Source organism: Aethalodelphis obliquidens, unplaced genomic scaffold (assembly GCF_003676395.1).
Source record: "Aethalodelphis obliquidens isolate GAN/ISIS:26980383/991018 unplaced genomic scaffold, ASM367639v1 scaffold81, whole genome shotgun sequence".
Classification (NCBI taxonomy): Eukaryota; Metazoa; Chordata; class Mammalia; order Artiodactyla; family Delphinidae; genus Aethalodelphis; species Aethalodelphis obliquidens.
The window spans coordinates 1,992,584-2,064,672 of record NW_020838025.1 but is presented as its reverse complement, the minus strand read 5'-3'; the positions used below and the strand labels follow the sequence as shown (position 1 = coordinate 2,064,672).

General features: G+C 38.2%; 1 protein-coding gene across 1 annotated transcript; it reads left to right on the top strand.

Moving 5' to 3' along the window:
* Positions 1 to 47,815: 47,815 nt before the first annotated feature.
* RAP2B (RAP2B, member of RAS oncogene family) lies at positions 47,816 to 50,284 on the top strand. The gene has a single exon (XM_027092784.1). It carries the CDS (start codon positions 48,257 to 48,259, stop codon positions 48,806 to 48,808), a length of 552 nt encoding a protein of 183 aa, XP_026948585.1. The 5' UTR covers positions 47,816 to 48,256; the 3' UTR covers positions 48,809 to 50,284.
* The last annotated feature ends 21,805 nt before the right edge of the window (positions 50,285 to 72,089 follow it).

Here is a 72,089-nt window from a genome sequence, read left to right as displayed (position 1 = left end):
AAAGTGACTGTCTTCACAGACATCATACATAGTTTAAACCACATATTAGAGAGCATAGTAAGTAATTAAACCTGATAACTAGACACATAGAAATTATACCCATTTTTAAAATAATAATTATGTTATATCCCCAAAGCATCCTTTCTTCCCCATATCTTATAACTCCAATTTATATCAAGCCCATTTAGTAAGATTATTTTCCCATACTAAAGATGGTAGAAACAATTTTTCTTATTTTTGAAAGGCCAAGTGTGTGCTGACTACTGTGTAAACACAGAAATGAAAATATTAATATATTAATATACCTGAAATGATATGCTTAACAGTAACACTCCAACACATTACTTATAATAAGGTTTTGATTATATTAAATTTCTATTTTCACAATATAACTACCACATCTTAAATTCCATAGTACTTTACAGAAATTTTTGGAGTGAATGCTTTGGGTTTGCCAGCTCAGCCATCTCCTTTAAAAAAAAAAAAAAATTAAAAGCATAGTTAGATAGGGGTCGCAGAAGGCAAAGAGAGAAAGAAAGGATGCGAGAAAATATTTGAAGAGTTTATAGTCAAAAACTTCCCTAACATGGGAAAGGAAATAGCCACCCAAGTCTAGGAAGTGCAGAGAGTCCCAGGCAGGATAAAACCAAGGAGAAACTCGCTGAGACACATAGTAATCAAATTGACAAAAATTAAAGACAAAGAAAAATTATTAAAAGCAACAAGGGAAAAATGACAACATACAAGGGAACTCCCATAAGGTTAACAGCTGATTTCTCAGAAGAAACTATACAAGCCAGAAGGGAGTGGCACGATATATATAAAGTGATGAAAGGGAAGAACCTACAACCAAGATTACTCTACCCAGCAAGGATCCCATTTAGATTCAACAGAGAAATCAAAAACTTTACAGACAAGCAAAAGCTAAGAGAATTCAGCACCACCAAACCAGCTCTACAACAACTGCTAAAGGAACTTCTCTAAGTGGGAAACACAAGGAAAGAAAGGGACCTACAAAAACAAACCCAAAACAATTAAGAAAATGGTAATAGGAACATACATATCAATAATTACCTTAAATGTGAATGGATTAAGTGCTCCAACCAAAAGACACAGGCTCGCTGAATGGATATGCAAACGAGACCCATTTATATGCTGTCTAAAAGAGACCCACTTCAGACCTAGGGACACATACAGACTGAAAGTGAGGGAATGGAAAAAGATATTCCATGCAAATGGAAATGAAAAGAAAGCTGGAGTAGCAATACTCATATCAGATAAAATAGACTTTAAAATAAAGAGTGTTACAAGAGACAAGGAAGGACACTACATAATGATCAAGGGATCAATCCAAGAAGAAGATAAAACAATTATAATTCTATATATACCCAACATAGGAGCACCTCAATATATAAGGCAACTGCTAATAGCTATAAAAGAGGAAATCGACAGTAACACAATAATACACCACACTTACACCAATGGATATAGATCATCGAGACAGAAAATTAATAAGGAAGCACAAGCTTTAAATGACACAATAGACCAGATAGATTTAATTGATATTTATAGGACAGTCCATCCAAAAACAGCAGATTACACTTTCTTCTCAACTGTGCACGAAACATTCTCCAGGATAGATCACATCATGGATCACAAATCAAGCCTCAGTAAATTTAAGAAAATTGAAATCATATCAAGCATCTTTTCTGACCACAACGCTATGAGATTAGAAATCAATTACAGGGAAAAAAATGTAAAAAACACAAATGCATGGAAGCTAAATAATACGTTACTAAATAACCAAGAGATCACGAAGAAATCAAAGAGGAAATAAAAAAATACCTAGAGACAAATGACAACGAAAACACGACAATCAAAAACCCATGGGTTGCAGCAAAAGGAGTGCTAAGAGGGAAGTTTAAAGCAATACAATCCTACCTCAAGAAACAAGAAAAATCTCAAATAAACAATCTAACCTTACGCCTAAAAGAACTAGAGAAAGAAGAACAAACAAAACCCAAAGTTAGTAGAAGTAAAGAAATCATAAAGATCAGAGCAGAAATAAATGAAGTAGAAACAAAGAAAACAATAGCAAATATCAATAAAACTAAACACTGATTCTTTGAGATGATAAACAAAATTGATAAACCTTTAGCCTGACTCATCAAGAAAAAGTGGGAACCACTGTAAAGCAATTATACTCCAATAAAGATGTTAAAAAAAAGAAAGAGAAAGGGGGGGAGAGGACTCAAATCAATAAAATTAGAAATGAAAAAGGAGGAGTTACAATTGACACCACAGAAATACAAAGCATCCTAAGAGACTACTACAAGCAACTCTATGCCAATAAAATGGACAACCTGGAAGAAATGGACAAATTCTTAGAAAGGATATCCTTCCAAGACTGAACCAGGAAGAAATAGAAAATATGAACAGACCAATCACAAGCACTGAAATTGCAACTGTGATTAAAAATCTTCCAACAAACAAAAGTCCAGGACCAGATGGCTTCACAGGTGAATTCTATCAAACATTTAGAGAAGAGCTAACACCCATCCTTCTCAAACTCTTCCAAAAAATTGCAGAGGAAGGAACACTCCCAAACTCATTCTATGAGGCCACCATTACCCTGATACCAAAACCAGACAAAGATACTACAAAAAAAGAAAAATACAGACCAATATCACTGATCAATATAGATGCAAAAATCCTCCACAAAATACTGGCAAACTGAATCCAACAACACGTTAAAAGGATCATACACCATGATCAACTGGGATTTATCCCAGGGATGCAAGGATTCTTCAGTATACACAAATCAATCAGTGTGATACACCATATTAACAAATTGAAGAATAAAAACCATATGATCCTCTCAATAGGTGCAGAAAAAAGTTTTTGACAAAATTCAACACCCATTCTTGATAAAAACTCTCCAGAAAGTGGGCATAGAGGGAACATACCTCAACATGATAAAGGCCATATATGACAAACCCACAGCAAACATCATTCTCAATGGTGAAAAACTGAAAGCATTTCCTCTAAGATCAGGAAAAAGACAAGGATGTCCACTCTCGCCACTATTATTCAATGTAGTTTTGGAAGTCCTAGCCTGGCAATCAGAGAAGAAAAAGAAGTAAAAGGAATACAAATTGGAAAAGAAGAAGTAAAACTGTCACTGTTTGCAGATGACATGGTACTATACATAGAGAATCCTAAAGATGCCACCAGAAAACTATTACAGCTAATCAATGTAGTAAAGTTTCAGGATACAAAATTAATTCACAGAAATCTCTTGCATTCCTATACACTAATGATGAAAAATCTGAAAGAGAAATTAAGGAAACACTCCCATTTACCACTGCAACAAAAAGAATAAACTACCTAGGAATAAACCTACTAAGGAGACAAAAGACCTTTGTACAGAAAAGTATAAGACACTGATGAAAGAAATTAAAGTTGATATAAACAGATGGAGAGATATACCATGTTCTTGGATTGGAAGAATCAATATTGTGAAAATCACTATTCTATCCAAAGCAATCTGCAGATTCACTGCAATCCCTGTCAAATCACCAATGACATTTTTTACAGAACTAGAACAAAAAAATCTTAAAATCTGCATGGAAACACAAAAGACCCTGAATAGCCAAAGCAGTCTTGAGGGGGAAAAAAAAAGAGCTGGAGAAATCAGACTTCCTGACTTCCGACTATACCACAAAGCTACAGTAGGCAAGACAATATAGTACTGGCACAAAAACAGAAATATAGATCAATGGAACATGATAGAAAGTCCAGAGATAAACCCACGCACCTATGGTCAACTAATTTATGACAAAGGAGGCAAGAATATACATTGGAGAAAAGATAGTCTCTTCAGTAGTGGTGCTGGGAAAACTGGATAGCTACGTGTAAAAGAATGAAATTAGAACACTCTATAACACCATACACTAAAATAAACTCAAAATGTATTAAAGACCTAAATATAAGACCAGACACTATAAAACTCTTAGAGGAAAACATAGGAAGAACACTCTGACGTAAATCACAGCAAGATCTTTTTTGACACATCTCCTAGAGTCATGGAAATAAAAACAAAAGTAAACAAATAGGACCTAATGAAACTTAAAACCTTTTGCACAGCAAAGGAAACTATAAACAAGATGAAAAAACAACCCTCAGAATGGGAGAAAATATTTGCAAATAAATCAACGGACAAAGGATTCATCTCCAAAATTTATAAGCAGATCATGCAGCTCAATATCAGAAAAACAAACAACCCAATACAAAAATGGGCAGAAGACCTAAATAGACATTTCTCCAAAGAAGACATACAGATGGCCAAGAGGCACATGAAAAGCTGCTCACCATCACTAATTATTAGAGAAATGCAAATCAAAACTAAAATGAGGTATCACTACCTCACACCAGTTAGAATGGGCATCATCAGAAAATCTACAAACAACAAATGCTGGAGAGGGTGTGGAGAAAAGGGAACCCTCTTGCACTGTTGGTGGGAATGTAAATTGACACAGCCACTATGGAGAACAGTATGGAGCTTCCTTAAAAAACTAAAAATAGAATTATCCTATGACGCAGCAATCCCACTCCTGGGCATATATCCAGAGAAAACCATAATTCAAAATGACACATGCACCCCAGTGTTCATTGCAGCACTGTTTACATTAACCAGGTCATGGAAGCAACCTAAATGCCCATCAACAGACGAATGGATATAGAATATGTGGTACATATATACAATGGAATATTACTCAGCCATAAAAAGGAACAAAATTGGGTCATTTGTAGAGATGTCGATGGACCTAGAGACTGTCATACAGAGTGTAGTACGTCAGCAAGGGAAAAACAAATATATATTAATGCATATAAGTGGAATCTAGAAAAATGATGAACCTGTTTGCAAGGCAGGAATAGAGACAGATGTAGAGAACAAATGTAAGGACACTGACGTGGGAAATCATGGGGGCTTGGGGGGATGAATTGGGAGATTGGGATTGACATGTGTACACTAATATGTATAAAATAGATAACTAATGAGAACCTGCTGTATAAAAAAACAATAAAATAAAAGCACAGTTAGTAACAATAATAGTTTACACTTACAAAGCACTAGGTGCATGGTAGCACTAATATAAGTGCTTTGCAGGCATCTACTCACTTATTGTCAAAACACCCTATGAGGTAGGTATTATTATTGTCCCTGTATTACTTATGAGGTCTCTGAGGCACGGAGAGGTTAAATAACTTATCCCAAGTCACACACAGTAAGTGTGACTTACAAAGTCAAAGCTGAGATTTGAACCCAGGCAATTTGTCTCCAAAGCCTGTGCTCTTTACCACTAAGAAATATAAATTTTAAAGTAAAATATGTAAATATTATAAATAAATATCAGCCCTGTATTGACTGGGATTGTGTCTGTTTGGTTTACCTTTGGATATACTGACTTACACACTGCCTGGCACACAGTTTCATAAAGTGTTATAAAATGAATATCAAAGTAATGCAGATACATTGCAGAACAATTAGAAAATGCAAATAAAAAAGTAATAACCTGTAACCCCAACATATTGTATTTTGGTGTGTGCCATTTCAGTCTTTTTTTTGGGGGGGGGGTACGCAGGCCTCTCACTGTTGTGGCCTCTCTGTTGTGGAGCACAGGCTCCGGGCGCGCAGGCTCAGTCGCCATGGCTCACGGGCCCAGCCGCTCCGCGGCATGTGGGATCTTCCCAAACCGGGGCATGAACCCGTGTCTCCTGCATCAGCAGACGGACTCTCAACCACTGCGCCACCAGGGAAGCCCCATTTCAGTCTTTAATAAACCTATACACATTTTTTTCATGTACACACACAAAATATCATTCTGTATTATTTTTGTAGGCTTTTTTCACTTTGAGTTTTCCTAGGTCAAAAAGTACATGTCTGCAACAATAACTCTTCCCTTCCATAACAGTATACATTCTCCCATGATCAATTTTAATGTACATTTTGTAAATAAAATCTATGGGGATGGCAAAGTCGTGTTCTATGTAGATATTTGGGGTTATATCATGTTAAAATGTAGTCTCATGTTTCCCTATCTATAACACAAAATTTATCATCTGAAATTCTAAAATTAGTAATATTTGAAGAAAAATCTAGCTGACATAAGAATGTCATAAAACAAATTAGCTGACATAAGAATGACTAAATTAAATGAATGTATACGTGAAAGTAAGTTTGTCAACCAGTAAGGACATGATATCTCTTCATCTGTCTCTGTTTAGATGTTATTCAGAGAATTTGTCTTCTGTTTTGTTTTAATTCTTTGAATCACTTTGTATTAATTTTGTTGTTTTCAACTTACAAATTGCACTGCTTTAGATCTTTCTAGATCTGAATTTAAAAATGCATGTTAAAAATATGACAGCAAAAACAAAAAATGACAGCAAATTTATCCTCTTCCTAACGCCACGTAATTTCAAAGCTTGGCCTTTCTGTTCTAGAGCCAGTGGGCTGTTTCCGTTAACAAGAGGGATAAGAGGAAGCCAAAATGAATGTGCCTTTTTTGATTAAATGTTAAAACTTCCAAGCTTCAATACACTGTGTTATACAGGGATGATGGGTTTTCAGGTCTTCCTTTAATTAGTTGAAAATGGAAAAGTTAATTACATATAATTATAACTTTGCTTGAGTAGGACTTCCATAACACTGACAGTAGATAAAGAGCAGTTCTTTTACTGATAGGTGTGCTGATTTAGTCTGTGACATCCCAGGAGGGGTTTTGTGGTAATATTTTAGATGACATTAACTTAGTTCTATAGACTTGTCAACCAAAGCATACAAAGAGTAATAAAATGTTTTTAAACTTAAAATTAAGCAATTTTTTTCTTTATGATTCAAGTCTTATTCTGTGAGTGCCTTCTGATAAACCAAAAATCCCTTACATATCACAGCTTCTGTCTTTTATGAGCAGCAATTTCATAGAAATCCTCAAGGGACAATGGTGCTGTAGATAGACTTTCTTACTACTGTGCAGATAATTAAGAACAAATAAGAATCGCCAAAATGGGGCTGTCATTGGGCATATGGAAAGTTTGCTCCATGAATATACAGAATAATTTCAAAAGTTGTCCAAGAAATTCATTAGTTAAAACAGATATTAGAAGTACAAAAGACATTTTCCACGTTGAAACAATGCAATAAATCAACAAAGCCCATGGCTTTTTCCTTCTTGATCCTCACACTTCCTAAGCTATTACATTTCACTTGATTATTCATCTACTTTTTTTTTTTTTTTTTTGCAGTTCCCACATCACAGCTATTCAACAACATTGCACTTCTGGGTTTTCTTAATTACTTCTTCCCTCTTTGCTTCACTGCACTGGCTCCTCTTCCAGGTCACTTAATTGTGGGCTATTGTCAAGGCGGGCCCCTTGTCTTCTCTCTCACATGATTTCTCTTAGTCACCACACTCTGCCTATGTATCTACATGTCAGTGGTTTCCAATTTTTTCTTTCTTTGTTCGGACTCCTACAGCATAATTCAGTCTCTCACCACCTGGCTACTCAGGTATTATCTAAAATGTTAACCAGCCTGAAGTGACATTTGAGCCCAGATCTCAGCACATCTGGAGGGAGACTTACAGAGAGGGGAGCAAACTCGGTGTTTTGGCAAAACAGCAAATGGTTCAGTTTGTCTGCAGCGTGGTGGGAGAGAGCGAGGATGGAAGGACGTAAGACTGGAGCCACATTATTTAGGATCTGGTGGGCTATAGATTTTATGAAGCCTTTGGATTTTACTCTCAATATGGTACCTTTGGAGGGCTGAGGTCATGGGCGTGACAAACTCTGGTTACACTTTTAAATAATCACTGATTGCTGGGTGAAAAATAGCAGAAGGGCAATGATAGAAGTAGAGAGAACAGCTAGGTTGGATACTATTGAACACTTTCAGGCAAAAAGATTAGGGATGAATGAATAGTAAGAGTCAAGGTTAGCCCACAAGTGCCTATTTAAACCGTAATATGACTGAGGTTGTTTAAGTTACAGTGAAAAATAAAGTAGTATTTCTATAATAGTAATGAAATAAAATAGAAAAGCAATACCACTTAATATTTCTTATTGATCCTTTTGATGCTGGTATCTGAAGGAAAGCTGGTTTTATTAAAAGAAGTTTTGGAGTTAGATAGAGATTTGTAGAATGTCTGTTGGGAACTTCTGGATACTTTCAAGAGCTTTAGAAGTCAAAGGAAATTGGTCTATGTTATATTTAATCTTACTTTAAAACTCATGACTTTCCTTTTTACTGTCACAGTGTGGGGCTTATCACCCAGGATTAACTTTGCCTTTTAGATTGCAAATGGAAGGGGAGAGCATGAGAGAAAAAAATATGAGAGGTTTTTCCTGAAGTAAAAGAGAAAGATTTGTAATAAAGCTGAGGAAGGGATGGAATTAAAGAGGATATTGTGTACTTAACTGAGCTGTGAAAGGTGGAAGATAAGGAAATGGAAGACCACAACTTGGGCATGGCCCACCTCAGTGAGAAGAAAGAATGAATGTGAAAAAGGAAAAAAAAATAATAATTGGGTGATAAGTGCTTCACAGCTTTGGAGATGAGAGACAGAAAACCATACAATAGAATGTTAAAATGGCAATTTTAAAAGTCAGGGTTTATTAATTTAGAAAAACCTTACACTGTTGAGAGAGTAGCTTTGACATATATACACTACCAAATGTAAAATGGATGGCTAGTGGGAAGCAGCTGCATAGCACAGGGAGACAGCTCGGTGCTTTGTGACCACCTATAGGGGTGGGATAGGGAGGGTGGGAGGGAGGCTCAAGAGGGAGGGGATATGGGGATATATGTATACATATAGCTGATTGACTTTGTTGAACATTAGAAACTAACATCACTATGTAAAGCAATTATACTCCAATAAAGATATATATATATATAAAGAAAAACCTTACACTGTGAATTAATTGACTGTCAAGAGATTACCCTTACTGTCTTAGAGCTAATAAAGAGTAAAAAAAATCTTTTCTGAAGTTTAGGGAACAAAAATTATAGATGCATTCATTTAAACTTATTTTCACGGAGTTAAGGAATTTCCCAGTCCTTAACTGCAATGGTTAATATATTGCAGTATTAACTACATATGTTCTAGCAAAGGATAGTTTTTTGAGATATGTTGGCAAAACACTGTCATGCTTTAATTTGTGAACAGTGTTGCCCTTAGGAAATAGGCTATTAGAGGACATATAATTCTTGGTTATGTGTTCTTATAGAAGTAGTCCCCTTTATTATTTAATAATATATTCCACAGTTTACACCTGCTTGTATGTGTGTGTGGGTTGTGTATATGAGGCAGGGCCGTGCCATGTTCTTTTGGGACAAAGGTATTATGAGTTAAACAAGCCCCTATTGGGACTTCCCTGGCGGTCCAGTGGTTAAGACTCTATACTCCCAATGCAGGGGGCATGGGTTCGATTCCTGGTCGGGTAACTAAGATCCCACATGCTACATGGCATGGCCTAAAAAAATTAAAAAAACAAACAAGCCCCTATTAATGATTTCACTGGAATTGTATTTCAGTACTCTAGATGTAAAACTGATAATAATAATTGACCTCAAACACATTGATATAAGGTTATCCTCTATGAAAATGTCACATGCATTTTAAATGTCACTACTTCATACTTTATTCAACATAATTCATTATAAAATAGACAAAAGGCTAAATATATGCTAAAGGTTAAATACTTAGATCTATAACAGTAAGAAAATTAATAAGTTTTTGAAATAATAAACTAAAAAAAAATCTATATTTTTATCTTTCCTGGCCAGAGAAATTGTTAACAGCATGCTAGCAAGAATCATCCTAATTTCTGCAAAACACAATTTTTACTGCAGTGTAGGCAGGGCCTAAAATACATTTCTCACTACTGCATCTATTTTTAATTTCTAATTCAACATGGAATTCTTAATTCACTGTCTCTAAGTTGCAGGCTATTTACAAAGGCTTAGGTGAAACACTAAGATTTTACTGAGTATTTTATTTTTAACTTTTCTCTTCCCTAGGAATAACACAAAATAGACTTCTTTTGAAAATGTGATAAGGATGTATCTGGTGCATTTTTTTCTGCAATTTTTAAAATAGATTTCCCGCATCAGCAGTGACAGTGCTCTCTCAACCAAGCAAGTATCAGCTAAAGTACATTCTGGACATAAAGTGCGTAGAGTTAATCAACCTTAACATATGAAGGTTAAGCTAAGTGAAGTCATTTTAAAACAAAAAAAAATAATTCTTAGTAGTGTTTAGATTTTTAAAAAATAATGCCTTGGTCTGTCTCTGTCTCTCTGGAAAGTTTGCAGGTCTATGTTTTGGATTTGTTGTTGTTAGAAAGAAATGTATGTCTAGTTGGCACTGTGCAGTGCAGTTCTATTTTTACCTTAATTCATCCTAATTTGAACAACATGATTATATCTACTTACAAGGTTCAAATATCACCCATGGGATAGGGCCAATGTCTTTTAAAGCACACAAGATCTGCATTTTTACTTCTCCGTATAGACAGATATGGACTTTTAATATTCTCCTTTGCTCTCCTTGTATCCTCAGAATGACAAGGAAGCAGAATCTTGCAAGATTTTATAGTAAATGTTTTCTCACAAGCTTTATGGTAATCATTTCCGATTCATTTAAGCCATGAAACAACAAATAAATTATTATTATGAGGTTTTGAGATCTATTTTAAAAAGTGGCCATGGGAAACTAATCTTTGGTGGTAGTAGTAAGAACAGTCATTACCTTGGGGTGGAGGTGGATAGTTACCTACTGGGAAGGAGCCTAAGGGAACTTCTTATTATCTTGTTCTAGGTGGAATCATACATACAGTTCATCCAACTGTGCACTTAGGATTAGTGCCATTTACTTATTTATCTATCTGTTTATTTATTTATAAAAATGTGTGTGTGTGTATACTATGATGTGTTATGGTCAAAATTTAACCAAAAAAGCTTTGGCTTTGATGAGAGTCAGGCACAATTGGATTACAGGGACATATTTTTCTGATTCAATAGTCAATTTTTATTTAATACCAATAAATAATGTTTGATAGAAAGTCTATGTTATATTTGGATAGAAATTTATTAGCTAATAGTAGAGTAATATCTGTTAAAGTGAAATCGATATTCTTCTTTGTTCAACTCTCATTTGGGGAAAAATTAGACATTACTCTGTACAATATCATATCCTACACTTCTTACCCTTTTCTACCCACCTTTTGTTCTCCATATTCATTCTTCAGTGCCAAAAAGCTACTCTCTTTTCTCAGTGGGGACAGCCATTTATCCATTCCTCTAAAAGGACAACGCTGGAGTTGAACTACAGCACAAATCCTCCAGCACTCTAATTCTGTGCTTTTCTGAGAGAGGAGTATTGGGACAATCTAGGGTGTGTATTTTTCCATGTGGTAAATCAGTGGGCTTAGGGCTTAGAAAGAGCACAACAGAGATTTTTTTTTTTTTTTTTCAATGCAGGAAACAGACAAGGCATCAACTAGGAAAAAGAAAACGATCACCTATGGGAAATTTTTGGAAATGTCTAGGAAAAGAATCATCATAAATTCCCTTTAAGTATTTCTGGTTGTTTAAAAATTTCTCAAAACCTCCTGTTTTGCTTCATAGACACTGTTCTTTTTTTTTCCCACATGTGTTTGGGGACCTTACAGTCTCTGAAATGGTTGAGCATGTTTTACAAATTTAATGATCTCTTACCCCAAAACAAAATGAATCCTGCCATACCAGTGTCAGTAATCTTCCCTGAAGATTTTAGAATTTTGATCTCAGGGACAGTTAAGCCTTTATAAAAGGAAAAGCCAAAGAATAATGGGATTTTAAAAATTTGTGATTCTAGGGAGTGGACAGTGCTCTAAATTTTGACAAAGTGGAGAGATGGGGAAGAGGCAAGAATGAGAAAAAGCCCATGGTAGTTGTTAATTGTTGGCTATACCTTATCACATTTAATTTTGCCTCTAAAAATTCTGCGGGACAGGATGGGATTTCTTTAATCACCTCCCTCGAGAACAAAAAAGTAAAACGTGGTAAATTTTACTCAGAAGCCCCTGAAGGAATTTGAGCACAGAAGTTATTTTCAATCTCTTCACAGATATGTTTTTATTCCTTACAAGTCCCATTGTTTTCAGAGTTTTCAGCAGTTAAGTAACTGGTCATCCTCAAGGCCACCTCCGGAGAAATTGGTAGGAAAAAAATGAAGTTAACTGAAGGACATCTAGATACATAATGATTTGTTCAGGGACACACACACACACACACACACACACACACACACACACACACACACTGCATTTGAAATGAATACTCCAACCTGCCATTTTAGCTTCCTCAATCCTAAAATTATGGTTGATAAATATTCTCTGAGGTCAGTTAAATGGTTGAGATAAGCATGTTTCATATTCTGCTGCATCTATTTCTCTATAACAGATTACCTTCAAAAGCATAACAGCTTAAAACAACAATAACATTTATTGTCTCATACAGGGTCAGGAGTTCAAGAATGGGTTAGCTGGGTGGTGCTGGCTCAGAGTCTCTCATAAGGGTGCAATAAGATATTGGTTAGGCCGTAGACATCTAAAGGTTTGACAGGGCCTAGAGTATCTTTCTCAAAGATGATTCGCTCACATGGCTGACAAATTAATGCTAGTTGTTAGTGGAAAGTCTTAGTTCCTCCCCACATGGACCTCTACATAGGGTTGCTTCAGTGTCCTCAGGACAAAGCCACTGGCTTCTCCCAGAGCAAGTGATCCAATAGAAAGCAAAGAGGAAACTGCAATGACTTTCAGGATCTAGTCTCAAAGGTTAGAGCTTGGGCTTCCCTGGTGGCGCAGTGGTTAAGAATCCGCCTGCCAATGCAGGAGACACAGGTTCGAGCCCTGGTCTGGGAAGATCCCACATGCTGCAGAGCAACTAAGCCCCTGTGCCATAACTACTGAGCCTGCGCTCTAGAGCCCTCGAGCCACAACTACGGAGCCTGTGTGCCACACTACTGAAGCCTGCACACCTAGAGCCCATGCTCCCCAACCAGAAGCCACCGCAGTGAGAAGCCCATGTACCGCAACGAAGAGTAGCCCCTGCTCACCACAACTAGAGAAAGCCTGCATGCAGCAATGAACACCCAATGCAGCCAAAAATAAATTAATTAATTAAAAAGTTAGAGCCTGCCACCTGCGTAATAAGCTGTTGATTTTAGAGATCAGTATAGAAGTGGGCCTCACAAGGGCGTGAATATTAGGAAGTGAGAATCATTGGGGGAATCAACGTGGAGACTGGCTACCACAGTCCTCTCTGGTCCCCAGTAATTTACATTTCTCCCACTAGCAAAATACATTCATTCTTGCCCAAGGCCCCCAAGAGTCTCATCCCAGTGCAAAGTCCAGAATCTCATCTTCTCAGTCAGATGTAGGTGCTGATGAGGCCTCACAGGTGTAGTCCACTAGGTACAGCTCCCTGGGTGCAGTTCTATGACCTACAGGCCTGGAGACAAGCTATCTGCTTCCCCCCACACACACCTGTCATTCATAGGATAACTGCTATCAACTCCCCTTTGAAAAGGGGTAGGGCAGGAGGCACAAAAAGGGCATTGGTCCATAGTCGTTCTGAAAATCATTTAGGCTCATATAGGAACTGGAAAGTTTCATATATGTTGAATTTAAAAAGAAGTCATACTCTATTATTTCTGCACTATCCTCTTAGGTATAGAGGTTAGATTTATTTGGTGTGGGATGCTGACTAATACGTCTGCAAATGGCAAAGCACAAGAAACCCTTATGTTATGAAACTTCCCATTTGCAGTTGCATATGTTTCATGTTAAAGGGCTTAGATATTGTAAATAAGTACACTAGTGATGCTTGTGTACTGCAGCAACAGTTAATGATAACTAGGTAGTAGTTTTAGAATACCAAAGGGAAAGATATACAAGATAATGACTAACTTTTAAGAAATAGAATATATCCTTTGTCCTATATCTTTCTGCTAGCTTTCTATCTGTTGGCTGAGTAGCTTCTCTCAGAGAGAAGATAGGAGGTTTTTTTTCATGTTAATTAGCCACCCTGGAAAAAAGGTTCACAACTATGACAGTATAGAAAGCTGGTTAAGAGCATTGACTTTGGCATCAAGAACTCTTCACGTGGAATCATAGTCCTACCAGTTACTAGTTATGTGACCTTGGGGAGGTGAGTTACTTGAGTCTCACACCTACCTAATAGGGAGATTGAGAAGATTAAATGAGATAATATATATAAAGCACTTGGCACACTGTCTGGCCCAGAATAAGCCCTCTAATTATCATTATTATCTAAAATTATGGGAATTATCTGTGCATTTCACTACTCTTGGGGTCACAGTTTTCCCATCTGCAAAATTAAGGGGTTGGACTCCATTTCTCAGGTTCCTTTGCACCTCTACCAGCCTACAGTTTTTCCAGCTGAATTGGCCACAACAGCCTTTTTTCCCCCAATAATCACTTGCATTTACAGAGCACTTTTAACTTCAGAATCTTTCATATCTGATATCTCTTGATTCTCATTATCACTCTGTGAGGCAAGTGGGCAGGGAAGGCAGCATTATTCTCATTTGACTGGCGAAGAAAATGAGATACTGAGAGTTGTAACTTGCCTGATGTTGGCTACAAAGTCAAAATTAGAGGAGCCTGGCACTTATGGTATCATCCCAGGATTCTTTCCTCTAAGCAATATGGCCTGTCTTAGTGTTTCATCTACTTTATTTCAGCCAAGAAACATGAAAAACAGTTAAAAGAGTGCCCAAGTAAGACCATAGGAATTAAATATAAAGAATATGGGCAGTTCTGATCAAAACCAATGGGGGATAGGATGTATATATTACATCTCATTTGTTCACACCAATCTGAAAACGTCCATTTACCATGCACCCTGACTCCCTTGTGACACACTAGGATGTCGTAATATGTATTGGTAGGGTGCTGTCATTTCTATGAGTTGTGTGTAACTTTTTAACAACAGGATGTGAGTAATTACTCAATTCATCAGTTTTCTTCCTTTGCTATTGATTGTTTCCAGTTTCAGCCAGGGTTTTTTCATTAAAGTGATTAGCTTCTCTACTATTTTAATCAGTAGCTCTGTTTGCAAATCAATGACTAGAAAACACGTCTAGAGGAAATAAAGGGCATGTCGTTGGTAAGCCCAAATGGATAATTAAGGAGTGGAATAGACTGAAGCCTGAAGTAGATAAAGAAAAGGAGCTGGAGGGAATGTTCTCAGCAGCCTCTCTCCTGCCATACTTCTTCCCTGAAGTGGGAATCATGCTAACATATTGGGGCATGAGGCTAAAATGTTGGTCAAATATTGACTTTTCATTGGCAAGACTGTCTGGCCATACCCTGGTTCAGAGTACCAGAGATTTGCTGAAACCACTGACACAGTAGATTAAGCGCCATTACTCTGTGTGTAGTCAAGGGATTTAGTATTATTTGTTTTTAGTTACTGAACCAGAATGCCATACCCATTTTCATGGCATTTATTTGGCATGGTTTTCAATTGTAGAATTCCTGTGGATAATGAGACAGCTTTCTATCTAATCTTAGAAGTAGTGAAGAAGATTCCAGCTGAAATATCCTGCCAGCTGGGAGATAGTGTGCTCAGTTCCCAATGAGAATCTAAGAAGTTTTAATTAAAAAACTTTACCAAGTCCCTTCAACCTTCTGAGTTTTTAGCTTCACTCTGTGTGGAACTCTGAAGGCACAACTTTTTAAGAATTAAAGATATGTTACATATACTATATATATTTATATACTATGTAAATTATACAGGAAATAATATATGTATGATTATATAATATATAAATATATATGTTTACATAAAAACAATAAGATCTGCCAGCAACATAGTATTCTTTCAAGGATCCTGTGTCAAGAAATGAAAGGTCATTAAGGAATGGGAAAATTTTCAACAAGTTGCTATTAAAGTGTCTTGACTAAAAATTTATTTTCGGTAGTAAGCGCCTTCTAAAACATTTATATAATGTTAAATGCCTAAGTTTATACAGAGCTGTTGACTGGGTTTTAATATCCCACTGGGAGGTTTAGGTGGAAACAACTCTAAACACACTTGCCCGTTCTTAAAGTCTTAGAATCAGCACTTCCTTAGGCTCAACTGAAACATAGTAAATTCGTTTGGAAGATATCTAAGTTTGTTTGGTTTTTTTCCTGAAGAAAAGTTTGGACTATTTGGACACATAGAAAAATGTCATTGTTATGTTGAAAAAGCATTGCAAATGGCAAGGTTTGCTCTCACCTTGAGTGTTAGTCCGTGATATCAAAAACTTATACAACATAGCTCCCTATTAGTAACTTTAGTGGCAGAACTCTGTAAATAAGTGCTACCGTGTACTCTGCCATTTTGCTAAGGAGTAGCTAAGCACTTCAAAATGAGCACCCTTCAAATAGTTTGGAGGCTTTCATCAAAGCTCAACTAACAAGAAGTTACAAGAAGCAAGCTTCCAGTTCCCCACCTGGGCTCTCTGCCTTGTCTGTAAGCTTCTTGAGGTTATGACTCACAATGTTTTGACTTCTTTTTTAGTATTTTTCATTGTATGGTCCTGGGGACCACAAAATTGAAGTTTGATAAATGCTTGCAAAGTTAAATCGGTTCACTAAACTGATGAGAGAAGGAGGTGAGGGAGATCCCTGCACCCAAATCAGAGTCCAGAAATAGAGAAAGCCTCAGTGCAGGACTAGCCTTTATTTGCCCTGTGACATTGTGGGTGAATTTTAGGAAACATAAAGTTGTAACATACTTAAAAATGATCAGACATTTCTATTTCAGTTTTTCAAGACCTCTGGCTTTCATATGATTGAGGGCAGCACTGAAGAATTCTCTTTCCTATTTTTCTGTCTCATATATAATTTTCTGCTATTGCATGAAATCAAAGATGTCTACATCATTATAATTTAGCAAAGTTATAGAAAAATATGATGACTTTTATTTCTATTTTATATTTGAGATTCAAGGTTATAAAATAGAAATTATTTTTTTCCTCAATGTTTATTAGCTTATAATTTCTCAGAATGATTTTTCTCAAAAGAGACTGTTTAAATGACAAGTATCTGTTTTTCACAAGTGTGACATATGGGCTTCTCTAGAGACTATGAAATTAGGGAGAGTTATTCTCTCAAATCTCCAACACCTCCTTACACATAAATGACTGCCTAGGCCATGTATGAATAAGTGTTTTCTGTTTCCTGGGCATGTTAGAATATTGTTCTGAAGTGAATTTCCCTTTTAGCCAGTCAGCAGATATGTAAGGAGTGTCTATACATATACTGTTTCCTAGGAAATAAATGATTGGAACACTTTCCTCTTGATATTTTCTAAAAAGTGTTACAGGTTCGTAACAGTCAACAAAATAAATGAAATTGGGGCACAAACAGAAGAGGCCTAAAATATTGTCAGTGTCATTGCTAATGAAAAGCGTGCGTGGTAATAAAACATTTCAGCAGGAGGAAATGCAATTTTGCATTGATCTAACCACATTCAATAGATTATCATACAGTTATGTTTAAGCAAAAGGATCTTGTGTACTTTCAACTTTCTTTCTGTTTATCTCGATCATACTGGGATTTGGAACAAATTTATATCCGTACTTTATTTTCTGAGACCTCCTATTAGTGGCTTCTTATTTTGTTCTGATTTGTTTTGTTCTTGGAAGTTTTGTATTATTTTTTGGCATTAGATATATGCTTAAAATGTATTTCTTCATTAATTCCATAAATGAAATAGTTACAGAAAACCCATCAGAGAAAATTCTTTTAAAAAATTTTATTGAGTGAACTCACAGTCCTTTAAAAGATACCGTTTTCAAAAATCCCTTAAAACTGACATCTGGTAACTGTTGCATTATAAACATAGTGAAATGAAGTCCATCTTAACATATTTTCAGATGCTTTTCTTTATATTCCTTTTAATGGGCAACACCAACCTACCAAATGTTGTACAGAAAGTGTTTTGAAACATACGTAGTGTCTATAGCAATATTACTTCACAAAGGAAAAATACGAATTTAGAGAGTCGCATTTTTAACACCAATTTAATTAGGTTTATCTTTTTTCCCCCTTGTAAGATAGAAAGACATGACATTTCACATAATCCATCTCCCACTCCACCCCCCATTCCTCCCAAGTCCTCAGCCAGAGGATTTCTGCCCTCAGCATTTATATTAGGGAGGCTAATCAGACACTGGAACTTGCAGGTTGGTGAGGCCGTTATGGGTCCAGGAATTATAATTAGCCCAGTTACTTCAGATCTTTGAAGATTGCCTTTGAAGAAGTGGGAAGCAGACTCAGAAAACCTGCTCGTGAAGCCATTCAGACTCAAATAAGGCCTATCTACCAGAAAACAAATTTATTAATTTAGAATGGGGAGCTAAAATATTGAGTGTACAATTAAAAAATAAGATTTCTGGACAGAGTTTGGTAGACTGCCTCTCTGCTTTCTACTCCTGGCTATCAGGGCCCTCAGAGAGCATCACTCCATCTTAGAAATTGCTCAGAAAATGGTACCAAATTATGGATCACTTTGGCTCTTTCATTGGTGTCATTACTATACCAATCATTGCTTTTCAGAGGACTGTCATAATCAGGATTCTCAGTTGCACAGCTCATTTTACATTGCTTATATTCTTGTTTATTTTTTATTGTGGTATACCTTCTTTATAGTAAAGTACCTGATCTTAAATGTAAAGCTTGATGGATTTTACATATGTATTGTGAAAGGATTTCAATCTAAAATGGAATGAGAGGATATGAAATGGAGAATCTCATTCATCCACCCTCAGAACAGAACTTAAGAATTGAGTGGCTGATTTCCCGTAAATGCTCAATTTACGGAATACTGAGACTTATCTCTTGACAGTGAACTGAACAAGAATTTCTCCCCATCCTCAAGCCAATGAACCTTGCTGTTTGGTCTCTGGCTGGACTTTCCCCTCTTTGCACTCCTTGCCCACAAATACAGCCCCTATCCCCACCCCAAACCCTCAAGGGATTCACCGGTAAGTTGGTCCAGCCTCATTTCCTGAATTGCAGTTCCTCTGCTATTCCTGAATAAACTCAATTTCTGGTAATTTGAGCTTGCCTCAGATTACCTCTTTATTTAGGTTGACAGTATATACCCATGTAACCATCACCCAGATCTGAGATATTGAACATGTCCAGCACTCAGAAGTTTTCCTCATGCTTCCCGCAGGCAATCCCATTCGCCAATGCGAACCTCTATTCTGAACTCTGTTTCTCTGGCTGAGTTGATCATATTTTAGTTGGCTCATCTTGATCTTACCTAGGAAAATGCTTTAACCTCATTTGAGTCCTGATCCTATTATGGAATAGATTCATTAATGGAAATTTTCCTATAAATGATAAGCCTGACCATACTATGTGGATTCTACCTGAAGTAGAAAAATGAATGTCTTAAAATTGTCTTTCTAACTTTTTTTTTTTGCTGTATATCTATCTCTGATTTTAATGTCCAATTAGCTGCCTCCCCACCCCTTTATCCTATAGTTATCATCTATCTCTCAGGTGCTGTAATAAAATCCCAGGAGAGAAGAATTGGGCCTGGTGGTAGACATGGCAGAAAATCAGGTATACTCGAGAGGAACGTGAGGGAAGAGCCTGTTTGGGAAAGTAATAGCTGATAAACGTGGATTAGGGAGGCAGAGAAGTTGAAGATCTACTGAAGGGATAATGATTCAAGGAACTATAGAGTTCACCAGTCTCAATGAGCCAGTTCACTCATTGGTCAACACTTGCTTAATGAACAGATTTTCGTTCATCATAGGATCAGTGTTAAGTGCTGCTGTATTGTATTGGTGTGACGAACCTTTCAGCATGTTGTGTTCTCAGAATTGTCTTCCTATGTCTGTTGTCAAAGCAAGCTTTACCTTTCAATGTGGGATATACTACTTGAAAGTACTACTAGAAACTGTTTTCTGGCTAATCTGCTAGCTGAAGCTGGGTTGACTGATGCCAGAAACCGTTTAGAAGTCCCTCAGACAAAGCTATCCTAATGAGGAGGATTTGGGCCCCTTTCTTCTAAGCCAGTAAATAAATACAACGATCAGCACTTCATTGTGATGGTTTAATTGATGTTCATATTGAATATCTATGGATCAGAGTATTCTAGCAGACTATTAACATCTTCGTATAAGCAGTTAAGGGAAATATTTTCTGAACAGTTTTTCCTTTGTACTGCTTTCCTTTTTACAGTGTTAACATTTCTCCTAAGTTCTGCTTTTTCAGTAGAAAACTTACCCCTAAATTAAAAAAAAAAAATTAAAGCAGACAATTCTTTCTAATTGTTTCACACAGCAGAACTCTCTAACTTCAGAGTTTGTTCTTGGAATGTTCTAGAAATACTGCAGATCAAATTGATGCTGTAGAGCAATGTAATATTAGAATTCTAATCTATTAGATTTTTTAATGTCTTGAGTATCCAAAGCCAATTTTAAGGCAGTAAGCGTTTGCAGGTAAATCAATCTGATAATTTCCCCTTTTTAAATTAAAACTAAGCTCAATGAACAACTCATTAAACTAGGTTGAACAGCTAGGTTAAATGAACATCTTCAGGAACAATCTTAAAAGAGAGAAAATGTCACAAAGGCTAAACATGACCATCCAGAGCCTGTGCATATATAGAAGAGGGGGAAATTATTCTATTTCTTCAACTTGGTGATTAAGGTTTATAGCTCCATTAGACAGCTTCTCTCCTAGTAGTCACCTATGTAATTACTACCCAGCCTCCAAATGTCCATGAAAAGCACTCCCTACCCAATTGCCATGGGTTGAATTTGACTGTAATATTTACACCAGTATTGTAAAGGGATTCTCTTGTATGATCATGGAACTAACAGAAGAGTGATGAGATTTGATATGACATAGATAGCAAGAAAATGGAGGTAAAAGTTACATGCAAAAAACAGTGTACAGAAGGTGCTGAAGGGGAGAAAGGAAATATAGATAAAGCCAAGAAACTCTTCTTAAAAGGAAAATCTTTTGAGGACAGATCCTAACACAAACAGAAAGTGATGGAGAAAGCAGGGACTAAACACATTTAGAAAGAACTTCGGAGACCCTGACATCTAACCAAATGCCAGCGGGTGTGGGGATTGAGTGGACCAGGTAATAACCGATAGGAGCAATCAGTACAACTTCCCTTCTGAAGCATGACCCCTTTCCTGAGCCAGTGTATACCTATTATGTGCCTTTGGGCTCTCTTGAGAACCCTTGAGTGCATAGCTTTCCCTTTGTAAGCCTTAGACTTCACCAAGGCCAAAATAGTGCCCTCCTTCTGGTGGTGATGGCACTAGTATACATGGAGCTGCAAGAGAGTGAAGGTATGCACACAAGGTGGCATAACCTTTTGATACCATGTCATAACTTGTGAGAATGTTGCCCCAAGGATACAGCGTATGAAGTTCATTAAAGGGGACTCTTGCAAAGAAGTCTGGTGAAACTGCCCTGCCCATTCCCTATGACACACAGCGCAAGGTCTGTGTTACAGAAACTGAAACGGTTAGGGAAAGCATGATCAAGCATCACTGAGGCGGAAGCTGGTGGGGAGGAAAACCCCAACATGTTCTGTCAGGTCAGCAGTTCGTGTGGCTATAAACAAGTAAGATTGCAATGTTGTGAGGTAATCCTAGTCTGACTCAGTCCTTTATCAATAGCTTTCAGGTCATGTTCATGAATCTTCTGTTGAGCAAATACAACAGTTTCACAATGATGCCATAGTTAAATGTTATGTCTCTGCTTATCCAATCCTCTACTTATCCTTTCTTATATTTACTTTTCTTGAAATAAATCCCATCACAATACAGAGCAATGGGAAGAAAATAGGGGAGGAAGCAGTGTCATCTTCTTCTCTTTATATCCTTATGATCCCTCTAACTGAGGCCGCATTCTATGAGAGCAGATACTTGGGAAATCAGATGAGAGAGAGAGGAGATAAAGCATTTTAAAGCAGAAGCAACCTTCAAACTCACTGCATTCAATTCCCCTAAATTTATAGATGAGAAACATGAAGGCCCAAAAAAGGAGAGTGACTTGCTTAAGTCGTACAGCAAGTTAGTGGAAGAACCTGAATTAGAATTCCAGTCTTTTGGTCTCTAATCTTAATCTAAAAGTTAAAAAAAAAATTTTTTTTGTTTTTTTTATTTGAACCATTTTTAAGGTCTTTATTGAATTTGTTACAATATTGCTTCTGTTTTATGTTTTGGTTTTATGGCCTCGAGGCATGTGGGATCTTAGCTCCCTGACCAGGGATCGAACCTACACCCCCTGCACTGGAAGGCGGAGTCTCAACCACTGGACCGCCAGAGAAGTCCCTAATTTTATTTTAATTTAACTATAGTTGATTTACAAATTGTGCTAGTTTCAGGTGTACAGCTTCAGACTCTTTTTCCTTATAGGTTATTATTAGATACTGAATATGGTTCCCAGTGCTATACAGTAAATCCTTGTTGTTTATCTGTTTTATATATAGTGGTCTGTATCTGTTAGTGCCATACTCCTAATTTATCCCTCCCCATCCCCTTTCCCTTTTGGTAACCATAGGTTTGTTTTCTATGAGTCTGTTTTCTGTGAGTCTGTTTCTGTTTCATAGATAAGTTTATTTGTGGCATACTTTAGATTCCACATATAAGTGATATCATGTGGTATTTGTCTTTCTTTGTCTGGCTTACTTCACTTAGTGTGATAATCTCTAGGTCCGTCCATGTTGCTGCAAATGGCATTATTTCATTCTTTTTTATGGCTGAGTAGTATTCCACTGTATATATGTACCACATCTTCTTTATCCATTCACAAAATAGTGGATCCCAGCTGTGTTGCTGAGACTGTTCTGTGATTCCAAAACAGCAAGTTTCCTTGGCATCAAGGTCTCTCTTCTCTCTGGACTCTATAGCAAAATAAGGGGCAGGTCAGTGTGCAGTCTAAGCATGGGGCATGCAAGGGCACTTGAGCACACTTTGATTAGGGCATGTGAAAGCTCAAAGCCCATTTAAAGCTGGGAGAAACAGGGCTCTGGAGACTCAGATCCGTGTGGGAAATCTCCTGGATCTTAAAAGACACATATATGTACTACTGACTGTAGCTAATTTTTAGGGTTAAATTGCTAGTAGGTGAGAACTCAAGACCTCTGACATTGCTGGAAAATAGATCAGCTCCAAGTAATAGAGGGTGTGGGAGTCAGGCCTCCAAGGAGCAAAAGGGTATAGTAATCAATGAAAGGCATTGCTAGAGGGGAAGACATTTTCTTGGGCATGGAACCTGAGGAGAGCTCCACTCCTCCCTGGGAGCTTGCATCGGATCTAGAAGTGAAACCACAGTGGAATCATCCAACGTCTACATGGGCTTAGCATTCGTCATACTCTGGAAACCATCCAGAAATTAGAGAGCTCAAGGAAAAATTAATGTCCATAAATAGTGCTGCTGATTGTCTATAAATGTGCCTTTCTGTGCAGGATCTAAAATCTTGTAAATGGCTTTTTTCAATTATAATAAGAAATGAGTTTCCTCTATTCTGCCTCATCTATACAAAGTGATATGGAAATAAGGTAAGGGGCTTCATCCCAGAGGCTGTAGTCCCATTATTTTTTTATAAGCATTCAAATCATTCAACAAATACTTATTATGTTCCTCTTAGTAAATCCATGTACTTTCTGATCTGAGCACAGGAGAGAAAGATAATATCTCAATCCTCATTAGAATTATAAATAAACAGGTGAATTAATTTAAAAAAAAACATGGTCATGGATTTGGTAAGTGAAATGAAATAAGGTGGTTGCTGAAATAGCCTATGTCAGGGGGTAACAAACTTTTCCTGTGAAGGGCCACATAGACAGTGTATAGGCTATCTGGTCTCTGTGACGAGCACTTCATCCTGTTGTCCTTGTAGCCTGAACATAGTCGTACATCCCATATACATGAATAGCTTACTGTGTTCCAATAAAACTTTATTTATAGACACTAAAATTTGAATTTCTCATAATTTTCATGTCACATTATTTATTTTAACCATTAAAAAGTTAAAACCATTCTCAGCTCATGGGCTGTACCAAAAAATAAAAATAAAAAAAAATAGAAGGTCAGATTTGGCCGGTAGACAAGCCCCACTATGGTCTGAATGTTTGTGTCCCCACCCAAATTCATGTGTAGAAATACTAATGCCCAGTGTGAAAGTATTAGGAAGTGGGACCTTTGGGAGATGCTTCGGTGCTGAGGGTGGAGCCCTCATGAATGGCATTAGTTCCTTGTAAAAGAGACCCCACAGAGCTCCCTAGCTCATTCCATCATATGAGGACACAATGAGAAGTTAACAGTCTGCAACCTGGAAGAGGTTCTTCTCCAGAATTTGACCATGCTGGCACCCTGATCCTGGGCTCCTAGCCTCCAAATCTGTGAAAAAGTAAATTTCAGCTGTTTATAAGCCACCCAGTCGGTGGCATTTTGTTACAGGAGCCTAAATGAGGTAAAACATGTCCTTTGCATTAACTCCTGGCTGTGTGATTTAGGGAGAAGAGAGTACGGTTAACTTAGGTAGAGCTTGGTAGGGCTTCTCTGAAGAGGTGACAGCTTAGTGGATGAGGGGAAACCAGCTGTGGAGAGAGCTGGAAAAAGAACACTCCAGGCAGAGGAAACAACAAACAAAAAACTCTGAAGCAGTGAGAGCCCCAAAACCCTATGCTGTAAATTGAGGTTTATTAAGGAATGAAATACTTAAGCAAAAATCCTTTAAAAATATGTCTCATTGCATTAGTGGCATTGATCTCCGGTCATGAGGTGATAAATGTTATAAAAGGGATGGCATAAACAATCCTTCAATGAAATTTCACATCCTCTTACTGTCATTGTCTCTGGCAAAGAATGACAGGTTGATTTTTTTTCTCACTTATGTATGATTACTTGACAGAGGAGGAGGAGAATCATTTCATATCTTCGTGGCGATTTACATGAATTATCCTGTAGAAATGGTAGACATTTTTCGTTCAGTGTTTTTACTGTACATCTGTGTCGTTGAGTATGTAACCATATGTTTACCAGCCAAATATTCTAATTCTTCTGGGTAGACATTGTACAATGAAATTATGTGTAACGGTGAATAAAATATACTTATTTGTATATACATTTAGAAGTCTATTCGTCAGTGTTTTACTTCTATATAAAAGACTTTTATGTTACCACAGACTTGTAAACTGGCCATCTGGTAGCATGATTGGAGAACATCCATAAAAATGAATGATGAAAAGAAATGTCCAAATACTGTTTTATACAGTGTTTTTTTCTGAACCCATACTCCATTTGTGATTTCAAAGCTTGGCATAAAAAAAAATAGAAAAAAATTACTTGCAGAGTCACCTTATGTGGGAGAGACATGATTACTTCTGTCTACATTTTAAATCTGCAGCAGACCTTCAAATCTTACCCAGATGCTGGCAAAGGGGAACATTTTCTTCATTTTAGAAATAATACTCAGAGAACACACCCATCTGTCTGTTGTAAGAAAATGTCCAAGTCACATTCACATGTTTATCAAAAGAACCAGAAGTGTTAGTGAGAACTAAAATATGCCAGGAACAGAAAAAAAAAAAATCAAGGAAAAGAGTGGGCAATAATGTTTTAAAATGTGTTTCTGGTAAAAATGGTATCTCGGGTTTTGGTTACATAAAAAGTACCTCACAATATATTAAATTCATGATGTTAAAACAGTCTTAAGAAAGATGGCTATGAGATTCATCTCAGATGTGAAGCAGAAAATGTTGAATGATATCATGAAATACTTGGTACCTAATTCAGATCTTTACCAAGTGAATAAACATACCTTAGTTTGCAGAACTTTTACCTTTGCTACTCTGTATCATTGCATAGTTTAAGGACTTGCATTGTGTAGGTATTTTGAGTGTTTTAGATTTTATAATACATTAAGATAATCTTTGGATATAACTTTAATTAAATTCAGCATCACTTATCTAATGCCCTAAAGGTTCCCAAATATAAAGATGAATAAAACTGGAATATTTCCTGAAGTTTTCATGTTCATCAGGAAAAAAAAAATCTCAAAGATCTCTGATTTGAGGCAGGGAAGTGCTGTAATACAGGGAGAAAGTGTGAAGGGAGCAAAGGGAAGGAATTGGTTAATTTTGATGGAGGAAATCTGGGATGTTTCCTAGATGAGCTGGCACTTGAGCTGGGCCTGCAACAAATGAAGATACAGGAGAAAGCATCCAGCCACTGGCATTTTCATCCATGGGAAGCCATCTCATAGAGGTTTTTGAGCAGGAAGTGCTCTGATCAGTTCCAATTTGTTTTTATTTTACACATTTTTAAAAAGCTGTAAGATAGTATAAATTTACAGAAAAGCACATACATCATAAATGTTTGATTTCAGGGTTTTTCTGAAACAAATACCTGTATGACTCTCTTCCTACCATGTATAAATAAATAAATAAAGCAAGCAAGCATTAGCAGAATTGCAGAAATTCTCAAATCCGGGCTGGCTTCCTGAAGGTGCACCTGGGCAGTGGCACAAACCCTGGCAATGGGCACGGTCCTCGCTTGGTTTAATGCTCTACTGTTGTATCTTGAAATTCTTAATAAATTTTGAACAAGGGACCCTGCGTTTGTATTTGGCATTGAGCCGCACAATTTATGCAGCCTTTCCTGCCCAAACCATCATTCTGCAACACATCCAAATGTGCAGTTCTCCCCGCTAGGGCAAACCATTATTTTTTATTTTCTTTACAGTTTATTCCCTATTTACACATGCGTGAACAAAGTAGTTAAATTTTGTCTATTATGAACATTATAGAAATAGATTTATACAATCTGTATTCTGTTGTGTCTGGCTTTTTTCCCTCAGTGTTATGTGTTTAAGAGTCATCATGTTGTGATTCGTTCATTTTCTCAGTGGTATTTTTAATGAGCTCTATCTGCTAGATTATGCAGGATTAGTTGGTATATGGGAGAGAGCAAGACTGGAAGCAGAGAGACCAGTTCGGAGGCTGGGCTTATGGACAATTACAGTGTGAGAGCCCGAGACCTGTAACTAATACTACAGGAAAATTTCTGCTCTCTGGAAACCAGTATTTCAGAGCCCTCAGGCTTTTGCAACTACGGCAGAACTTCCAAGTTCTCCTTCTTGGTTACCTGTAGTCCTGTTACAGCTGTTGGAGTAAGGACCTCAGTTCCCAAGCACAGTTCCCAGGAACTCCACAGGGTTCCCTGGCTGTCCTGAAGATAGGCAGCTGGCTTCTCCCAGAGTGAGAAGTTCAGAGAGAGAGAGCCCCAGACTGAAGATGCAATCTTTTATAACTTAATCTTGGAAGCAACATACCATCACTTCTGGTCTCTTGGTCATATAAACCAACCCTGATGCACTATGGGAGGGACTGTTCAAGGCTGTGAATGACAGGATGTTGGAATGGTGGGAGCCATCTTGGAGACTGGCTACCTCAGAAATTAAATAAATTGTCCGCTCGTACAGCTAGAAGGTGACTGAGCCAAGATTTGAAAGTAAGTCTGTCAGACTAAAAATCCAGTGCTCTTTCTACTTCATATGACTTTACGACATCAGGAATCAATAAGTGTAAAAAATAATGTTTTTGCAGATTTTTTGTGTAAAAAATGTTGGGTTAACTATAACTTTATATCATATACATAACCAAACTTGAAGACTGTTAAAGCTTTTTAAATGTGATTTTCAATGAAAAAGTAAGATATTGGATTTATCTCTTACCCAGTATTTATTGAACAGGAATGAAAAAATTATGTGTAATTTCAATTGCCTGAAAAATTCTGAGTTTCTAAAGGGTATTTCGGTGTTTGGGGTAGACACTATAGGCTGGCTTACCTAACGCCATTCTTCATTTATTTCTCCCTTGTCTCCCTCCACTATAAAAGGTAGATAAGTCGGTTATGCATTTTCCCAGCCTCTTTTGCGGCTAGAAGGACATTCAATGCAGTACTGGCCAAGGAAATTTAACTGGAAGCCTCCTGGAGCTTTTGTCTCTTGATAGAACATAAAATCCTCCTGGTGCATCCGTGACCCACCCTCCCATTCCTGCCTCCTTCCTGCCTCAAAAACGGACTTGACTTCTGGGACTGCATTTCTCTTCACTGAGCTATTGAACCAAGGCCAGAAGAACTCCAATTTCAGACTTCTTAAGTAAGAAATAAACCTTTATTTGTTTAGTCCCACCACCCTTTAATTGGGTTTCCAGTTAAATGCAGCCTTAAGTATTCCTAATTCTTTTAGGGTAAGGCAACATGAGAAGATATTACAAATAAAGTCAGCAAATCCTGAGGGAAAGAGGGTGTGATAGAAAAATTTTGTGGCTCGTTAGGAAAACTTACTTCTAAACAATTTCCATGTAACCTAAATTTCTACATACCTAGCTGAAAAGTAAGACAACACAAGCATTTATCTTGTTAGTAATATTTTGACTTAGTCTCTAACAACAGTGCAGGAAGTCCAAACCTCCTTAATGCCTCACAAATAGCCCTGGGACCCGTTAGGGGTGTCTCCCCTGCCCTTTCTCCGATCAGTCTCCTTCACTGCTCTATGGGTTGGACCATTCATTTTGCTCCTGTGTCAGCTCATTATATTGAGGTGTTGGCTGCAGCTTCCAGTGAGTGCCCAAAGTGACTATTATTCTGCTGGTGTCTGCTGAAGAGGTTACGTGCTGCTGTGGAGGTCTACCACAGACTCTCTGAGGCTGCTGCAGCCAACACAGCTGCTGGCCTTGGCATCAAATGTTACAGAAGCTGTGGGCCCAAATGCTGCTGCCACCCTGCAGCTCAGTGGCCCAGAGACTGCTCCTCTAGGTACTCTCATTGGGGCAGTCCCAAGGGTAACGGAAGAGGTAGATGCTACGTTGATAGACGCTACATCTCCCTTTCTGTCTGGTGATTTTTGCTGTCCTTGAATCACATGTATGATCCTCAACCATGCCTCCTCTTACTTCTCCAGTGGTAACTTGGTCCCGTACAGAATAGTGCATTTACTGGCCTGATTTACTTGTCCTGGGCCATCCTTCCTGGCTTGCCTGCATCTTAGAATGAATTAGGCTCAAGCTGTAATTCTTGATACCTAAAAGTCATATAAAGTTGGCCTAATTTAATTTGTAGCTGTATACACTGATAAAAGTTTATTTGAATTGAACAGAACAAGAATAGGCTGATAGTTTAATATTTGGGAAATTACATGGCACGGTTCTAAAGCATCTGAGAATGTTACCTGTTGCTTATGTTGTACAAATGTGCTTGGAAAATCAAAGACAGCCTCTCCTGTCACACCCAACCTCCTCCTATCATTTTTATTTACATTTAATGAAGGGTCTTTTCAGGACACAGGCTTTACCTCAGAATAACAAGATATTCTGTTTTTACACAATTATTCAGCTCACCCAGAGGAAATGCTGTGGTATCTGTGAACATTATTTCTATCTCCCAGCCACCGAATATTGACTCCCTGGGTCAGCCTATAGAAAGCGTGTTATTCAAGACAGGAAATTTTACTACATACGGGATTTAATGAGAAAGATTTGTTAGGCATGTAATATTCAGGAATTTCCATTTCATTGTTACAATGAATATACACTTTTAAATATTGCTTATGCCTGGTATTCTATTCAAATCAAGTACTGAGAACAGGTTAGAGAAAATCTCAGACCGAAACCAAGTCAGCAAAATTATCATTTTTTTTTTTTTTTCTGTTAAGGAATTTGCAGCCTTGAGAATAAGTCATTTCCCAAACATGCTAGGACACACTTTGGAAAGAGTGAGGGGCAGATTTCTTTTACGCCTCAGGAAAAAAACTTAGGGCAAAAGAGATGGAAGGCTGGGTTCAAAGTGACAAAGGAAGCACAAATGTGTTAATGATGCAGAAGTCACAGCCTGGCTTTGAATGGTGCTGACACATCAAAGGGCACTGTTGGCCACAAAAAGGAAGATCATTTCTGGAGAGGGACAAAACCATTTGGGAGAATGCAGCTGAAGCCCTTGATTCCCTAGTTAATTATGCAGGCCAGCGCCGCTCTGTCCTGCTGCCCCAGAGGTCATGACTTTGAACATGCTTCATCCCACCTTCAGAACAAACAGGCAAACAACCCCAGACCAGGGTGTCATTGGGGACTCTGTCAGGAAAACCTCTTCCTGGGCAACATTAGCATACTTGGTACAAATAGTCCCATCAAAATCCATTAAATGAGAGGAAAATTCTTTGATAAATAAGTCCTTAAGATAGCTGTCCTATTTGATCAGTACATTATAGAATACCTGAGGCCTACATTAAGCTGTACGTTAAAATAGTCGTGAGAAAACTAGAATCAGGTTTCTAGTTTTCAAATAATTCTATGATAAAAAGACAAGACATTAACCAAAATGTTAAGTTTTTTGTTTGGAGGTAATTTGTTATTTTTATTTTATTCTTTTTGCTTCTTCATACATTTTAAATTTATTACAGTAAACAGAGACTACTTATCTAATGAAAAGAATATAAATATTTTTCTTACGGTGACACGATACCCTGTACAACAGCAACATTTTCTAGACAAATATTCAACTACTCAAAATGACTCAAAATGATTCTCTGAGGTTAGGTACCCAAGGTTTTATTGTAATTTAGCATGAAATAGAAAGAGAAACTCAAGAGACTACATAGGTAATAGAGTTTCATTGAGTTCATTTAATTTCCCATTAGTAATGGAATTTTTAATCACATAAGTCACAGGTTTGTGTGTGTATTTTCACTAAGGGTATGGGCCTGTAGGAGATGTGGAGTTAATTTTATTGTTGTTTTATTTATTTTTTTAACATCTTTATTGGAGTATAATTGCTTTACGATGGTGTGTTAGTTTCTGCTGTATCACAAGGTGAATCAGTTATACATATACATATGTTCCCATATCTCTTCCTTCTTGCGTCTCCCACCCTCCCTATCCCACCCCTCTAGGTGGTCACAAACCACCGAGCTGATCTCCCTGTGCTATGTGGCTGCTTCCCACTAGCTAGCTATTTTACGTTCGGTAATTTTATAATTATTTATTTGTATGTATTGAGAAAAAGCCTTCAGAAATTTTAACAGAATCTGGTTGGACAGTCTTGAGAGGAATTATCAATATCCTTCTTAATGAAAAAGAAAAAAAAGCTGAACTGGCATCTTCACAAACTTATGTAACCCACATTTAGCAGCTTAGCAGCTTCATGCTGCACAGTCACTGTTAGAAACAGCTTCATTTCTACTTCTATTCCCAGACCCACACCTGGCCTCCCTTCCTTCAGCAGGTGCCTTGCCATTTTTATTTACAGAGAGAAGGTTATTTGCAGCTTGAACTCTCTCATATTTTTACCTTCTCAGTTCCAGTTTTTCGGTCTCTTGGCTCTTCTCCTTTCCTGTGTGAGAGGAAAGAGGCTTCCCCAGCCTTCCCACCAGAGTTTTCAGACACCTCCTCTGCCCTCTCCTCAGAAACTGCTATTCAATAGACATCCTTTTGCTTGGATTTCAATCTCTCCATCTTTACTGACACTAAATTATTACTGAATAATTTACTGAATTATTTTTCAGTTGAAAAGCAAGCCAAATGTAACCATAAAAAAGAAAACGTTAAAAATGCTAGAAGAAAACACTAGTTATATAAAATATCCTAGAGGGTGAGACACCTTTCTGTTTGTGACATGAAATTCAGAAAGAAAACCCGAAAAGAAGAAGATCAATAAGTTCAAATAGAAATATTAATGAAAAAAAGCATAAACAAAGATGAATAATAAACTAATAATTATTTGCATAGTACATGATTAACAGAGGATAATATCCTTATTGTATAACATAACCATAGTACATAATCAACAATTACAAATCAATAAGAAAAAGTTGAGAAGTCCAACAAAAAATGGGTGATACTTTAACTATTGAGAACAAATTTTACAGTACATGTGTAAAAATATAAATCTGAATTTTTCATAAATTATGTAGAATTGTGTCATATCTATTGATATATATTTACTATTCGAGTAGTATTTTACTATACAGATTAAGGCCAAGACTTATGGCTATATCCAATGACAGATTAGTAGTTCATTTTGATTATAAGAACTTTTGGCCTCCAGCAACAAATGAGGATCTTTTCTTAATACATAGTTTAGAGATTGGCAAACCATGAGCCTGTAGGCCAGATGCAGCCCACCACCTGTTTCTGTAAAGAAAGTGTTATTGGAACACAGCCATGCCCATTTATTTACATATTGTCTATGGCTGCTTTCATGCCACAGGGGCAGAATTGAGTAGTTGCAATGGAGATGTACAGCCTGCAAAATCTGAAATATTTACTATGTGACCCTTAATAAAAGAAGTTTGCCAACTGCTTGTTTAGAATATTTAGCTTATATGAAACACAGAAATGTTTGATCAGTTCCCCAGGATCATTCCTTTTTAATTTCATACAATTATATTCTACAAGGCAATTATGTTTTTTAAAGGACATAACTCCTTAAAAGAAAGAATTTGGTTTTATACTTTAGGGGTAATATGTTCACATTACAATAGTTGAATAATAGGCCAGTAATCTTTCTTTTATATGTAAGTTTTAAAACAAATAAAGAAGAAACTTCAGAAGAGTTACAAATTTCCATGACAGAACTGGATATAATCATCATAAAATTATTTGAATAGACTGAATTCTGTAGTTCTGAGTGTTATCTTCCTAAGACACCACCACAAATCCTTTTTTCTAATTCCCCATCACAAGATACTGTAACTGCAAGCAAAATAGAAACCTCTTTGGCAGATTCCTTAAACAAAACCTGATTGCTGACAATAATTTACAAAGGAAACTTCCTTTCCCTCAATATAGACTCTCATTGTTTCCATCAAAACCACAAAGTCTAAAGCACTTCTTGGAGCCACTGCTGCAGAAGGAGTGGTTGGCTTTCCCCCGCATCAGGGGAAGTGGTGGATTTTTGTCTGTCCAAGAGAAAGGGGGACTCCTTTAATCTGGTGGTTGGTGACAAAAAAGCAAGTGAAAGGAAAGTTCTTTTTTTTTTTTAAATTTTATTATTTTCTTATTGAAGCTTAGTTGATTTACAATGTTGTGCTACCTACTGCTGTACAGCAAACTGATTCAGTTATATATATATTCTTTTTTAATATATTCTTTTCCATTATGGTTTATCATATTGAATATAGTTCTCTGTGCTATCAGTAGGACCTTGTTGTTTAGCCATTCTCTATATAAAAGCTTACATCTGCTGACCCCAACCTCCCACTAATCCCTCCCCTTTAGCAACCACCAGTCTGTGCTCTATGTCCCTGATTCTGATTCTATTTCATAGATAGGTTCATTTGTGTCATATTTTATTTTATTTTATTTACTTATTTTCTTGTGTGTGTCATAGTTTAGATTCCACATATAAGTGATATCATATAGTATTTCTCTTCCTCTTTCTGACTTAACTTCACTTAGTATGATAATCTCTTGTTGAATCCATGTTGCTGCAAATGGCATTATTTTCTTCTTTATGGCTGGGTAGTATTTTATTGTATATATGTACCACATCTTCTTTATACATTCATCTCTTGATGGATATTTAGGTTGTTTCCATGTCTTGGGTATTGTGAATAGTGCTTCTTTGAACATAGGGATGCATGTATTTTTTTAAGTCTTTAGTGAATTTGTTACAAAATTACTTCTCTCTTTTTTTTTTTTTAACATTTTTATCAGAGTATAATTGCTTTCAAGTGTGTGTTAGCTCCTGCTGTATAACAAAGTGAATCAGCTATATGCATAAGTATATCCCCATATCCCCTCCCTCTTCTGTCTCCCTTCTACCCTCCTTATCCCACCCCTCTAGGTGGTCGAAAAGCACCGAGCTGATCTCCCTATGCTATGCAGCTCTTTCCCACTAGCTATCTATTTTACATTTGGTAGTGTATATATATCAATGCCACTCTCTCACTTCATCCCAGCTTACACTTCTGCCTCTCCATAACCTCAAGTCCATTCTCTATATCTGTGTCTTTATTCCTGTCCTGCCATTAGGTTCATCAGAACCATTTTTCTTTTTTTTAGATTCCATATATATGTGTTAGCATACGGTATTTGTTTTTCTCTTTCTGACTTACTTCACTCTGTATGACAGACTCTAGGTCCATCCACCTCCCTACAAATAACTCAATTTCATTTCTTTTTATGGCTGAGAAAAATTCCACTGTATATATGTGCCACATCTTATTTATCCATTCATCTGTCGATGGACACTTAGCTTGTTTCCATGTCCGGGCTATTGTAAATAGTGCTGCAATGAATATTGTGGAACATGGCTCTTTTTGAATTATGGTTTTCTCAGGGTATATGCCTAGTAGTGGGATTGCTGGGTCTTGTGGTAGTTCTATTTTTACTTTTTTAAGGAACATCCATACTGTTCTCCATAGTGGCTGTATTAATTTACATTCCTACCAACAATGCAAGAGGGTTCCCTTTTCTCCACACCCTCTCCAGCATTTATTGTTTGAAGATTTTTTGATGATGGCCATTCTGACCGGTGTGAGGTGACACCTCATTGTAGTTTTGATTTGCATTTCTCTGATGATTAGTGATGTTGAGCATCCTTTCATGTATTTGTTGGCAATCTGTATATCTTCTTTGGAGAAATATCTATTTAGGTCTTCTGCCCATTTTTGGATTGGGTTGTTTGTTTTTTCGATATTGAGCTGCATGAGCTGCTTGTATATTTTGGAGATTAATCCTTCGTCAGTTGCTTCGTTAGCAAATATTTTCTCCTATTCCGAGGGTGTCTTTTTGTCTTGGTTATAGTTTCCTTTGCTGTGCCAAAGCTTTGACGTTTCATTAGGTCCCATTTATTTATTTTTGTTTTTATTTCCATTTCTCTAGGAGGTGGGTCAAAAAGGATCTTGCTGTGATTTATGTCATAGAGTGTTCTGCCTATGTTTTCCTCTAAGAGTTTGATAGTGTCTGTACTTACATTTAGATCTTTAATCCATTTTGAGTTTATTTTTGTGTATGGTGTTAGGGAGTGTTCTAATTTCATTCTTTTACATGTAGCTGTCCAGTTTTCCCAGCACCACTTATTGAAGAGGCTGTCTTTTCTCCATTTTATACTCTTGCCTCCTTTATCAAAGATAAGATGACCATATGTGCGTGGGTTTATCTCTGGGCTTTCTATCCTGTTCCATGGATCTATATTTCTGTTTTTGTGCCAGTACCATACTGTCTTGATTACTGTAGCTTTGTAGTGTAGTCTGAAGTCAGGGAGCCTGATTCCTCCAGCTCCGTTTTTCTATCTCAAGATTGCTTTGGCTATTCAGGATCTTTGTGTTTCCATACAAATTGGGTAATTTTTTGTTCTAGTTCTGTGAAAAATGCCATTGGTACTTGGATAGGGATTGCACTGAATCTGTAGATTGTTTTGGGTAGTATGGTCATTTTTGCAGTGTTCCTTCTTCCAATCCAAGAACATGGTATGTCTCTCCATCTGTTTGTATCATCTTTAATTTCTTTCATGAGTGTCTTATAGTTTTCTGCATACAGGTCTTTTGTCTCCTTAGGTAGGTTTATTCCCAGGTATTTTATTCTTTTTGTTGCAATGGTAAATGGGAGTATTTCCTTAATTTCTCTTTCAGATTTTTCATCATTAGTGTATAGGAATGCAAGAGATATCTATGCATTAACTTTGCTACTACTACTACTACTTTGCTACTACTACTACTACTTTCCTACTACTCTACCATATTCATTGATTAGCTCTAGTAGTTTTCTGGTAGCATCTTTAGGATTCTCTATCCTACTACTCTACCAAATTCATTGATTAGCTCTAGTAGTTTTCTGGTAGCATCTTTAGGATTCTCTATGTGTAGTATCATGTCATTTGCACACACTGGCAGCTTTACTCCTTCTTTTCCGATTTGGATTCTTTTTATTTCTTTTTCTTCTCTGATTGCTGTGGCTAAAACTTCCAAAACCGTGTTGAATAATAGCAGTGAGAGTGGGCAACCATGTCTTGTTCCTGATCTTAGAAGAAATGGTTTCAGTTTTTCACCACTGAGAACAATGTTGGCTGTCCGTTTGTCATATATGGCCTCTTTTATGTTGAGGTAGGCTCCCTCTCTACCTACTTTCTGGAGAGTTTTTATCATAAATGGGTGTTGAATTTGGTCGAAAGCTTTTTCTACATCTATTGCGATGGTCATATGGTTTTTCTCCTTGAATTTGTTAATATGATGTATCACATTGATTGATTAGCATATATTGAAGAATCCTTGCATTCCTGGGATAAACCCCACTTGATCATGGTGTATGATCCTTTTAATGTGCTGTTGGATTCTCTTTGCTAGTATTTTGTTGAGCATTTTTGCATCTATGTTCATCAGAGTTATTGTCCTGTAGTTGTCTTTTCGTGTGACAACTTTGTCTGGTTTTGGTATCAGGGTGATGGTGGCCTTGTAGAATGAGTTTGGGAGTGTTCCTCCCTCTGCTGTGTTTTCAAAGAGTTTGAGAAGGATAGGTGTTAGATCTTCTCTAAATGTTTGATAGAATTCACCTGTGAAGCCATTTGGTCCTGGGCTTTTGTTTGTTGGAAGATTTTTAATCACAGTTTCAATTTCAGTGTGTGTGATTAGTCTGTTCATATTTTCCATTTCTTCCTGGTTCAGTCTCGGAAGGTTGTGCTTTTCTAAGAATTTGTCCATTTCTTCAAGGTTGTACATTTTATTGGCATATAGTTGCTTGTAGTAATCTCTCATGATCATTTGTATTTCTGCAGTGTCACTTGTTACTTCTTTTTCATTTCTAATTCTGTTGGTTTGAGTCATCTCCCTTTTTTTCTCAGTGAGTCTGGCTAATGGCTTATCCATTTTGTTTATCTTCTCAAAGAAGCAGCTTTTAGTTTTATTGATCTTTGCTATCATTTCCTTCATTTCTTTTTCATTTATTTCTGCTCTGATCTTTATGATTTCTTTCCTTCTGCTACTTTGGCGTTTTTTTGTTCTTCTTTCTCTAGTTGCTTTGGGTGTAAGGTTACATTGTTTATTTGAGATGTTTCTTGTTTCTTGAGGTAGGGTTGTATTGCTTTAAACTTCCCTCTTAGAACTGCTTTTGCTGCGTCCCATAGGTTTTGGGTCGTCGTGTTTTCATTGTCATTTTTTTCTAGGTATTTTTTGATTTCCTCTTGGATTTCTTCAGTGATCTCTTGGTTATTTAGCCAGTGTATTGTTTACCATCCATGTGTCTGTTTTTTCTACAGTATTTTCCTGTAATTCATACCTAGTCTCATAGCGTTGTAGTCAGAAAAGATACTTGATATGATTTCAGTTTTTTAAAGTTTACCAGGGCTTGATTGGTGACCCCAAGATATGGTCTATCTTGGAGAATGATCCACGGGCACTTGAGAAGAAAGTGTATTCTTTTGTTTTTGGATGGAACGTCCTATAAATATCAATTAAGTCCATCTTGTTTAATGTGTCATTTAAAGCTTGTGTTTCCTTATTTATTTTCATTTTGGATGATGTGTCTATTGGTGAAAGTGGGGTGATAAAGTCCCATACTATTATCATGTTACTGTTGATTTCCCCTTTTATGGCTATTAGCATTTGCCTTATGTATTGAGGTGCTTCTGTGTTGGGTCCATAAATATTTACAACTGGTATATCTTCTTCTTGGATTGATCCCTTGATCATTATGTAGTGTCCTTCTTTGTCTCTTGTAATAGTCTTTATTTTAAAGTCTATTTTGTCTGATATGAGAATTGCTACTCCAGCTTCCATTTGATTTACGTTTGCATGGGATATCTTTTTCTATCCCCTCACATTCAGTCTGTATGTGTTCCTAGGTCTGAAGTGGGTCTCTTGTAGACAGCATATGTATGGGTCTTGTTTTTGTATCCATTCATCCAGTCTCTGTCTTTTGGTTGGAGCATTTAATACATTTACATTTAAGGTAATTATCGATATGTATGTTCCTATTACCAATTTTGTAATTGTTTTGGGCTTGTTTTTGTTGGTCTTTTCCTTCTCTTTTGTTTCCTGCCTAGAGAAGTTCCTTTAGCATTTGTTGTAAAGCTGGGTTGGTGGTGCTGACTTCTCTTAATTTTTACTAATCTGTAAAGCTTTTAATTTCTCCATGCAATCTGAATGAGATCCTCTTTGGTTAGAATAATTTTGGTTGTAGGTTTTTCCCTTTCATCACTTTAAATATGTCCTGCCACTCCCTTCTGGCTTGCAGAGTTTCTGCTGAAATATCAGCTGTTAACCTTACGGGGATTCCCTTGTATGTTATTTATTGCTTTTCCCTTGCTGCTTTTAATATTTTTTGTTTGTATTTAATTTTTGATAGTTTGATTAATATGCATGTTTCTCTTTGCATTTATCCTGTACGATACTCTCTGTGCTTCCTGGACTTGATTGACTATTTCCTTTCCCATGTTGGGGAAGTTTTTGACTATAATCTCTTCACATATTTTCTCAGGCCCTTTCTTGTTCTCTTTTTCTTCTGGGACCCCTATAATTTGAATGTTGGTGCATTTAATGTTGTCCCAAAGGTCTCTGAGACTGTCCTCAATTCTTTTCATTCTTTTTTCTTCATTCTGCTCCCTGGCAGTTATTTCCACCATTTTATCTTCCAGGTCACTTATCTGATCTTCTGCCTCAGTTATTCTGTTATTGATTCCTTCTAGAGTATTTTTTTTTTTTTTTTTTTTTGCCGTATGCGGGGCTCTGACTGTCGTGGCCTCTCCCGTTGCGGAGCACAGGCTCCGGACGCGCAGGCTCATTGGCCATGGCTTACGGGCCCAGCCGCTCCGCGGCATGTGGGATCTTCCCAGACCGGGGCACGAACCCGTGACCCCTGCATCGGCAGGCGGATTCTCAACCACTGCGCCACCAGGGAAGCCCTAGAGTATTTTTAATTTCAGTAATTCTGTTGTTTATCACTGTTTGCTCTTTATTTCTTCTAGATCCTTGTTAAATGTTTCTTGTATTTTCTCCATTCTGTTTCCAAGATTTTGGATCATCTTTACTATCGTTACTCTGAATTCTTTTTCAAGTAGGTTACCTATTTCATTTTCATTTATTTGGTCTTGTAGGTTTTTACCTTGCTCCTTCATCTGTAACATATTTTTTTGTCATTTCATTTTTGTTTTGATGTATGGTGCTGTATTCCTGTCTTGCTGGTTGTGTGGCCTGAGACGTCCAGCACTGGAGTTTGCAGGCAGTTGGATAGAGCTGGGTCTTGGTGCTGAGATGACCTCCGGGAGACCCCACTCTGATTGATATTCCCTGGGGTCTCATATTTTCTGTTAGTCCAGCAGTTTGGACTCAGAGCTTCCACCACAGGAGCTCGTGTCCATCCTCCGTCCTGGGAACAAAAATCCCAAAAAAAACAGGGAAGGAAAAAAAAAAAAAAAAAAAAAAAAAAGGAAGAAAGAAAGGAGAAAAGGAGTAATAATAAAAAGCAAAATAAAATTGGAAAGATAAAAATTATATTAGGTAAAATGAAACTATAATAGAAACAACTGCAACAAGGTAAAATAAAACTGCAACAGAAAAAAGAAAATAAAAAAAGTGTGGGGGGGGAACAAGCCAAAAGGTGAGAACAATAACAAAGTATAAAGAATAAAATAAAATTAGAAAAATAGAAGATTTATTAGGAAAAATAAAAATATGAAAGAATCAATGACAATGAATCAACAAGGTAAGACAGAACCCCAATCTAAGAGGAAAAATAAAAAAAAAACAAACTTTGGCTGTGCGTGCAGAGTTTAGGCAGGGTTGGAACTTCGGCAGGGGTGGGGTTTAGGGTGGCATGGGACCTAGGCAGGTGCGGGGGGGGATGTTTGAGTGTTGGGCGGGGCCTAGGCAGGGCAATGTTCAAGCGTGGGGCACAGCCTCTGCTTAGGACCTTCGCAGAAGGGGAGTGGCAACACGCCACAAGGAGGGCCTCTGAAGTGTGGAGTTCCGGAGTTTCGAGGTAGTGCCCTGAGTGAGGGTGTGTGGGTGGGGTTCAGGCCCAGCTTGTTGGAGGGGGTCTCCAAGTGTAGAGGTAGGGTGCTGGATGGGGATGTGTAGGGGTTTGGCTTGGCCTCTGCACATCAGGAGGGAGGCTCCAAGGGCAGTGGATTAGGCCCAGAAGCCCAACAGGCTTCCCGGTGCCCACGTGGACAGGGAAAGCACTGGCCCCGTTCCCTTCCATTTCTCCACGTCCCTCCACCACCATCTCCCCCAGGGTCTCCCCCCGTCACGGCTGGACCCCTAACCGTGGGTGGGTCCCCCTGGGTGTAGGAACTCCTCCCCTCCCCCAGCCACCCCTCATGGGTGCTTATCTCAGAGGTCCAGCCTTTACTTTTGCTGTCCCTTCCCTCCCTCCCACGCCCTCAGGACCCATGAGGCTGGAGGGGGCCTAGGTGGGCAGAGGATCAGGCCAGGGATCTCAGCAGTTTCCCGGGGGCCCATGTGGGCAGGGGAAACCTGGCCACACTCCCTTTTGATCCTCTGCCTTCCCAATGGTTCCCCAATTTCCCCCTTCGGGCATCCTTCCCCTCCCCCAGCCACCCCTCAGGGTACCAGTCCCATCCTGCCTCCACTTCTCCCCCTTCACTCCCCCCACACCCCTCATCCTACCTAGTTTCTTGCGGCTCTTCCTGTCCCCTTAGGTGTCTGTGGTCCCCCACTGGTGCCTGGTAGGTGCCCTAGTTGTGAGGAGATGCAAATTCTACGTCCTCCTAGTATGCAATCTTGCCTCCACCTCTGCTTCTCTTTTATGTTTTGGTTTTTTGGCCGCAAGCCGTGTGGGATCTTAGCTCCAGGACCAGGGATCGAACCTGCACCCCACATGTGAAGCAAGATCCTGGAGCGACAGCCCACTCTGTGTGGCACAGGGCAGGCAGGACATGGTGGCAGTCTTTGCTCCCAGGGGAAGGGCCATGTATCTTTTTGAATTGTAGTTTTGACTGGATATATGCCGGGGAATGGGATTGCTGGATCATATGATAATTCTGTTTTTGGTTTTCTGAGGAACCTTCATACTGTTTTTGACAGTGGCTGCACCAACTTACATTCCCACAAACTGTAGTAGAGTTCCCTTTTCTCCACACCCTCTCCAGCATTTGTTACTTGTAGACTTTTTAATGATGGCCATTCTGACCCAAGTGAGGTGGTGCCTCATTGTAGTTTTGTTTGCATTTCTCTGATAATTAGTGATGTTGAGCATCTTTCTTGTGCCTATTGGCCATCTGTCTTCTTTGGAAAAATGTCTGTTTAGGTCTTCTGCCCATTTTTTTGATTGCGTTGTTTGTTTTTTTGTTGTTGAGTTGTATGAGCTGATTGTATATTTTGGAAATTAAGCCCTTGTCAGTCACATCATTTGCAAATATTTTCTCTCATTCTCTAGGCTGTCTTTTCATTTTGTTTATGGCTTCCTTTGCTGTAAAAAAGCTTGTAAGTTTGATTATGTTCCATTTGTTTGTTTTTGTTTTTATTTCTATTGCCTTGGGAGACTGACCTAAGAAAACATTGGTATGATTTATACCCGAGAATGTTTTGCCTGTGATCTCTTCTAGGAGTTTTATGGTGTCATATCTTAAGTCTTTAAGCTATTTTGAGTTTATTTTTGTGTATGGTGAGAGGGTGTGTTCTAACTTCATTGATTTACATGCAGCTGTCCAACTTTCCCAACACCACTTGCTGAAGAGACTTTTTTTCCATTGTATATTCTTGCCTCCTTTAGTGAAGATTAATTGACTGTATGGGTTTATTTCTGGGCTCTCTATTCTGTTCCATGGATACATATGTCTGTTTTTGTGCCAATACCACTCTGTTTTGACTACTGTAGCTTTGTAATATTGTCTGAAGTCTGGGAGGGTTATGCCTCCTGCTTTGTCCTTTTTCTTCAGGATAGCTTTGGCAATTCTGGGTCTTTTGTGGTTCCATATGAATTAGGATTATTTGTTCTAGTTCTGTGAAAAATGTCATGGGTAATTTGATAGGGATCACATTAAATCTGTAGAGTGCTTTGAGTAGTATGGCTATTTTAATAATATTAATTCTTCCAATCCAAGAGCATGGGATATTTTTCCATTTGTTTGAATCATTTTCTGTTTCCTTTATTAATGTTTTTTTGGGTGCAATTTTAAAAGGTATTTTTTTTCATTTCATTTCTGATATGTCATTGTTGGTGCAGAGAAACGCAACTGCTTTCTATATGTTAATCTTGTATCCTGCTACCTTGCTGAATTCATTTATCAGTTCTAGTAATTTTTGTGTGGAGTCTTCAGGGTTTTCTATATATAGTATCTTATCATCTGCACATAGTGACAATTTTATGAGAGGAAAGTTCTTTTTAATGGAGCTAAGACATTTCTCCCATTCTTGCTATATATATATTTGTTTCTCTGGAACAGAGGGTCTGAGGAGACAAATCTTAAAAAGACTAAGATGTGTAATTGTGCCTTCAACTACGAAAAACAGGATCAGTGAAATCTCTTTAAAATTTCCCTTGAGTGAGAATACATTCATTACATAAAAGTGGTGCTCTAAGCCAGTTGTGTTCTTTCTCTACAGATCAGGGTCTCAGGCAAATATGAGATCTTATACAGAAGGTCAGGCTGTTTATCTTATTTTTCTTCTTTTTAAAAAATCAGGTAAAAGAATGAAAATAGGCCAAACCATTAGTAAGAATTTATGATAGAACTCAAATCCAATGAGTAGTTGTGAGCTAGTTGCCTAGGTGTGTGTGACACTTCAGCCCAAGGTAACATCTTTATGGAGATATGAGTGGTTTTTATTATCAAAAATAACACAGTACATTAATATATATGTTGAGATCACTATTCAATACTAAAATGATAGCCTTGAGAATAGCTATTTTGATTCTTCTGGTTCTTTATTTGGGCCTGTCAAAAAGTTAGTAAAAAGCTTGACTGATTTTAAGGGGTTATTTAATTTGAAATTTAAGACTCTCCTACATTTTCCTTTGAAAAGTAATTTCAAAAGGAGAAAGGAACCAATCAGAGTACACGTGATAAGGAGCAGACAGGAACCAATCAGAGTACACGTGATAAGGAGCAGACAATAAAATTATGAAAACTAGGCACACCTTTGTCTCTCTTTAGTTACCATGCTAGGACTTTAGGAATTTTTAAGACATAAAGATACAAAATCTCATTATAGGTAGTACAAGCCATTGTTCTTACAAGTTGGCTGCCCAAAGTGCAATATGAAGAGTATGAAATGATGATGGTTTGGCTGACTGACGAAATATTTTTAGGGGCATTACTGGAGATTATTTTTTAAAGACCACTGATAAAATAAAACATCCTAAGCCTACTAGTGGATATCTGGTTATGTTATAACATGTTCAGGCACTTAAATATTTACTGAGAACTCTGCAAGGCACACTTAGTCTTACACCAGCTTCCCTTTAAAATAATGATACATGGTCACTCTCAACTTACCCTTGATATTTTCAAAATTAGAATAATTATTTTAGAATTATTTTTCTATAGATCAAACCAGCTAAAACTATGAACATGATGAAATAAACCTCTACTTTGTATAAATGAAGAGGACAGATGGGCACTTATTTACTGGAAGACTTAAAAGATTCATGTTCTAGCAAACCCTCTAATTCTTTGAAGGCCCAAAACCAGTGTCACAGAAGCTCACTGTGTAAGCAAAGCTCACTGTGTAAGCAAAGGGGCACTGTCAGGGACCATTGTTTATGTAATGGTCAATATGAAAGATTAAGCAGTCCTTAACTTGTTAGCTTTTACTTCAGATTATTTTCTAGAAATGCCTTTTGTATGTCATCTGCAAAAATGTTTGTCTGAAGTCTTCTTCAGAGAAAGGGTTTATCCACTGGGTGCTTTGGTATTTTTTCCCCCAGACAGCACTGACTTAGTGTTTCCATCCATACAAGTGTAGACTTTATCACCCCAGCATCTTTTAGACTCAAGGAGACTGAAACATTATATACATTTTTCTAAGGATCCAGGAAATGTTATGTCTCTCCAAAGATAAATATATCTTTTACCACAAAGAGAGTTTGGAAACGGGATAAAATGTCATTCATATACCCATAAATAATTAATTGAGGTACTCCTATGTAGGCACTCTTACTAGGTGTTATGAGGGACAGAGGTGGCTCCAAAGATAAGCCAGGTACGGACCCTGACCACAAGGAATTCACACGGTGCTTAGGATGACAAGGTACAGATATGTAAATAATTATGGTACAAGATAATTGGATATGGCTCAGGATTATGATTCATACCATAAGTGAGGTACATAAAGACACGTAACAAATTTCACCAGAAAAAGTGATCAACTTTAAAAATTTGTGCATCAGCAATTTCATTCATTACTTCATTTTGAATCCCAGAGCCCCAGTGGAAGTCTTTCTGAGGGAGACCATCGGAGTGTAATAAAAATTGCTATCAAAGAATCCCTAATAGAAAGTATTCAAAGTGTGGCAGCTCTTTGGTACCAGAGAGGCCACCAAGATTCAAAAATACCCATCTGCATGGCTACCCGTAGTCCTGAGAGTGGTCTCTTCTAGATAGGGCTGTCAAGACACCTGGGTTGTGATTGTCATGAATTTATGGGGTGCTGCAGCTTTAAAAGCATGTTTCCATCCATTATCTGTTAATTATTTCCTCTGAGCGTAGGCTGGCACCATGCAAAGGGCATCCAGGACACCAGGGTTCTAATTCTGCTCACTGGCTCTGATGTAAAGTAAGGATTTGGTCATCAGATTCTTTCCAAGGTTCCTCAGGTAGCTAGGTGGGTGGGGCAAATTTTATTATCATCACGTTATAGATAGGGAAACTAAGGTCAGGAGCACCTGAGGGGCTTGCCCAAGGTCTCAGATAATAATTGATATCCAATACTTGAGATTAGACACCTGGCCTATAAGGACAAAGCATTTTCTTCTATATCATACTCATAACCACACCTAACATTTGTGGGCAGGAGGACAGATAGAGGCACACATAGCATTACTCTTAAGTATTTCAGTTACAAATCAAGATAACACACTGTTAAAATATGATCTATCCTCCCACCTTGACAGATACTTCTTTGCAAGACCTGGATGGTCAGGTGTGAATCACGAATTCTTGGACTCCTCCAAGGGCCAGGCTGGAAGTGGCAGGGAAGGGAAAGCTGACTTAGGCGGGGCCCAAAGTGCCTGGGAGGGCACGCCTCAGCCCATAGGTCCTAGCACCATCCACACTCCAACAGAGACCCATTCCTGCACACAGGGGTGCGTTCAGAGGTTCAAGCAGATCCTAGAAGAGGGTTTGGTACTATTTGGGTAGCGGATTCCAGAATTCTGACTACTGGGGGCATGGTCTGGAAGAGGTTTCAAGCTCCTTGACCCTGTAGGAAGGGGCACTGTCAGAAGAGAGTCAGGGTGGGCAGAGGTCCCTCTTGCTTGGGTTTAAGAGCCTGTCTGATCATACAACCTCAAGATGCAACCTAAGAAAGAGTAAAATCTGGGAACTTTCTTGTGAGAAGGTAGTATTGCCTAATGGTTACAAGACCAGGTTCTGCAGCCAAACACCTGAGTCGGGATCCTAGCGTGGCCACTCATTAGCTGAGAAATCTTACGCCAGTTACTGAACATCTTAGGGCCTCAGTTTCCTCATCCTTAAAATAGGTATAATAATTATTTTTACGAGGAGTAAATAAGATAGCACATGTAAAACGCCTAACAGACATTAAACGCTGGGTAAATGTGAGGTTCTCTCAATCCATATTAGGGGAATTTGCCTTGAAAGGTTTCTGGAGAATTATATAAGCATAACTATAGCCAAGCACTCTGATAACCCCTCTCTCCTCTAATAGCGGGGCCAGGCGCAGGAATGGGCTCCGCCTACCCCACCCAAGGCGTTGGCTGCTGCCCGAGCCCCGCCGGGTCCCTTGGCCAAGACTTCACGCTGCAGCCGCGCATACTACAAGCTACGGCAAGGGGTTCGGAGAAGGTTAACTGGCAAACGTAGCCCTGAGTCACGGCAGGACTAAGGCATTGAAACCAAGCGTTAGCACGCTGCTTGATTTATCCCTGCAGTGCGGACGGTTAAACCAGTGGGAAGTGGCGTCGACAGGATATGGAGCCAGGATTGAAGCAGCTCGGTCCCCTCCCAACCCCTTCGCCCTGGGGCTCACGCTAGTATCGCTAAGTCTTTTGACAGGTCTTGACATCTCTCCTTCGTGAGGAAGGAGAGAGACCCGGAACAAGTCAAGGCATCCCCCTGGTACCTCCCGCGAGTGCGAGCCGAGCCCAGTCTTGCGAATGCCCGCCCCAAAGCAAAGACGTTTTCTAAAGGCAAGCCTGGGCATTCCCCCACCCCACCGGGTGAGCTGAATTCAGTGGCTCATTTCCACATCCTAGCCCCTCCCCCTCCCTAAGGAAAAAAAAAAAAAAAAACACCTTGCAAACTTTGTTGTTTCTTGAGGACCAAGAACTGTAACCAGCTCCATTTAATGGATAGTCGTGACTGGGCACCAAAAAGTCAGACTCTCTTGAAAACACCAACAAAGGACTATATTTAGCTCTGAGCTCTCCGCCTAAATTCCTTATTTTTTCACTCTTAGCTTCGAAACGACTAGCCTGGGGAAGTGGGAGGAAGGGGGCGGGGGAGCAGCAGAGAAAGAACAGCTGTGCCTCCGCCTCTCAACTCAATCTCTATAAATAACCAATCACGAGCGGAGGCTACTTTTTAGCCAATGAAGCAGCCCAAACTGATAAAACCTTGGCAGTAGCCAATGGGAGAACACTCGAGGGTGTGAGATTTGCGCCCCGGGGCCAATGGGTCCTGAGTCTGGGAGAGGTAATCTGAGCTGGAGTGTGGGTGTGTGGTGCACAAGCTTCCTACTTCCAAGCCCCAAAACCTGCTCTGCCCACTGAGCATGCCCTGACTAGCTGCGGGCGCCGCCGCCGCCGCTTCTGGATCGGGCTGTGATCCGCTCTCCGGGTTTTGGCCACAGCTGAGTGGGGAGGTGGGTGGGGCCCGCCGAGTCCCAGCCCGGAGACCAATGTGGTCACTAGACGCTGCACCTTCCCTCGTGGGGACAGGGTTTCAGACCCAGTGTTCCTCTTTTCTTTGTCCGAGGGATGAAGTACGAGAAGAGTCGGCCAGAGAAGGCCGGGTAGAAAGGGCCGCGCCTTGAGTGGGGGAAGATGCTCCGCCTGCCAGTCATACCCCCAAATGTCCTTTGGGTCTCGGTCCCGGGATGCACACCAGCCGGCCGGCCGGGGAGTGGAGTCCACGAGCTTTGGATAAAGGGAGGTGGCAAGAGGCCAGCCCACCCCAACCCCGGGGTGGCCCGCCGCGCCCACCCGCTTCTCGCAGAGCCGGGACCCCTATGCACTAACCCCAAAGCCGCGAAAAGAAGACGGTCTTCGTCCTCCCACTGGCGCTCTCCCAGCCGGTCTCTTAACACCCACACACACCTTCCCCCCACACACACACATTTCTTCTCCGGCTCCTAGACTAACGCCTATCGCGAATCCGCTAGTCCTGAATCAAATCTCGAGCCCCACCCACAGCCCCACCCCCGCCCGGCCCTCCGGAAAACCAGGAGCGTGGGATCCGGCGGGCGCGGCCGGCGGCGGCGCACTGGGCATGCTCGCCGGGGCGGGGAGAGCTGGGCTGCGCGCGGCGAGTAGGAAGCCCTCGCCCCGCGGAGGCTGCGGGAGAGAGCTCGATGGGCCGCGGCGGTGGGCGCACGATCTGCGGGGACTCATGCCACGCGCGTCCCGGCCCGGCGCGCAATTAGCAGCCGCCTCCGCAGCCCGCCGCCGCCGCCTTCTCGCCTTCCTGGGCTGCCGCGGCGAGAAGCTGCAGTCCTTGCCTCGCACCGGCTGCCGGCATTGTCCTCCCGCTCCGCCGCCCAGGCTGCCGCTGCCGCCGTGGGCTGCTGCGGGGCCCCGGACCCGCGCCGCAGGGACGCGCTGCCGCTGCAGGTCAGCCCCCGGTCCCTGCTTGGTGGTTTCCGCGCCTTGCGCTCCTCTGCCATCCTCTCCTTAGTTTTTCCTGCGAAGCTGAGGACGGGGAGAAGTCCAGCCGCCAAGCCCAGCCTTCCTCCGGCGTGCAGCCCCGACGGGGCCGCGGCTGGCGCGGTAAGAGCGCCGACGGAGCCATGAGAGAGTACAAAGTGGTGGTGCTGGGCTCGGGCGGCGTGGGCAAGTCCGCGCTCACCGTGCAGTTCGTGACCGGCTCCTTCATCGAGAAGTACGACCCCACCATCGAGGACTTCTACCGCAAAGAGATTGAGGTGGACTCGTCGCCGTCGGTGCTGGAGATTCTGGACACGGCGGGCACGGAGCAGTTCGCGTCCATGCGGGACCTGTACATCAAGAATGGCCAGGGCTTCATCCTCGTCTACAGCCTTGTTAACCAGCAGAGCTTCCAGGACATCAAGCCCATGCGGGACCAGATCATCCGCGTGAAGCGGTACGAGCGCGTGCCCATGATCCTGGTGGGCAACAAGGTGGACCTGGAGGGCGAGCGCGAGGTTTCGTTCGGCGAGGGCAAGGCCCTGGCCGAGGAGTGGAGCTGCCCCTTCATGGAGACGTCGGCCAAAAACAAAGCCTCGGTGGACGAGCTGTTCGCCGAGATCGTGAGGCAGATGAACTACGCGGCTCAGCCCAACGGCGACGAGGGCTGTTGCTCGGCCTGCGTGATCCTCTGAGGCGCCCGCGGCTGCCGCGCGCCGGGCGCTCTGCGCACAAAAGCCAAACGCACCCGATTCTTCTAAATGTGATTTCTCTTCTTGCTTTGAGATTGGAGACGACTTTGCATCAGCCGGGGTGTCCCGGGAGCCCGGCTGGCCGCCGTGGCCGCGTCCCCTTCCTCTGACCCGTGTCCGAGGGGGTGTCCCGTCATGACCATCCGAGACCCGGTGGAAATGTGGCTCTTTGCAGCATGTACGTTTCTCATTGATTTTGCTTGACGCATATTTCCCCATTGAAGCAGCCGTTGCGGCGCAGTATGGCAGCTTGACAGCGGCAAGCGAAAGTTTCAGCCTGGAAAAAAAATGGGGTGGGGGAGGAAGAGGATGGGGAGAAGGTGGAAAAGGGGGAATTCTTTTTTTTTTTTTTTTTTCTTTCAACAACCGTTTTTCTAGTTCCAAGTTTTAAATACACGGAAGGAAGTCCGGGAGAACCAAATGAAGGAGCAGGATGAGAGGAAGAAACTTTTGTTTTTTCCTTGTTTTCCAGGAGTAGCTGGAAATTAAGATCGGGTTCCTTTTCTGCCAGCTTGGAAGGGCAACCCCGTGACTGCGATTCTGAGGATGTCTATGCAAAGTTGGATTCTTGTTACAGTATATCCAATCTGAAGTATTGCACATCTGAACTGGGACTGTTAACACTGATGCCAATACAGTGTGGGGTGCCAGAAAGTGTCTGCTGATATTTGTGGAAAAAAAAATCTATTTTGTTTACCTACTGTATCAAAGGGGAGTCTGGGGGAGAACGGTAGTATTTTTTTTTTTTTTAATCAGCTGTGAAAAAAAATGTTACAGATCTGCACATTTTTGTGTGTACTGTTGTGTGTGTGTTTGTTTGTTTGGTTTTTTAGATTTAGCTTTTTTGTTCTTATTGGTTGGCAGTAACAAGGTGTTGATGACTAGCTCTTTAAAATACAGTACAAGGACTTCATAAATGTGATTCAGGGCCCCCAGCACCCCTGTGTCTGCAGAGTGCCTTCAAAACTCAGCTGTTCCAGCCGGTGCCAACCTGTGAACTTCCCACCAGATCCCAGAATCTGCTATTCCCCCCAAACCACTTCCCAGTTTCCTTTCAGTAATCTTCCTGAAGGAGCCAGGACAATAGGGCCTGTTGTTTGGTGAATTTCTTTTATTATTTCCTTTTAAATGTAATTTACTTGTCTTGCAATGGTTTTTTTTTTTTCTTTTTTAAATTTTTTGCTTCATTTTGTTTCAATGTTCAGGTATTTAGCTCCCCTTTTATATAATTTTTTTTTTAATGTTTGGTTTTCTGTTATAGGGTGTTCCTCCAGAAGCAAAGAGCAAAATTTTACTGTTGTGATGTACTGAGAGAATTCTAACAATTTGTAATTTCTAATTCCAGACACACGTTTAATCATTGTCTCTTCATTTTAAGATTTTTAATACAAACATCATTTTTAAAGAAACAAATCCAAATTATTGTTTGTGTTTCTGTGTTTCATATTCAGTGATTTAATACAGTATCATGATTGAGGTGGACAGGGGCAGGTACATGGTGCCCTCAAGAGTGGTTTGTTGAATTTTGAAGAGAGAAGTGTCTCAGTGACAAGTTGGGTGACATTACTCCCAACTCCTTAAATAATGGAAAAAAATCATCAAAGTCTAGGAAGCCCTGGGGTATGGTGATAACCCTCTGACTATAAGATGAGCTGGATATTGAATCTGTTCTGCTGACTTGGAATAGTTTATTTCTCTAGGAAGGGGAGAAACCAACTGCTAAGACTGCCTTAGATCTGGGAGAGTAACCATCCACCTGGTCAGACAGGGTAGTGCTTTTAATTTTCTTTTTTCTTTCTTCCTTTCTTCTTCTTTAGTTGTGTTTTGTTTTGTTTAAAACACCTATCCAGTTGAAAGCATGTTTGGGGAAGATGATTTTCAATTCTGAAGTCATACCTTGTAGTGTGTTCTGCAGTACATTTGTATGGGTTGTGGACAGTATCTCAACCCTTTTGAGGCTTTGATTAGGAAATAGATCATTAGATTACAAAAGAAGAGAAAAAGAAAAAACTAAGACAAGCCTCTTGCTCTCATTACACTGTGCAGTTTGTGGACCATTTTGACCTCATGAAATTTTCCTTCTAACAGCAGGAGGCAGTGTGAGCTTTTGATTTTGTATTTTATTTTTCCTAAGGGCCACTTTACTAATATAATCTCCATAGAATAAAAGAAGGTGTATAACTGTATATATCAAGAGCACTTGATATATCTTAGGTCCATGAAGTGTAGATGAAGTCTTTTGAAGGGTCTTTTGACAAAGGGATTTATTCTGTTGAGGAAGCCAAAAGAAATTACAGGCCACAGGTTTTTTTAAAGCTGTATTAACATATCTTGCCTTAAAATATTGTGTCCGTTGCCCAGGTGACATCTCAGAATTCCAGCACAGAGAAGGAATAGGGAATTCTGTCTGGGTTTGGTCCTAAGGCCGTTTCTTTCACTCTTGATCTCAGTTAAGTTTAGTATCAAACTCAGAAGGCAATGTATATATGCTAAATATAGAAATTAGGAGAAACTATTCAAACTTAGGCTTTGCAAAGATTCATTCTTGCATTTGTGTAAATTTAGTTGATTCAGTAGCTCTAAAGTGTTGAAAATTCTTAAGACATATATCAAGTACTATATAAAGGATTCTTTAAAAGGCATTTAGTGACTGTTTCTTATAGTTTTGTTTTGGTTTTTTGGAAGCCTTTTTTTTTTTTTTTTTTTTTCCTTGCGGTACGCGGGCCTCTCACTGTTGTGGCCTCTCCCGTTGCCGAGCATAGGCTCCGGACGCGCAGGCTCAGCGGCCATGGCTCACGGGCCCAGCCACTCCGCGGCACACGGGATCTTCCCGGACCGGGGCATGAACCCGTGTCCCCTGCATCGGCAGGCGGACTCTCAACCACTGCGCCACCAGGGAAGACCTTTGGAAGCCTTTTGACATAAAATGCTGGCAAGTATCTAACTAACTTAAGAAATGTATATACTCCTGACAGGGAATTTTTGAAAATGGGAAATTGGAAATGAAATAGGTTGCTGGGTGCATTAATCATCTTCACACAGGGTTTAGTCACTTACATGACTAAATTCTTTATCGGTCTGGGATGGCAAGGCAGAAGATTTTAATATACTTTTACTGAATACTGTAAAATAAATGCTTTCTGGATTCTCAACGAAAGCAACTTTGTGTGTACCCCTGGAGCAGGAAAATAGTATTGAATCTTGTAGCCTTCTCCAATATTTTCTTGATGAAATTGAGAGAAATTAGAAACATTGTTTTTAAGAATATGTCAGTTTATTTGGCTAGTAAGAACCCCTTCTAGAATTATGGTGTGAAGAGATAAGAGCGTTTGTTTCCCTGGAAAAGTTGAGCTGACTTAAGAGTGTCAAAGGAAGTGAGAGAGGGAGGGAGGGAGGAGTTTGTTGTAAGGCAATCACCTGTCAAAACAAACTGGGTGGAAAAGAAACCTTTATCTTGGGGAGCAAAAGTTAACTTTTTAATTTGACCCCTGCTAGTTTTTAACAGCTTTTCCTTTTGGTCCCTGACAGTCATCCAAGCTTTATGTCATCTTAAAGGATTATTTTTGTCCTCCTTTTGTAATAGCCTCAGAAAAGTTGAAGGTATCATCTGAAAGTCTAACATTTTTGTATTTGGGAGTTATGGTTCTTAGGTACAACAATGTCCACCTTCTTAACTGCTGAAATAGACTCCACTGAATCACATTTTAGGACCAGATCTATTTAGGATTAGACTTCTTTCAGTGTATGAGGCTTTATGCTTCCTGATTTGTTAACCTTTCCTATAGGTGGGAATCCTAAAATGCCCCATTGATTCAAATTATTCAGGTAGTTTTGTTTTCGCCAGCATGTTATTGCACCCCCTTTTGATTTATATTCATGTTTCTCAGAGATGGGATGGGAAAGTGAGAGAACACTATGTAGCAGCTGGTCTTGAGAAATAGATACAAAATGCCTGTACCTTAACTGTCATCAAAGGATCTATTTACTTTTCACAACAGCTAGAATAAGCCCCCTACTTATAAATATGAGGGTTTAATTTGGAGATCACCACCATGAGTTAAAGTGGTATCAAACATTTGTTGCAGTGTCTACTTAATTGGGAAAACTTTCTAATGTCAATTTTGTCCTGATGAAAATGTAGCAAAGTTTTAAGTACTGTATAATAGAATATGGTAAGTTTGATTATGATATTTTACTCAGACTACTGGGAATAATTAAATGCATTTAATTGAACATGGTGCTAGTTCTAGAAGATACGTTTGATCTAATTAATGACAGTAGGATTTTGATAGTTGGAGAAGGCTTTAGGGATCATCTAGTCCAGAGGATCTCAAACTTGACCATATATCAAAATCACCTGGAAGTAAAAACAAGTCATGCTAAGCTCTTCCTATAGTTTCTTATTCAGTGTATCTGGATACGACCTCATAATTTTCATTTCTAACAAATTTCCAGGTGATGCTGATAGAGCTGTTTCAGGGACCACATTTTGAGAACTGATGATGATCTAGTCCAAACTCCAAATGAGTACTGAGAGCTACCTAGATATTTAGGGACACAGACTTAAGACCCGTGTCACACGTTTAGAGTGCTGCCTACCACAAAGTCATGGAATAATCTTGACTGAATTCTGTAGCTATTGAGGACATATGCCAGTTACACTAAGAATGTTAAACTGGAGTGTGAACGGGGAAGCCACATTCTGGCTGAGTGACCATGTTCACATTAGTATGTGAATAATTGGGTTCTGGTTTTCAGTATTAATTCAGAAGGTAACGAAAGTGGATAAATGATTAGAATAGGGGTGTGGCCTAAATAATCAGAATCAACATTTTCTCTCAAAAAATTATTTTGAAAAATCTTTGATAAAGGGAATACTTTTAGGTATTTGTCTTCTCTTACTTCAAGATTAAAAGGCAAGAATTTTAGTTTTTTATGATTCCTAGTAAGTATTTATAAAAGTTATATTTGAGAATTTAAATCTTCAGGTCATAGTAGGCACATGTGTGTGTCAACATGTATATGTGTGTGTGTTAATACATACATTCAGTTTTCTTAGCCAGACTTTCCAGGAATCAGTTGATTCAATGGCATTTAGTTCTATAGTTATCCATCCTGACAATGAACAGCATAAAACGGTGCGGTGCATTTGTTTCATTACACGTCTTATCTTTTGGAATGGTGAGTGTTGATCTATTTTGTAAATTGGAGGGGGCAGCTATTTATATTTTTCCTTTGGTATTAAACAGAAATCTCTGAGGAAATGTTTTTCTTAAAATAGAGTAGGAAGTACATGCTTTTTTGTCCAATTGACTAAACTTGCTATTTTTTAAACATTATCTGGCAAAATTATGTGTGCCTAAGTTTATCAGAGGTTTGAAGATGTGTGGTTGGTTTATTTGTGGTAATTTTGCAAATACAGCAAAAACATTTTTTTTAAAGTAGAAAATATTGATGTGTTGAGAATACAAGTACCCAAAAAGGCCCAAGATTATTCCTTGATTGTTAAGAAGATGGTTACAGGGACTTCCCTGGCGGTCTAGTGGTTAAAACTTTGCCTTCCAATGCAGGGAACATGGGTTCAATCCCTGGTTGGGGAGCTAAGAAACCACATGTCTCACAGCCAAAAAACCAAGACCTAAAACAGAAGCAGTATTGTAACAAATTCAATAAAGACTTTAAAAATGGTCCACATCAAAAAAAAATCTTTTTTTTTAAAAAAAGAATACGGTTACAGTGGAAATTGGTAGACATAGGAGAAACTGATTTATTCATTATTCAGCAAGCATTTATCGAGCATATACTGTTAGCTGTGGTGTAAGGACTAATCCTTAAATAGGCAGAAGCCAGGCAAGAGAGCAATAGTTTTGTGCTTTTATCACCATAAGCTGTGAGAATAGCATATATTAAACAGTAGGAGTACGTGTAAAAGCACAGTTACCTGTGCCATCAGTTATAATAGAATCCTGTGTGTCTGTCTGGCAGGCAATAGAATAGGTAAAATTTGTTAAGAATTGGAACTTTACTTTGAAAGGTATGTGGATATTGCACATAAGAATGGATCCTGTGAGATTTAAGTAACTAATAGTTGTTTTGTTGCATGTGGAGCTGTGTAGTTTTGTGAATCATTTCCAACTAACTTTTTGAGATTAGCTAAAATTGAATATTTAGAAATAAGTCAGTTTACTTTTATATTTTCATGTCAAAGGGAGGAGGGGAAATAGACCTATGAAATTTGTTCAGTGTTTTTATATTTTTCTTTTATGAGGAAACAAAAAAGGGAAGGACAATTTAGGTTATATTCTTAAAGAAAGAAGCAACTGTTGGCATAAGGTTATTTTGGGCTCCTCATGTAAAGAAGATTCAGGGTAGAGTACTTCTTTTGAAAAAGATAATCTCCTAAAAATGAGTGTGCCAAAGAATTAAGCTATTTTAAGTTTGCTAAGCTTATAGTTATTTTATACAGAAGCTCTTGCTCTCAAGCCTTTAGTGCTTATTGAAGAAGGCAGCCAGCTCAGAGAAAGAAATGTTGGGCAACAAACTATTTATAAGAAGTAGCTATAATAGCAATTATTGTAAAACCATATGAACTAAAGGGAGTTGTGATTATTAACCTCCTGCAGTTTGCAAAATGATCTCTAGTGACTTTTGTGTAGAATATCTCATGAATTTAACAACATGCTTTTTAAATGTAAAAAGTCACAGAATTACAGAGAGAATAGTTCATCTGAAAGTACTTCATTGTTTATTTTTTTTTAAATCTGATTATTATTGAACCATTTATGAGATGAAAATTTATTATAGTTTTATAGCTAAAGTAGGGGGTCTTCATGTTTTACATCTGACCACTTATAAAAAGTTTTCAAAATTTGGGTTAAGTCATGAACCCAGAATATTTTAATGTTATTTAATATTTGTATATTAATATATTTCAAAAATATTCTTTTTAAAGGCTAACATTATATTGAATTATATCTCTTTCAAGAAAAGAGCCTGTAGAGATCTGTTCTAGTACCAGCATAATTTTATAAGAACATATATATCAATAACATATTTTAAAATATATTTTAGATAGTTTTGCATTTACATTTGTAAGTAGGTAAGGAGAATTGCAAGTATATCTCTAAGTTTGATTTCACCATCATTCAGCATCTAGTAGAAAGTTTGATTTCAACATCATTCAGCATCTAGCCTTGAGGTGGGAGTTCTTTACTCTGAGTTTGGTTATCTTAGCTTTACTTTATCGTATTACCTGTTATTTTTCTTTTTTGTATATCATTTCATTTCTCTACCTCAGCTTTATGCAAATGGTTTTCTCTGTCACATATGTAATCCGTATTAATCGATAAAAAAAAATCTAAGAACTGCTTAACTGATGGCTCTATAAATGTGTTTTCTGTGTAATAGTGTAAAGGGAAAAGTATTTTTCACACTGTTTGAGGGCCAGACTGAAACAAAGCCAACTAGTTAGAGAAGATTGCCTACTAAACAGATATTACCTTTCGGTGTCGGCATAACCTTTGCATTTCATTTTTAAAACTGATAAGGGAAATTTTTAAAAACTGAATTCAATCGTAGGAATATTCATTTTCATATACTTACAAAAGCCTAAAAATATTTCCAGGCCATCTTTTCTTCTTTACTAATCTTTTGCTGAGGTCAAAAAATGAGAAATAACCCATACACTCTCTTTGAGAGAATCTTATACCTTGAAAGGCAGGGGCAACAATAAACAAAAACTTAATCTGAAGGGCAAAACTGTTCTTATACATTTTATACATTTTTATACAAACCTCCTTTTATTTTGTCACTGAGGAAGCACAAATAGTAATGAGGGCAAGGGAATATTTTCCTTAATCATTCCGGCAGCATTCAGCAGGCGGGCTGGGTACTGTTTGCCGAGGCAGGAGAGTGTGATACAGAGCTGAGAAGGCAATCACTGCAGGCTGAGGTGGAATCCTTCCTCAGCCCACACCCTCATTCCTGCGTTCCTACAATCCTAGAGGATTTCCTGCGTCCAGGTTTGTGATTCATTGTAATGCAGGATTTACTGAGGCTTAGGGCTGCTGCTGGCCAAAGGTGAAGAAGCCTGTGGGATGGCGCGATAATGCTACTGTAATAAATTCCACTCTAACTCAGGGTTGCTCAACCTCAGTACTATTAATATTTGGGGCTGGATAATTGTTTTTTGTGGAGCACTGTCTTGTGTGTTTCAGGATGTTTAGCAGCATCCCTGGCCTCTACCCACTAGATGCCAGTAGCACCCCTTCCCATCCCAGTTGTGACAACCAAAAATGTCTGCAGACGTTGCCTACCATTTGGGGGCGGGGGGAGTGGGGGGCGTTGCGGCTTAACAGCCCCTGGTTGAGAACTACTACTCAGCTTGGCTGGTGGATTTGGAGGAGACATAAGCCAGAGGGGAGAGGGGTTGAACCTAGGAGCAGTTAAGATATTCCTTACTCCAGGAAAGCACTGCAATCAATGCTTCTCTTTTAAAATATCAGTGTTCTCTATTATACTTGGGACAATATCACTTTGATCAGCTCATTAAAATCCACACCTAAGAGAAAATCTCAGGGATTGAGATTTTTTGGCGATTTAATCCAAAAGGTGGGTGTGCTCTGGTTGGGGTGATGAACTCTAATGGTCAGAGCGTACCTCAGGGCATGCTGATAACTAAGTAGAGGAACCTAGAAGGGAGGTCAAGGGCATCAGTGTTGCAGTTTTGGGGAGGCCCCTTAAACCTCCAGTAGGAGACATCTGGAAGGTTTTCAGCCTCACCCAGCTTCCTCCACTCACAGTCTCTTTCCAGTTAATCCAGGCCCCTATTCCCCATCTGGATTCCTCACTTTGGGGTGGAAAGGATGCATTTTATGCATCCCATCCCTCCTTATTTTCACTTTTGCAATTCCTCCCTCCTTCCCCCTTTCTTCCTTCCTTGTGTCCAGGGCAGACCCATACTGCTTAACTGCACACACCTACCTGTGTCCAGATCACTCCGCCAGGCTGTCAAGAAGCGGGCAGCAGAGGCAGTAGTGATTGCCTCAGTAATGAAGTGCCTCTGGAATCTCGCAGTCTCTAGCCAGCAGCAGACAAGCTGTGGCTGCCAACTCCTGAAATACTGCGTTAAGGACTATCCTGTCAGCAAGTTCCTGAATGTGGAATTAACTCAATGACCATGGACTTTTACTCGGTCATGATTGTTTTTGTTCTTAAGTTTTAAGTGAAACAGATATCTTAAAATCTGTGTAATATACTCTAAAAGCTTTAAGCAACCAGAGACCCTTCCTGGTGGGACAATTGTGGTTCTACATTTCACAGGGGGAACATTTGGAAATCTTTCATTCTTAGTAAGTAGGAGACGTAACAGCTTTGTAACTGAGGGATAACCATCTCCAAGCCTATCAAAATATTCGAAAATTCACCCTTTTGTTTGATTTATTACCATTTGACTACTATTCGGGGGGAAAAAAGATAGTAAGTTTTTTTACAGTACTATCCTGAAAGCTCTCCAGTTTATATTTTATAGCGAAATTACTAACAATTTTCCTTTTTAACTCTTTCCTCAGAAAAGTAGCACTTCATGAATAGAAAAAAAGCATGTATGTGAATTATCGAAAAGTCGTATCATAATTGTTTGGATTTATCATGATGGTGGTGATTTGGCAAAATATTTACCCGCTTAATTACAAGTAATATTGATTTGTATTAGCCTAGGGAAATATCAAAAATACATGCACAATAGGACTAGAGAGCTTTTTCGGTGTTAACAATTGTGGAGAATTTTACACATTTCTATGTATAAACACATAGATAACACATCAGAAGTAAATATACAAAAAGTTGGCCTCCTCGAAAGTATTTTTGTTTAGTCATTTTAACATGTTTTTAAAAATTCTGTGATGAAAATTATCAGAATGATAACAGTGTCATTCAGTGAGAATCGCCAGTTTTCATGTTAAACAATTTTAAGACCACCTAGGTTATCTTTTTCTTACTGCCCAAGCCTGGCCCACTCTGACTTTTGAGAACACAGCCTTTGATTTGCCAGAGAATATGAAGAGTTTCTGTAGAAACTCATTGTAGACTCTGAGAATATGAAGAGTCTACAATGAATTCCAAATGGACTTTAAAGTATTACATATCAGAACTTCAATAGATGACAGGAATCTGATTTTTACATTCTTAGTATCAGAGTACAAACTCTGTATAGCGTGGGTTTCATTAAGCAGTAAAACATTTCATCATAAATAATCAGATAATGACTGTTGTAGAGGAAGTGAGTGAATTTTATAATTGCTATCAATATCATGCCATTGAAATTTCATTAAGTTTGTGAAACGGGTATTTTCTTGACTATTCTTTACGTGAGTTTTAGAGTAAAAATGAAATCTCTGTAAATTTGTTATTTAAAAAATTGATCTTTTGGAGTATTTTTCTCTTGGTATTATTCTTAAAAATACTATAGTTGACCTGAATAGAGTTAAAGCTTTTGCCCCAAATACTAAATTAAGGTTCCCATAGCAACCATAATTTACCCTCTTATACAACTCCCTGTTTCATGCCATGGTTAATATATGCAGTATAACTCTAACTTTCACCTTTCCTTAGACTAAGTGTTTGGTTTCCAGGACTAGAAGGTGGAGGAAGGTGGGGAGTGATACTGTGTTTGTAGAATCTGCAGATTGAGAACAGGAGGATTGCCAAGTAATAGAAGAAGGATTTGCTTAGGATTTCAGTCATGATATTTTACTGTGTTTTGAATCAGAAAAAAAAAACATATTAAACTGAGCATTTAAATTCATGATGTATAGTATGCATGAATGAAGTTTCTTAACTGACATTATAGATCTTGAATTAGAATCTCAAAAAATAATTATCAGAACATTTTTTAACTTACTTGATTAGAATACTGTATTATAAGATGATATACCCTTATTTTATTTTAAGGACATAGTCATCTGCAAACTGTGAAGAATGCATTCATGTAGTCAGTTAAATATGGAGCACCAAATAACTACTGTACCAAGAATTAGATACCATCTGTGCCTTCACATGTTCTTACATTGAATTTTACTGTTGATTTTCTCCACTAGAAGGTAAGTCTATAAGGTTAAGGGCTCATCCTTTTGTCCTCAGTGCCTAGAACAGTGCGTGTCATGAATCAATAGTATTTGTTGAAGCAGTGAATGAACAATTAGTCACAAGGGGAAAGGAAGTAAGTTTGACTACAATGCTAAAAATAGGTCACAATAACTAGAAAAGTTGGAATAGTTCAAAGTTCTGCATCAATTGCAGGCAAATATTATAGAATGAAATTTGTGGCCTGTTCTTTTATTCATCAGTTCTTAAATTTATAGCTTGGAATGGCAGTGCTATTATAGTGTTAATGGGACTTAAATTTTCTGTAAAGTTATCAGAAGCAAAGTTAAAAGAGTTCTAGAACTTTTAGGAAATTAGTATATTGTGTTATAAACCTTTGCCCTGCTCTGCATTGGTTTTCCAGATGCAGGTATGTCTTGGTTTATGCAGTGGATATGATTTGGGAAAAAACTGTGTATAAAAATTGCATCATGTATAAGATACATAAAAAAACCTTACTATTTAGTGGACCCACCGTTGAATCATTCAAAAGCAGATAAATTATTATAGTACAAATAACCACTAGCTAAGAATTTGAATTTGTGTTATCACACACTAGATTTTTATGTTAGAAATTTGTTTCTTAAATTATTTTTTAAATTTGAACACTTTTTTCCAAATGGCAGGCTCTTCTTAGTAGTGCTTACCTTAGTCATGCTTGTCTAGATTGTTTCTACTCTGTGACTTGATTGCTCACCTCTGTGTCTTCCCAACTTATTTGCTGAAACTCAGGTCTACCAGGACTTAGAGTATTTTTGAATAACCACTCCTAAATTAGAGTTGCTTTCTAAGCAATAGTTTTAACTTTTCAAGAAACTCATAATAAGTTTGAGAGAGAAAGATGGGAAACTGGTTTTTCATATTATAATATTTCACAAAGAATTTAATTTCTTTATTATCCTTAAGATTTTTAAGAAGTTCGTGATGAGAGATGCCATTTAGAAAAAGAATAATAAAAAGGATAAATTTATATTGTGCCTAGTAAAGACTGGTAGTAATAAATATTCCCATTTAGAAAAATAGGTTACATATAAATATAATATAGGTTATAAACATGTAAGTGTATCTACTCTATCCTTGTTTCAGACTTCCTGTTACATTTTTAAGAAAATCTTATAATTTATCTAATTCTTCATGCTCGTTAGCTCCACAAGCAGGCATCCGTGTGCCCAGTGGGGTTTGCTCTGCGGCAGTGGTTCTCAAAGTAGGGGCCCCAGACCAGCAACATCAGCCTCACCTTGTTAAAAATGCAGATTCTCAGGTCCCAACTCAGACCTACTCTATCAGAAACTCTAAGGGCGGGGCTGAACAATGTGTTTTAATGTACATTCCACATGCTTTTATCCATAATAAAGTTTGAGAACCACTGTTCTATGGGATATAGGAAGGAAAACCTGTTATGAATGGTGCCCGTTTTTGTTGGAAAGATAAGACAGATACACAAATAACAGTAACAGCAGGGTGACAATGAGAAAAGGGTGGCATTCACCTTAAAGTAGTCCTAGATAGGACTTTGCTGGTGGCACAGTGATTAGGAATCCGCCTGCCGATGCTGGGGACACAGGTTTGAGCCCTGGTCTGGGAAGATCCCACACACTGCAGAGCAGCTAAACCTGAGCCACAACTACTGAGCCTGAGCTCTAGAGCCCACGAGCGACAACTACTGAGCCCGTGAGCCACAACTGCTGAGCCCACGTGCCACAACTGCTGAAGCCCGCCTGCCTAGAGCCTGTGCTTGGCAACAAGAGAAGCCACCACAATGAGAAGCCAGCGTGCCGCAACTAGAGAAAGCCCGCGCGCAGCAACGAAGACCCAACGCAGACAAAAATAAATAAATTAATTAATTAAAAAAACTAGTCGTAGATAAATTGGAATTGGAATTCGCGAAGAAGAGATTACTGTGGAGCAGATATCCCCAATCATTCATTCATTATTGAAATATTATAGGTGCTGGGGCTCAGTAAGACATAATACTTGACTTATTAAATATTTAAGTTCATAAATAGGTGATTCTACTTGCTAATTACCTCACAACTAGAAGAAACTTAAGAGATCACGTAATCCGACTTGAGAGCGCATCAGAATCATCTGGATGGCTTGTTAAAACACATACTGCTGAAACCCAGTATTCCTAATTCAGTAAATACAGGGTGGGGTGTGGGAAGCAATATTTCTAACAAATTCCCAGGTGGCACTGATGCTGCTTGTCTTCAACTTGATAATCACTGACATGGTCAGTAACTTCAAGTTAAAGCTGGTAATACTAGGGCCCAGAAATGTGACTTGCCCAACAAAAGTTAGCTAATGCCTAAGATGGACGTAAAACGAGGTTGCCAGTTCCTAGTTCAATAGAACCTCCACTGCAGACTGCCTTTGAGACAACCCTTGAAGAGAGGATGCTTGCTTGACCTCACAGTGAGTCTAAGAACAACTACAGGAGTAAAGAATTGATAACTTGATGATACTTCATCTGATTCTTGTTTAAATTATAACTTCTTATTCCAGAATCAGCCCATGTTCATGACATCTACAGTCTCAATTCTGAACCACCAAGCATTCTGTTTTGTGTATGGGGATCTGATCTGTATATAAAAGTAATATTTGAATCACAGTATCATTTCAAAAAGGCAGTTCTAAAACTTACTAATATTATCTTCCTGATAATAGGGACTTCTCAGGACAAAAGATCTTCTATTACAAAAGCACTTTCCTCTGTAGTAGCTCTCTGTTAGATGACTGGTTGTGGAGCTAACAAAAAACTTACCATCTTCATTGAGAGTAAGGAATGAAAATATGTACTGGGAGACAATTAATGGAGATAATTCGCCGTGCATTCTTTGCTGATAATTCACTTCTCTTTCAGAAGCATGTGTGCTTTATCCATAGATCCACTATTAATTTCTCTAATTTGTAAATTAGAGAAAATATATTCATCTCCTTTTAAGTGGTGATAAAGATAGATTTTCCCCAAATGTAATTAATCTGCTTTGCATTCTTGAACAATTGTATGAAAAACTCAGACCTCTCAGTACAAATCATGTAATTGTGTTTTAAGAGATAATGTGGGAAAATCAGGCATGGATGAAAATGATATAATCTGAATTGTACTATGACTTCCTCTGAAAATTTCAAAATCTGTTTTTAACTGCCTTCATTTTAAATTGAGTCTTGTAAGGAAACTATTTTGCTGACCTGAAGGCTAGCACTGAGGAAGAACTAGAAATGAAGAAGAGGCATAGCAGCCAGATGGTGTCTTAGCCTCAGCAGATGAATCTATGGATACTGGAGGGATGATTTGCTTCATCCCATCGTGATGAATGGCCTATAAAGGGATGAGAGCATGTTTCAGACACTTATTTCATATATATATATATATTAGTATATAATAATACTAATTTACTACCACTGAATCAATGTTAGCACATAAAGGATAGAGGGAATATCTGTCTCTACTTCTCTGTAGTTAATCTCGTCTTTCTCAACCATTTTGTCAAACAGGGTATAAAAAATGTTCAGACTCCAACGCAGTTAAATCTTAGGCACTTTCACTTGTCACAGTCATCATCCAGTCTCCCAAATTAAAGAACAGCTGTTCAGATTCTCTTGGGTAGGACATGATGAGCCTTATTTCCTACTTCCTGTGGAGCTCAGTTTGAACTATTTCTGATTCTCTAGAACTTCAAGTAATCATCCACTCTTTAAAAGGAGACAAAAACTCAATATTAGTTTCTTGAGTAATTTGGATGACCATTTATTGCTTTCATCCTGAGAACAACTGGTTTATTTTGTTCCTAAATATAGCATTCTTACAATTACATGAAAAAGTTTACTTAGTATACCTGTATTGTATTGTGTTGTTAGAAATAGCATAAAGTTGTTTCTTCCCCCATGAAATAAAGCCAGATAATTGTGTCACCTCTTTCTTTTTTAAATTAATTTTATTTATTTTTTTGGCCATGCCATGTGGTTTATGGGATTTTAGTTCCCTGACCAGGGATTGAACCCAGGCCCTCAGCCGTGAGAGCATGGAGTCCTAACCATTGGACTGCCAGGGAATTCCCTGTGTCACCTCTTTAATAATTAAGAGTTTAATGCCTTCAATAATCCCCCTTAGGTAGAAATCTGTTTTCTAATATAATTGACTCAGTTTCCTGAAATAGGCTTCTTGGGCTCAGAAAAGAAAAAGTGAAGGTTGAGTGAAAGAGAAGAGATATTTTAAACTAAGGGTGAAATATCTGGAATAGATTGTTTTTCTCCTACCTACTTCTCCTAGAAGTGGAGGCTTATGGGAAATTACAGTTCTAAAGGGACTTTCAGCTCTGAATTCTTAGTTTTAAGTATGTATATAGAGTAACTTCATCACTGAATCAACTTAATTTCGTTAGTGATAAGCTCTAAGAATCAGATGTTTCTAATATCAGTGTACTAGATTGTTTTACCATCACAGCTCAAAATTTAATATGCACGTAAATCACCCTCAGATATTACTAAAATGCAAGTTCTTACTGAGTAGGTCTGAGATTCTGAGATTCTGACAAGCTCGGTGATGATGCAGATGCTGCTGGCCATGGACCTCACTTTGAGCATCTGGGGTATGAACAATGCAACACATAATTGAGTTTTATAACTATACATCTTGTACTCTTTCCTATCATTTTTGATTCACATGCAGACAACTTCTCAAGATAAAATAATGTCTCTAGAGTTCAAGGGTTTCATTGTAGAAAAAAGCATAAAAAATTTTTTTCTTCAAGGTAAAGAATTTGGACTTAGGATGGGATGTATATTTTTTTCAATAATGGAAACAAGATAGTAAAATTGAAAACTTGGCATCTCTTTTAAATTAAGAAGTTTGAAAATGTGTCTAATTCCTAATGATTCATTTTGACTATACTGAATTCTTCAGTTCTCTTTTAGAAATGAATGTCAGCACTTAGAAATTTAGTGTCACTCAAAATCAGGTTCCATTTTATGAATATTAGAGAGTGAGTTTCAAACTAAATTTAATTTTAGAATATGTCTTAAGAGTCTGGATATCAACTAAATATGCCGTGTGGCAGTTAAACTGTTGAATGCACTTTTTTTTTCCTCTTAATAAAATATACATTTGAGGAAATAATAGGAACTCAGAAATCTGTAGTGCTAGAGGAAGAACGACATATTCTATGTCCAATTTACAATTCAATTGTAGGCCAAAAAGCCTCACAGATAAGATTAAGTCTTTAGGTATATTTACTGTATATATTTACTGTATATATCCATGTGGAGATATACATGAAGATAATAAGCATCAATGAAAATTTACAGTTCTTTTAAAGCTGCAGATAGGATTTTGTTCATTACTAACAACACAATTTAAGTCAGTAGAGCTATAGTTGTTTTCATTAATTTACATAAACTCTAAAATTTAGAATCTACATTTTAAATGTTTTTGTAATTAAGAAAGTTATATTTAAAAATAACTTTTCTGGGCTTCCCTGGTGGTGCAGTGGTTAAGAATCTGCCTGCCAATGCAGGTGACACGGGTTCGAGCCCTGGTCTGGGAAGATCCCACATACTGCGGAGCAACTAAGCCCATGCACCACGACTACTGAGCATGTGCTCTAGAGCCCATGAGCCACGACTACTGAGCCCACATGCTGCAACTACTGAAGCCCACACACCTAGAGCCTGTGCTCTGCAACAAAGAAGCCATTGCAATAAGAAGCCCGTGCACCGTAACCAAGAGTAGCCCCCCCGCCACAACTAGAGAAAGCCCACATGCAGCAATGAAGACCCAACGCAGCCAAAAATAAATAAATTTAAAAAAATAATAACTTTTCCATAAAAGCTTAATTTTTATGGCCTGATCAGTACAGCTCATTATATTCCCATGAAAAGATATTTGCTTTTTGATTAATTTTGCATTCAATTTGAGGGTGCATTTAAAAAGACTTTAGTTGTTCCAATATTTAGAATCTAGTTAAAGAGAATGTTTGTGATTGAATTAAATCTCTGTTAGCAGTGTAGGTATATACATATTTTTAATGAGTTATGTAAATCTGTGTTCATTCCTACTAACATATATTGTCTCAATTTTGTATTGGGGGAAATGTTATTTTATATGTCATTGAAATTCTGGGTGGCCCCCTGTGCTTCTGTTGGATTTCTGGCTGATTCATAGACACCTCAAACTATCAACTGCAATGATGAATTGCAGTGGTTTATTTAGCAACTACTATGTGCCAGGTACTTTACATACATAATCTCATATAAGACTCAGAATAATCCTACAGGTAGTAACATTCCTTCTTTCACAAACCCAGAGAAGTTAAATAATTTACAGGGCTGTCCAGATAAAAAAGACACTGAGCTGGTTTTCTTTTTTTTTTTAATTTTATTTGATTATTTTTTTTATACAGCATGTTCTTATTAGTTATCCATTTTATACATATTAGTGTATATATGTCAATCCAAGGTGTCTGTTCTTTGTCTTCAAAGATCATGTTCTTACTCTCATGTGCCTCCTAAGTACAGGAGGCTGCTCCTGAAATGCCAACTAATTTTAAATGTTTATCTGCAAAGAATACAACTGTGACTCAGGTTGTTACCGTTGAAGAAAAAAAATAGGTTCTATTACAGTCTAATTCTAAATAGTTGGTATGTTATATTTATTGTACTTTTGATTTTCCCATTCTGTTGTTTCATTCTGTTAATTAAGGGTATTTAATCTTTTTTTTTTCCATCCTGTGACCATCATAATAATTGTTTAAAAAATTCCAATCCAATGTGTGTAGTTCATTAGAGGCAACTGTGAGTGCTGTTTCTGAGTCTCTGCCTTGGATATAGTTGCTAGCATTTTTTCATGATTTTATTGTCTAGTTTTTTAAATAATAAGAGTAATGAATGTTCAGCATAAAAAACAACTTAAATATTAATTTATAAGTAAATAGATTCAAGTCTGATTTCTCAAATGAAAGTATTATGTTACAACTAACCTTTTAATAGTAGTCTGTTTCTACAGTTTCCTCTTCAATGCTTTCTTAGCATAAAGTGCTTTGTTCTGCTCATTTATAAAACCAAGTGTGAGCACAGCGTGGCAAGGAGAAAGAATACAGTCAGCCAGCCCTCTGTATCCATGGGTTCCATATCTGATCCAACCATGGATCAAAAAACAATTTTTTTTTTAATTTCCAGAAAGTTCCAAAAAAGCAAAACTTGAATTTGCTGTGCTGGAAACGATTTACATAGCATTTACCTTGTATTAGGTATTATAAGTAATCTAGAGATAATTTAAAGTACAGTTGGCCCTTGAACAATATGAGAGTTAGGGGCTCTGACCGTCCCCATAGTTGAAAATTTGCATATATAGTTGGCCGTCCATGTATGGGGTTCCACCATAAAGTTGGTTTCTCCATATCCTTGGTTCCACATCCTCTGATTCAACCAAGGGTCATTTAGTGCTGCAGTATTTGCTGTTGAAAAAAAATCTGTGTACAAGTGGCCCTGTTGTAGTTCAAACCCGTGTTGTTCAAGAGTCAACTGTATCCAGAAGGATATGCACAGATCATATGCAAATACTACACCATTTTATATATTAGACTTGAGTATCCAAGGATTTTGTATTCAAGGGGATCATGGAACCAATCTCCCCTGGATACCCAGGGACGACTGTACAGATTATGTTTGGTGAAGCGACTTACATTTTCCTGTTGACTCCTCCATTCTGTTCATCTCCATTTAAAATCTAACTTGTCACACACTACCCCAAACAAAGCCTTTTGTAAAATGCTGCCACCATTTTGGGGTAATAGCTAAAAAATGGTGAATTGATTAATTTACTTGTAAATTAATTTATAAATGAATTATTTAATTTGAACTTTAACATAGCTTTTGAAGCATACACAACACTTGTCCAGGAAGGCAACTCTCTAAATTTTTTTCTGAGAAACTTCTCCACACACTTATAGAACTCTTATTCAAATAATCATGGTTAAAAGTGTGGCCAGAATGTTTCCCCAGAAGTTATGTCTGCTTTGCAAATACAAAGCAATCACCTATTGTCTGTGACTGTGAAGGAGAGAAAGGAGAATGCAGTCTAATAAACATTGGTCAGCAAATTACATTTGTTTATTCACTATCAGACACATTAATCTGGTATGCTTTTATTCTTTATTCCCTCACTAGTTTGTTAGACTGTCCATTGGTGTCACATCCTCACTGAAGGAGAATAATATCTGTCTCACGTTCACTTCGGCAAGATGCCCCTGTTCTGGTTCTTTGTTTAAAGTTGCTTCAGTGCTTAGAGACTTCTTTTGCATTTATTAGCAGGGCTTTATATTTTTTAGAATTTATTTTGCCATATGATTAGTGGGGTCACTGTTAGTTTGCAACAATTATTTCAGTGCAGTAGAAGTTTCCACTTGTAATGCTGCAAGCACAAACTTGTAAAAATGAAAATTTGGGTGCCTAACCATTATTAACAAAAGTGCTTCCTTAGCTAGAGTCAAAAGATAAAAATCATATTTTTAAATTAAATATGTTGGTAAATGTGACAGACATTTTATTGAAGGAAGCTTTTCATTTTTTCCTCCGTTGAATCGAACTGTACTGTGCAATGTTGTAATTAGAGCAGAGTATCAGTCAGCTATGCTTTAGATTTGAAAGAGTAACAGGAGTAGCTTATAAAATATTAATCTTAAGAACTCCACTCAAGCATTTCAGATTTTTAAATAATTGGTGTCAAAGTCAGATAATTTTGAAAGATTGTTGTGTAAATGGTAAACAACCTGAAATAAGACAATGAGATGAATGTTGCAGTCTCCAATACTGGGAAATGCAGCTGACTGTATTTTCTTATTTTTTTTTTTTGCATGGGGAAAATTGTTTTTAGTAGCTTTAAAATACAACTCTGAAAAATGTAGGTATATTTAACAGGAATAGTGGGGCCTGTTTTTTTTAATTGACTATACATAGGAAAATCTTATTTAAAAAATATCTGGGGCTTCCCTGGTGGCGCAGTGGTTGAGAGTCCGCCTGCCGATGCAGGGGACACGGGTTCGTGCCCCGGTCCGGGAGGATCCCACAGGCCGTGGAGCGGCTGGGCCCGTGAGCCATGGCCGCTGAGCCTGCGCGTCCGGAGCCTGTGCTCCACAACGGGAGAGGCCACGACAGTGAGAGGCCCGCGTACCGCAAAAAAACAAAACAAAACAAAACAAAATATCTGAAGGACTCCCCACTGAAGGGTTGCAATACATTAATATATCATATGTAATTAATCAGTACTAATTACATTATGAAAGTTTGAGGAATGGCTACTTTGTTTTCTTTACAAAGCAGAGTATATTCAAGATTAGTCCTTCTTATTCTCATTCACTTGAATTCTGAAGGATTCTCTTGAGTAGAGAAACAAGGAATGGAGATAGAGCATTCGAGGGATTGCGCTTGGGAGTGTTTCTGTAGCATGAGCATCATCACTCATAAGGGTTCCTGCAGAAAAAGTGCAGAGAACTGCTCTTCTAGGACACATGACCATAGTGAAAGTTGCTTTTTAACTTGAAATGTCCTATTGTGCAGAAAACAATGAGAAGTGGCATAAGTTTTATATGGAAAAAAAATGCTTACCTTTCCCTTTTGATTTACTTTAGTTACCAAAAATAGGCTTGAATCATCCCCATTTGGCTTCAGATGAATAAAGAATGAACCTTGAATACAAGAAAAGCCTTAGGTTTATATGTACTTCTTAGGTGAAAATCAGCAAAATTCCAGAGAGATGAAGATGATTTTTTTTTTTTTTTTTTTTTTTTTTACTGTACGCGGTCCTCTCACTGTTGTGGCCTCTCGCGCCGCCGGAGCACAGGCTCCGGACTTGCAGGCTCAGCGGCCATGGCTCACGGGCCCAGCCGCTCTGCGGCATGTGGGATCTTCCCAGACCGGGGCACGAACCCGTGTACCCTGGATCAGCAGGCGGACTCTCAACCACTGCACCACCAGGGAAGCCCGAAGGTGATTTTTAAGTGTGCCAAAGCATGATGCTAAAAAATAATAGGAAATACTACTCTGAATTCCCTCCTTTCAAATATATTTTAGAATCTGAAAATTTGGGGAGAATTATATTTCAGAAATTGAAAAAAAAATTACCTGGGGCAAAGGACAAATAAATAGCGTTTCTTACTGAGTGCTTGTGAGGGTATGTGTCCAGGCACCCACAAGTACAGCATCTGAATTAGATTTCTGGAAAATGTAACGTGTGGGGAGGGCGTTATAAGCGTACAGTGACATTACCTGTTGATTTCTTTTGTGAGAAATGAAATGTCATTCATTTCAGGCCGATTTAGGGAATTGAGAGCATGATTTTGAGCTGTTTTACACATGGAGTCTTTATTAGCTTCTCCTTTTCCCATTGTTTCTCAACTACTCAGATTCAGTGAGTGCTGGACTCCATAGGGAATTGCCCCAGCAGATATATATCAAATCTGGAAAACACAAACCAACCCCAACAACAGATAGTAGGGTTTTTAGAAAAGCAGCACACATTATTTAATTACAGAAGATGATTTATTCATAAGCATTAGGAATATGAAATAAATTCAATTTGTGAAGATTGGTTTCTTACTCTATGCAATAAGATATAAGGTTAAGTGGCTTATCCTCAGTGACTTGACCTTTCTCTTTATTTTCATTACCTTAATGATTTGATTTCATTAAAGAAACATTAAACAAGGCAATTTGACGGTGAATAACTCAGGCCTGGCACTTCAGAATTCATCTCTTGGGCTCTTAGTCGCAAACAGATTAAAGTGTATATACATCAGTAATTTTTACAGAATTTAAAATTTTCATTCAGAAATTTTTGTTCTTAAAGCTTTGCTTCACATCAAAGCCACTGTGCTTTAAAAATTTTGGAATTTTATCAATAATATTTTTGTAGTGGCAAAAGGTAAAAGTGTTCAGGAAAATCTGATTTATTATTTATATATTGCATCAATCACTAAAAGCAAGAAGATACATAACAGGTGATCTTTGTCCTTTAATGCTATAGAACAAATGATATATTAGGAGAGCAGGTGGTACTACAGTCTGTTTTTATTTTAAAGTGATTTCCTACCCAATAACTTATTTGAGTATAGCTCCTAAACAAATTTATTTAACCCTGGGTAAACCCTGTTCTAAAGTTTATAATACCTACTTTGATTCATTTTTTTTCTCCAAACATTTCCATTAAAAAATTTAAATAGTAAAAGAATCAATCTGGTTGGAATATAGGAATAAAATATATAGCCCTTAACATTTTGAGTTACTTGTGTTCTGTTATTTCCCAGGTCTGCACTGATATAGAAATAGATTCAGGGACCAGGACATCTGCAGTTTGGCAGATGATAACAGTAAGATGAAAATGCTGATTTAGGGTTTATAAAATAATGATGTTAATTTTTTTAAAAAACTGAAATTTTATTAAACTAACCTATATCTTTAATTTGAATTAGTGTCCTTAGTACCATCAAGTTTATGTATTGCATTTTCAAGTTGTGTTAATTTTAAGTCACTGCTATTTAAATTAACTTTTAAAATTAAAAAATGATTTCACTCTACAATTTTTTGTTTGTATTTTGGCACTTGGCCATACCTTCACTAAGAGTTTGCAAATGAGCTCTTTTTTTTAAAAAAAAATACCATTTTCTCTATGTGGAATAGAAAAATCATTATAAAGGATTCATTTATCTATTCTATTTTTCATCATTATAGCTAAGTTGTGAGTTGGGATTCTGTTATATTTAAGTTGAGGTAGACCTCTTTTAACACAGATTTAGGTATATAAATAATTGTCTTTTTCTAAAATTTCTAATTCATTAGACTATGACTTATGATAGGGTTCATATATTTAGGTATTAATAATTTATGTCAGCTCTACAGAAAAGTAGTTAGAAATAAGTGATGTGGCATTGTCATGGGCTGAATTGTTTTCCCCAAAATTAATATGTTGAAATATTAATTCCCAGTACCTCAGAATGTTACTTTATTTGAAGATAAGGTCTTTATAAAGGTAATTAAGTTAAAATGAGGTCATTAGGGTGGGCCCTAATGTTATTTGACTGATATCCTT

Excerpts from the sequence above, each read along its gene's own strand:
- RAP2B (XM_027092784.1), top strand. The coding sequence starts at position 48,257 with ATGAGAGAGTACAAAGTGGTGGTGCTGGGCTCGGGCGGCGTGGGCAAG.